The sequence below is a fragment of the Thermobia domestica genome, chromosome 13, assembly GCF_964235325.1.
Source record: "Thermobia domestica chromosome 13, izTheDome1.hap1.1, whole genome shotgun sequence".
NCBI lineage: Eukaryota > Metazoa > Arthropoda > Insecta > Zygentoma > Lepismatidae > Thermobia > Thermobia domestica.
In genome coordinates this window covers 156105070-156177158 of record NC_137466.1, presented here as the reverse complement: position 1 = coordinate 156177158, position 72089 = coordinate 156105070, and the positions used below count along the sequence as shown (strand labels likewise).

The following is a 72089-nucleotide window of genomic DNA, read 5'->3' as shown; positions in this document are numbered from 1 at the left end:
TAGCACTATACTGCATTAGTCACGCCGTAACGAAAGCTGAAATTCAAAGACCTGGCACTCGTAACTGTTGAAGCTGTGTTGTAGCTACCTGTATATCACGCGGCCTGCGTTGGTACTCCTCAACATAAATACGTCACAGCCCAAAGCCAGGAAACATCACAAACAGAAGACAGGGGCACAAGCAGTGCCTGACACTTCACGAACTCAAACCCACCAAGACTCAACTCAACATGACCTTCAATTACGTTCTAGAAACCAAACCAGTGCTAAGGCACTAACTCACCAACTTCCTATATGAAAACAAGAAAAAAATCTAACGTTTTGGTTCCAAAGTGATGACATAACAATAATACTAAAAAGGTTTTAATTTTCAGTAACCCAAACATTAATTAACTAGGGAACATAACAAAGCAAAAATAAATAAATAAAAATAAATTAAATTAAAAAATAAAAACCTGACAAGTAAGCTCTCCCTGACTACTTTTTTTTTTAAATTTCAGTGAGGCTGTAAAATATGTCAATATCTTCGTAATATATATATATATATATATATATATATATATATATATTCATTGTAAACAAGTTCTTTAAACAAAAGAAAGCTCTGAGAGCGCTTACCTCTGACGCGGTAGGTCCCTGGTTCGATTCCTGCTCCCGACAAATAGGCTTTTGGTGAACATTGTAGGTGTGGTTATTCTTAAGACTTTCCAGTTTCCTTACATTTTCTTGATTCCACCATTATCATGTATCTCATCGTCACCTTCTCTCTTACATTGATGTACAATCATGGGGCGTTAAACTAAAAGAAAAAAATCTTGCAAATATCCTAGTAAAAATGAGTTTTCTAAACTACACTAGTGGCCCCGCGTAGCGTATTCGCTAACGCTCTCGCCTTCGGTGCGAACGGTCCCGGGTTCGATCCCGGTGGGGGAACTCGGTCGAAAAAGTATCAAAAGATTTTAAGTCCAGCCATCCTGAATGAGGTTTCCTTGGCTTTTCCTCATTCACAGCAGGCAAATGCCGGAGTGGTACCTAACATATAGGTCCCAGGCCGTTTTCTTCCTTCCCAAATCCAAAAATGAAAATGAAATCTTTGAGTTTTACGTCCCACGGTTATGCCGGTTAGGCTAAAGGAGACGGTGATGATGAGTAATGTATGAAATGGTGGAATGAAGAAAGTGGGAGGAAACGGGAGAACCCCGAGAAAACCCACGCACACGGTGTTTGTCCACCACAAAGTTCACTTGGCGGGAGCTGGGATCGAACCCGGGACCCCAAGCACCAGAGGTGAACGCTCTACCACTGAGTCACCGCGGCCCCATTTTTCCCCAATCCATTCTTCCCTTCCTTTCCCCGGATAGTGTGATCACCGAGGGAAGTCATCCCTCATATGCGACGGGCTAACAAGGCCATTGATGCCGAAAGCCCAGAAATCTAAATCCTAAATCTTCACTACACAAGGGAATTTTCGCGCTGAAAACGGTTTATTAGCAATTATGTTAAGCAGCCTGTAGTAAATCTGCACCAAGTAATAAATCGTCACATATAAAACGGAATGAATAAACACATAACATTCATTTTGCTACCTTGAAATGTAAAATGTTTCAAAACATTAATATTCAAAGATTTCTCAAAATTCAGATTCACCCATTCCATTGTCCTCAATCATTAACGAGTTTTACAATAGTAAGAATTGTATTCATAAACTACATTACTTACTTAGTACTATATTAAAGCAAGTTACACTAAAAGAATATATAATTAATGGAATATTTAACTAAAGTAATAGTTAACTAGTGTACTTACCCAAGCATTTGTTTCCTTCCTCTCTTCTTTTCCGTTTGTAAACAACCTCGTTTCGCAAGCAAAAGACGGTAGTTCAATGACGTCAGCCATGGCGAAAGAAAGAGGTGTCTATAGGCGGCCTGGATCTCACACACAGATGGACGTATTTAACATATAGCTGAAGTATTTAACATACGTATACGTATGTAAAATACGGAAGATTGTTAGATGTCAGACATCCTGCAGCGACATGATGTAATATCTAAGCGGGTAAAAGGCAGTACCTATGTAGTATATGGATAAAGTACGCTCCGTACAGATTTCCTTAGTAAACATAACGAATCCTTGTATTTGTACAATATACCGCTGTCCGGATAATGGATTTTTCTCAGTGTAGGGGGGCGGTCTTTCGGACTGAAGCCCGTTCCCCAAAGTTACGGAATGTCTGCAACAAACGAAATATCTATTATTTATGCCTTTACTCATAAACTTTAAGCTCCCGTCAAATAAAAATTACGAATGTTTAAAAAAACTAAACATTAGTAAAAAACCCTTCCCAAAATACTTTTCTAAATCCGCCACTGATTCTCAGTATAAAATGATTTTTAAAGTTGTATCCGGAAGATTATTGCTAAACATATAAACGAAACGAAATATTAGTTATGCCTGTACTCATAAACTTCAAGCACTTCCCAAATAAAATTAGGACTTTTTAGGAAACGAAACAATCAGAAAAAACCCTCCTAAAGTACTTTTCTAAATCCGCTACTGATTATTTGTATAAATTGGTATTCAAGGTTGTGTCCGGAAAATTATTGCTAAATCACTTCACAGCTACAGTATAACAGAAATGTGGAAGTACGGTTTGACGGATATATTGAAAAACGTACGCTTTGACGGATAAATAGAAAAACGGGCAAGTTTAACTTTTGCGCTAGAAGCTAGAGTACTAAAAGCTCTTAGAAATGAAACACGGATGACAAACTAGAGAAGAAAAAAGATGTCGATAACTCAAAAGTTAAAATAAAGTTAAATAGCCTCTAAAATTACCCTCAAATACTACATTCTTCATGTTAGCTTTAATTCGTAAAACATGTGCTCCATCCATCTTGATGGTGAATTTCAGAGCGAAATATCACATTCAGGTCATGGAATTTTTATCTAACTATAGAATATACTATAAGAAAGCTATTTCGATAGAAAAATCATGAAGTTGAAAAAAGCCAAAATTTCCAAAATTCTCGTTTTTTTTTTTCCAAAAAAGCCGGCTTTTTATGTGAAAAAAGCCATCGATTCAAAAAAGCCGGCTTTTTTGCATCTCTAATATTGACACTAAGTTAACTTACTAAGCTGATCACAGAACCGGTTGTTAAATGGTTTCAAAGATATCACTGCCTATACTTAAAACAATATATGATCGTAATTTTTATTAAGTAAAAGTGCAATGATTTTCTCCAAATAGTTATTGCTACAAATATGAATTGTAGAGATAAGAATCATTCTCTATAATTTCATATTTAACTAACACACAAATAAGCTTTAAACAAAGTGATATTTTACTTACGACTGGTTCAATGTAGAACTATCGCTTTTTTATGAAGCTTTAGGTATTTGGTAGAAAGTTTCGTGTGATACTTTTACATTTAATTTGGCGTTTATAATGCAATGATATCACACTCGAAAGCAGTTAGTGATTCCATTAGCGAACAGATTAGGAAAGCAAATAAAATGACATATAAACATACAGCATATTGTTATGGGAACTACGTAATGTAAATTTTAATATATGATTAAAGTAAATATTTTGAATTGCTCTTCAATGCGTATATGATTTATTTACATCTACTGCAAATTATTTGGTTTTTGGTTTGTTTTATTTTACGAGGGATTATCGGAAGTTAAAACGAAAAGAGCAAAACGAAAACAAGATTGGTAGGCTTTTCCTATGTAGTCTGCACCAAAAATCGCGCAATTTTTCCAACAATTCGAGATCTAACGTTATAGAAGTTCTCAGATTAAATTTAAAACTATTGATCAATATTAGACAACTTTGTAATGAAGCAGAAAGTATTGTATGGAATCTATCTGTGTACGCAAAATAAATTAATAATCACGTGAGACATCAAAACCAACAAAATAAACAAGTAATATCTCATAATTTCCTCTTAAACAGCCAAGGGACAAAATCCTCGCCTATTGACTATGTTTTCGGGCTATCATGGCACTATCGTAGCATCTTTCTCACAGACTGTTTACAGAAGGATACAAAAATAACCACCAGTTGTTACAGTAACGTCCTCAAGCAGATACGAAAGATAGTAAAGGAACCAAACTGTATCAATATTCACTAGAAACACTAAGTCTTAACAAGTATGAACGCGCCCAGTGGCGTATTTAAGGGGGCTCAAGCCCCCCCCCCCCCGAAATCAATTTGTTATATGTAGAACTTCATTAAAATTTGTCAGCACACAAAAGGAAAAATATAAGTGCTTATTCAAGTCTTATGCATAGGCTCTCCTCCCCCCCCCCCCGAAACAAATCCTAAATATGCCACTGAATGCGCCAATGAATTCTACCCACACCCGGAAAGAAAGCAAATTGAGGTTTCTAAATTTTGTGACCAATCGCCACGTCATTTTCTTGCGTAAATACAGTCCTATCCCGGTGCCCATGCGTAAACACAGTCCTATCCGTGGGATTAATTATCCTCCGAGCAACCTTTGAAATCTTCACTGCAAAATAATAAAATAATAAAGTACCAATAAAACCACTACTACCAACAGCGTTATCCATTTTTCCTTTAAAAAAAATAGTTACATAAATCAATCCCTATAAAAATATTTTTCTCTTCTTATTTTCCCTCTTTGCCGCTTAGGGCACGTGGTCCAAGTGATCGCGCGTAAATACCGTTCTATATACACCACTGTTTCCATGCGCACTGAGAGCATCGATTTTCGCTGGTTGATATTCGCAACGTGACATTTATTTGTTCTTGAACTGAAGTAACTATTAGCACCTTTCAGTGTCGAAAGGAAAACAAACACTCAGACAGCCGCAAGACAGATTATCATTTAGAAGTTCGTCTCGCCGTGTGAAGAATAAGGCATCAGAAGTAAGTTAGAGCTTATAACTTTGCTTATGTCTACTTTATTAGTGAATTTAAACGTAAAATATCAGATACGAAGCACCTATAATTTTAGATGATAGTGCTGTCAAATATAATTTATGCTTTTTTCTTGCATATTTTGAAGCTTTGTTAGAACCAAATTCGTTAATTATACTATAAAAATGATTAAAAATATTTATAATCTAGCATAATTGAGTCTGTTCTTTACATTTAAGCAGGCCCATTAATCGTTTTTTAAAATTTTATTTTAATACAATCTATAAGGACCTGTCTTTGCCGGGTCTTACCTTAGAACCTAGATGAAAAAGATTAAGCACCTGTCATTGAAGACTCTTAAATTCAGAACATCGATTAAAATGGAGGGGAAAAAGTCCTCACTCCATTCCACGGTATTTATCATCTGTTGTTATATAAACCCGCATAATCACGATGCCATGGGGGTTGCATATAACAAGGTGTTATTAAAAACCGTGCGGAAATGTGAGTATGTATTTGGATACTTTGTCACCTCCCAAGCCGAAAATCGAAAAAAGGGCTTCGTACAAGCTTATATCAGGTGAATATGCGTCAGTGTGCCAAGGTTAGTGGTTCTGTATCATTCCTTTGTATGTGGAAAACTGTATATCAAACAGAAACACATACATTTTTTTTACTACTATTATTAAAGACTAACCCAAATAACCTGTCTCTGTATGGGGAGGATAAGGTTTATGCAATATATAATGTTTAAAGGTAACGAAATGAGTGAGATAAATAAATAAATAGGAAAGAACTACGTCTTCGGCGCTGTCCCTCTCAATATCAGTGAAATATATAAATAGCGAAAAGGAACGCCTTCGGCGTTACCCTTCCAATGTCAATTAAATATATAAATAACGAAGAGAACGCGTTTGGTGTTGCCCCTATCAATATGAATGTAATAAATAAATAAATAATGTATAGCAACACCTTCGACGTTGTCCCTCTCAATGCGAGTTAAAAAGAATGCCGAAGAGCAAAGCCTGGCCCTCTCAATTCCCAGACTAATTGCCATGTCCTTTCGTGCCTAAACTTGGGCTCAATTGTATTCGAGACAGTCACCAATCAAATAAGCGATCCTGAAAACTATGGATTCGACACAAATATCGGTTATTTCGAACACATATTTCACGACCCTCAACCTCTCATAACGATGGGAGTGCTACTATTTATCTTAACGACCTCCGAAAAGTATGAATATTACACTAATACCGGTAATTTTGAACATGTTATTTTATACGCTGCCCCCAGCTCCTAGAGGCTGAAGTTGGACTTGGAATGGCGTCGGGAATGTTACTATTCATCTCACCAACCCCGGAAACTATAATTTTGACATTCATTCCGCTGTAAATATCTCTGTATGTATACATTTTGACCCCTCCTAATACCCCCGTGCCAAAATTCGAAAAAAGGGACTTTGTGTGCGATTAGATCTGATGAAGCTCTATGTGTGTACCAAAATTTGGTAGCTGTAAGTCAATTCTTTCTATTCGAAAATCTGATGACGGATAGACATACACACACATTATTATTATTATTATTATTATTATTATTATTATTATTATTATTATTATTATTATTATTATTATTATTAGTAGTAGTAGTAGTAGTAGTAGTAGTAGTAGTAGTAGTAGTAGTAGTAGTAGTAGTAGTAGTCATCGGCGCAAATCTGTCTTCAACATTGGGGGGGACGGGTAAGACCGTTCCCATATTAAATATATATATAATATTTAGCCATATATATAAGCCATGCTCAAAATATTTATGAAGTTGAAAAACAATGCTGTGCAGGATCAGGGGAACAGAATCGTCTTCAGTGGCGTATTTAGGGGGCTATTGGGCTCAAGCTCTCCCGAAATAAATTTGTTAGTTTTTCGCATTCCACGTACAACAATAATCCTTCTTACCATTTTTACGAGTGTCATCGACTTTCCATTTTCTTATGCTTTTTGTTCAGAAATAATACTGTATTTGTCAAATTTAATTTCATGTAAGAACTACTTCCTTTTGTTCTTTCTTTCGTCCTTTCTACTTTTCTGTTTCTTTTTCTTGACGTTACTTTCTTTGGTTTCGTGTATCGTACTTTATCGACCGTTGTCAGTTGTGATTGAAGTCGGCCATCATCAGTAACACCAAAACTAAGAGGAGTTGATAAGCGAAACTGGTGATATCCACACAAACTTGCGCCGATATCAACATGACGGGACTTTAGTTATTATAACAAAGGAAAAGTCATATCGTTTAGTTATTTTTTAAAAAAAGGAAATGTTTGAATTAAAGAAAATCAAAACGGGGGAATAATTAGGCCGGGAAATTAGGTAGGCCAAGATCATGCTTCCTGTTTCTTGTATGAATAGAATAAAGAGTTAGATTCACTCCTAAATTTTTGTATCATATCATATAGGATTTATCGGTCTGCAATTCTTAGCATTATAACTTCAATTTATGCATAAATTAAAATATATTTAATTTTCAAACTCATGTGGGCAATTGCCCACTTCCTTTCCTGTGTTGGGCATAGCCCCTCGAAACAAAATCCTAAATACGCCATTGGTTTTCTTCAACATTGGGATTCGGGCAGATTTGAGGCTTATTCTAAGGAAGGGAGATGAAACTCACATTACGGTAGATGCGTCTGATTTCTGAGGTGAACCTGTTCTAGAGTGTATTATATATTAGGCAATGTAGATGAAGTAGTAGTACATATCAGTATTACAAATCACTGCCGTGAACACATTCTGAAATCTGAATGCATATTTATAATTAATATGTTTCTAATTAGGCATCTACAAAGATCCACGTTAGAATTGTTTTATAATAATATACTAATATAAATAATGACTTATCCAAAACTATGAAGAAAGAATATCAATTATGTATGCCTACGACACAACAATACTCTTATTTGAGCAAAATGATGATAATCTCAATAGCATTACAGGAGTCGTTATAGAAATCTGACGCACGTCATATACTCTTTAGTTAACAGATGTAACCTTAAGATTATGGAGAAAAATATTCCAGCAATTAAATTCTTTTCTTTGCTTACGAAGCACCCTCTCTCAAAAGAAAAATTGAAACACGCGGAAATACGTAGGAACAAACCATGATTCGACAGGAATGCATTAAACTAACAGAGGAGAGAAAACAGGCAAAATTACGTTGGCTACAAAATCCGAATGCAATAACTATACAAAATTTCGTAGACATCAGGCGGGAAACTTCCAAAATTTTCGAAACAAAGAAACACAATTTTTTCAAAGCTAAAATTAAGGAACTTGAAGATAATAATAAAAATAAAAACATTCGGGACATGTATAAAGGGATCAACGAATTTAAGAAAGGCTACCAAACTCGTGCTTATATTAAAGAAAACTGACGGAACAGTTCTCACTGATACAGATAGCATTTTAAATAGATGGAAAGATTTCTTTGACGATTTGCTTAACACGCAGCCAAAAACTAATGTACATGGAGAAAGGGAGATACACACTGCAGAACCGTATATTCCAGAACCCAAACGAATAGAAGTAGAAATCGCTATAAAGAAATAATTAAAGAAACACAAATCTCCGGGTGTTAACGAAACTCCGGCTGAGCTAATTTTAGCTGGAGGGGGAAAATTGTGGAATAAGATACACAAACTCATCCTCCTTATCTGGAACAAGGAAGAATTGCCACAAGAGTGGAAAGAATCAATCATTGCTCCAATCCACAAGCAAGGCGGCAAAACTGACTGTATTAATTATCGAGGCATCTCTCTTCTGTCAACATCCCATAAAATCCTTTAATCATTCTATTAGCAAGATTGACCCCGTAAGCAGATGAAATGGGGATTATCAGAACGGATTTAGACGAAATCGATCAACTATCGACCAAATATTTACCATTCGCCAAGTATTCGAAAAGAAGTGGGAATAAAATACCCCGGTACATCAACTATTTATTGATTTTAGAAAGGCTTACGACTCGGTTAGGAGAGAAACATTATACAACGTTCTTAAAGAATTTTGGAATACCGTAAAAGCTAATTAGATTAATTAAGGCATGTTTAAATGAATCCCAAAGTAAAGTCTGAGCAGGAAAAGTTTTGTCCACGAGCTTTCACGCCGAGAATGGCCTAAAACAAGGAGATGCGTTGTCGCCATTATTATTCAACTTTGTCCTGGAATACGCTATAAGGAAAATCAAAGATAACAACCAGGGCCTACAGTTGAACGGTGTTCACCAGGTTATGTCGTACGCTGATTATGTAAATTTAATAGGGGATGATAGGAGAACAATAGAAAGAAATGCAGAAGTCTTATTAAACGCTTGCAGGGAAATGGATTTAGAAGTAAATGCAGAGAAAACTAAATACATGGAAGTGCGTCGGGACCCTATACGGCAAATTATGGATGCGTTAAAATATTAAATAATACTTTTGATAAAGTGGATACTTTCAAATATCTAGGATCAATATTAACAAACGAAAATCATATTCAAGAAGAAATTAAATGTCGACTAAAAACAGGAAATTCCTGTTACTATTCAGTTCAAAATCTCTTGTCGTCGCTAATTCTGTCGAGGAATTTGAAGCTTAAAATATATAAAACGATAATCATGCCTGTTGTTCTGTATGGTTGCGAAACATGATCTCTTACTCTGAGGGAAGAACATAGGCTGAAAGTATTTGCGAACAAAATCCTGAGACGAATATTCGGACCCAAGAGGAACGGGAATGGGGAATGGAGGTAACTTCACAACGACGAACTACATAATTTATACGGATTACCAAACATTGGTAGGGTCATCAATTCTAGGAGCCTTAGGTAGGCAGGTCATGTAGCTAGGATGGAAGAAAGTCTGGATTGGAAGATTGTTTCAAAGTCTGGACTGGAAGACCAATCGGAAAACGACCATTAGGAAGACCAAGGAGCAGATGGGAGGACAATATTAAGATGGATCTCACAGAAAAAGGAATTCAAAGTAGAAACTGGATCCAGTTGGCTAAAGATAGAAGCCAATGGAGAGCTTTTGTGAATGCGGCATCGAACCTCCGGATTCCATAGGCCATAGAGTTAGTTAGCTTACGAAGCATGAGTAGATACCTAGGCTGATACTACAAATAGATTAAATGGGCATTTACTGAAAAGATGGGTTCTACTGACATTGGGTAGTTTATATACTCTTCATATGCTAGGGCCTAGGGGAGAGGAGCAGATAAGATTTCACAAGAGGTTACGTCACGCATACTCGCATACCTTTATTTTCATTAAAAATGGAAAAGCCAAGAGAAACCAACTTCATCTCACTTTCCTTTGTGGCAGTCGGACACAAATCATCACACTGATCAGCAAAAATCACTTTCAAATCGGATTATTTGGATAGCCTCCAGTTTCAAAATTGGGGGGGGGCACATGTCCCTTCATTTCCGCGTAATTTGCGCCTGTACCTACAGCTGAGACAACTTTCCAGCATGAGGAGAGGAGCATATCCTCCTCAGTAATTTTTTGCAATGTGTGCCCAAGTAGCAGAAGTGGAGTTAATACATATTGATGAGACTACTGAACGCACTACAGCGCGAAGTTCAGTTTGAAAGATGGAAAAGCCAAGAGAAATCAATTTCATCTTATATTCTTTTGTGGCAGTCGAACACAAATCACCACACTTATCCCAAAATGCACTTTTCACGTCAGTTTATTGGGGGGGACAGTCCCCCAGCTCCAAGATTGGGAGGGACATGTCCCCCTCGTCCCCCCTGGGATTTGCGCCAGTGGTAGTAGTAGTAGTAGTAGATACTTTCCAAAAAATTAATGAAAAAATCTGATTTTTTCAGTCAGATGCCAATTTTATTCTAATGATTCAATGAAAAGACTACATTATAAATCAATATAAGTAGGTTTCGTGGTCTAATAACATAGCTGAATGTAGCATAATTGAAATACCTTTTGAATTCAATTACAAATACATAGACACAAAGTCCGATGTACATCAAATATATACTCGTATTTGGGACGAGAGTATGCGTCATTTTATACATTTTATATTTTATTGTGTAAATGTGCTTTTTCATTTCCAGTTGAATTTATGGAGAAAAGAGAAGAGGGAATAAGGACGCTAAAATGTAGATAACCTAAATGCATCAACACACTAATCAATATTCCATGAAACACTGTTATTTCTTAAAATAATATGCATTAATAAAATGAGACTATATTTCCGATTGTCTTGAGTATTTTAATGTTTCCTATGAAATGTTTGTAATCAGTGTTTCTTCCAGACATATTTTTGGAGAGCACTGCCCTCCGGAGATCTGAGAGTGCCTCCCCGGAAAAGAGCAAAATAATACGTCTATAATATAATAATAGAATAGTACCAGCAATGTGCTCTCGGGAATACTAAGTGTGCCCCCTGGAATATTTTTTTTCTGAAGGAAACATTGTTTGCAATGCACACTGATCAGAAAACGTACGGGTTGTATTTTTACATATAGACCCTACTAACTTTCTTCCAAAATTTTCTTTGTGTTTCCCGTTATCAATGTTTCCAGCCCAACGCAGATGGCTTCATGGTTTCATCTGAAAACCATCTGCGGCTGTTTGGTTTGCGCTCGCACTTAGGGATGCGCACGAGACGAGTCGAGACAGGATTTTCCTGAAAAAATTCGGGTCGAGACACGGCTCTTCCAATAGAGAAATATACATTTTTCGAGTCGAGACATCACTTTTACAGCACATTTTCGAGACGAGACAGCCACAAATCTTGTCTCGTGCGCATCCCTACTCGCACTGATTTGCAATCGCAGTGATCTCTGAAAACCGCTGGCTGTTGTGTAAGACTATTCAGAGGAAATTCAAGATCGAATTAGAAAAAGTACTGAAGATCGACAGTATTCGATATGATATTACATGAACATTTGACTCGCACCGCAGACTTGGCACCAAAGCATAAAAAAATGATAATGAGGAGAAGGCGAACCGGAAAATTGAAAGGTTACTTGAAAAAATAGTTTACAAAAATATGCAACTGTGTTGTTATGGGGGGATTACTTTCAACCAATGTTGGAAAAATACCGTTTTAAAAAAAGAAGAAGAACAAAACATGTGTTTAAAACATGAAAAAGATGTTCAAAATGTTTTAAACATGTTTTAAAACACGAACAAAAAAAAAACACGTTTTAAACATTTTGAACAGTTTAAAACATACCGGTATTTTAAAATCGTGTAATAACTTATTTGTTAAGACTTTTTACTCTTTACTTGCAACCAGTATTACAGATTTATCCTGTATATACTGATTAGTGCAACATTGATAACAGAAATAAAATCGTTTGACTAAAAATGGCTTTTATACAGTAGCGGCTAATGTAAGTGTTGCAGCGTTGCGCAACGACCAAAGTATTTCAAGAAAAAAATATTATTATCAATAGTAGTAAAGAACAGAAAAATACTTTTTAATACTTGCATACATACACTTTAAATAACTTATTTTTTACTTCTGTAACTGTTCGTTCCGTTAATCCATTTTAAAAAGCGAAAAATAATCCGTCATAGAGTCTCTAATTTACATTGTGTTGCAGCGAGCATGCAACGACCAGATTCCTTCAGCGCGTAAATTGGAGCAAATGTTAAGTCTCCTTTTCCCTATTTCAGTTGTTAAAGGGACTGGTCGTTGCAGTGCTTCTGCAACACAGCACGATTTCCAGTGAACGAGAAGGTTTTTTTTTTTTTTTTTTTTTTACGCTAAATAAGATTTCTGAATTTTCTTTCACTAGCAATTAACAAATGGAATTTGACTTTATGCATTCATATTTTTAAATTACGGGACCATACTGAAGCAAATCAATATAATGACAATTAAAAAAAGTGATTGTAAAATTACAAAATAAGAAAGAAAATATCTAGTAGAGGAGAAAACAAATGAAAGTAGATCCACATTTACAAGTTAATTCTTAGCTTATGTTGATAATGAAGGCTTCTTCTACAGTAATTTGTGAATCAAATATTAATAAGTCAGTATGTAGAATCGCCCCCCCCCCCTCCTCTGTGGATAGTATTTTAGTATAAACATATTTCTTTTATAAAATAAGTATATTTTTTACTCTTGGTAATTTCCACATAAAACTGTATGATGGGGAACGCCACATTGAATTTGGGACTAATTAGCAATGCTCAGGGGCGTAGCCACGAGGTGGTCCACCGGGTCCGAACCTACCAAAAATTTCGAAACTTGACTAACATTTGTAGACTTTCTTAATAAACTATACTTGTTTAACAGAGAAACGATTGATGTAGGCTAAATATTTTATTTTACGCCTCATCATGTACTCTTCTTTTCTTATAAAAATAATCGTTCTATCATTTTTTCTAAAAATATAGGTGAAAGTAAGTAAGAATTACTTATCGTCTTTTCGGGTGCAGTATAAGACAGGTTCCATATTATGTAGACGTATTGGCCCTCCCTCAAATACTTTGGACCCCTCCCAGTTAACATTTCTGGGTGAAGAACTGGCAGTGCTGTTTGTTTTGATGTTCTTTGATTTTTTTTTTTTTTTTTCTTCTGTTACATGCTGATCCTTCATCTGGCGGGTTTCGAGGTTTCCTTTCCAGAACATATCACATTAATAAGCGTTGTTTCGCCTCATGTGGAAGTATATTGTGTTCATCGTGCATTGCGTAACAAGCAAGACGGATGATTTGGAATGTAGTTTTTTTCTTTTACGTACATGTGTGTGTGTTGATGTATGAATATGTGACATTTGGAATTCATATACCAGTACCTATTTTGTATCAGCTGTTTTGGTTTTTAATTATTAGGTTTAATTTTATTGTGTGTGCTTTAATTCTGTAAATAGCCTACAAATTCTGAATGAATTGTATTCCATGACTTCTGTAAATAACTTACAAAAAACATTGACCAGCTTTCAACTGAGGAAAAATTTGCAATTAAGGCTTAGACAAAACAAGCAAAGGGGAATTCAGGAGAGTGTTCGAAAAAAAAAATCCAGTTTAAATTTACAGGATATCTTATGCAGTAGTGTTGTTTGCACCAGATACATTTCCTCAATTTATTTTAAATTTTCCTGGATAAACTGTGAGTAAAGTGTGTTCAATGTACATTTTTTTTATAACACTAATCTCTGCTACGAACTCTCTTCAGTCAACGCTGAAGAGGAATTCGGATCACTGTCAAGGACTGAGTTTGCTGGAATGAGTCGTTCGCAATAATCTAGAAAAAATATTTAGTAAATCTACAAAGCTTTGAAATTAATATTAACACTACCTATGGCGTCAGCAAAAGACGAAAAGTTTTTTTCCACATGAGAAAGAATTGACACTTTCAAGGAATTGAATGTCCCAAGAAAGGTTACCGCCATTGGTTATGCTTTCCATCGAAAAAGACCTGACAATAAGAATACCAGAGTTCAACCAGCATGTATTAAACAGATTTGCTCCAATCAAAGAGAGGAGAATGAACTTACTAATTAATTAAGGTGATTAATCGGATAAAATGTTCTGCATTTTTTTTTAAAAACAGAATTTTATTTAATTTAACATGTCACATAGCATTTGCATATAAAGATATGCTGATTAGTCAATGAGTCAACTTTATATCTTCTGTCTCTTATCGCTCGTACTGCAACACCCGAAACCACAATCCACCGGCCGCCACTGCTTTTATATAGTTTTTTAAATGAATTTTTATTGGCCACTTGTTGTTCAAGATGATTTTCGGAAAAAGATTAAATATTTTCGTAGTACACTGGTGATAATTCACCTTAATACATCAAATTTCGTTTTTGTAGCACCAGCGGTTTTGGAAATGACTTTTGAGTGTCCGTATCGGATACAAAATGCTGACTTTGTAATTCCGTAAGCTGTCACTGATAACGCACTAAAAAAAAAAAAAAAAAAAAAAAAAAAAAAAAAAAACTAATTTAATTTGTGTAACACCAGTGGTTTGCAAAGTGACTTTCGAATGACCATTGGATTTAATATGACATTTTTTACGGTATTTTGCTCAAATAGTTGTATTATTATTGGAGTTTTGCACACATGTACATAATTTTTACTCAATTGATCACCTGGAGCTGAGTGAAATTTTAGTTGCAAAAATTTGATTGCTATTTCGGAATACTGATGCTAATAAAATTATTTTAAAATAATAAATTTTCAAAAGTGATGTTTCAAGCACACTTCATGTTGTGCTAACTTTAGAATATTTTCCGCAAGCCTGTGTATTGGTTGTTGTTTAAATCAATAATTGGATTGAAGAGAAACAATATTTGGGACATTCAGAGCACAATGGATCCAAGTACATTTTCAATAATGCTCAGTTTTGCTCAGCAAATGAATGCTATTTCAAAACGTAATATCTTAGCAGTCAAGAGTACGAAATAAATTAAACTAAAACCACGTGAAAAGACGTGGGCTAGTTTCATATGACAGCCGCTAGACAGGGGCGTCAGTGGAGGCAGGAGGGCAGCCGCGCCCACCCCACTCTGAATTTCAGATTTTGGGGGCAGTAAGGCAGATTTAGAAACTTTTTGATAAGCAAAGTCCAACCGAACAAGTTTGAAGTCCTAACACGGAATAAATACGGAGGAAATATAGATGATCAAAACTAGAAAGTTGGTTAGGCACAATTTCCAGAATTTTAAGGAGGCCCGAAACTCAAAAGTAGAGCCACCTTTGGAATCCTTGGGTCAAAAAGAAAAATAATACAAGAGCAATATATGCCTATAGCTCTTCGCGGCCAATGGAAATGGGTTTTAACTGATCAAACTCCGTATTTATTCGGTGTAAGGACTTCAATTTTGTTCTGTTGGACTTTGCTCATCAAAAGGTTTCTAAATCTGCATTACTGTAAATTTGAAATTCAGGGTAGGCGGTAGGAGGGCGGATGACCTCTACATGGACGCCCCTCTCTAGCGGTAATCATATAAAAGCTCTAAATTGCACCTTGTCATGTAGTTTTCTTTATTTATTTTCGGATTCGTGGTTGCGAATATATTACGTTTTCCATCGGTGTATTCTTTTTGACACGCCCTGCATTTATTTAATGTAATTATGCATCATTGACAATGACATTTTGAGCTTGACTTATTAATCTTTCTCACGCTGCAGTGTACACAACATCTTAAATTTATGAACAGGAAGGGGGAAATTAGCCCTCCTGTTCCCCCGTTCTACAGAAACGCTCTTGTCTAGCGGTTGTCCTATGAAACTCTAGCCCACACTACACTTTTTCATGTGGTTTTGGGTTCATTTATTTCGGGCTCTAAGGTACGGATACTACGTTTGCTGAGCAAAAATGAACTTTTTTGAAAATACACTTGGATCCTTGTGTTCTGAACGACCAATATCTAAAAATATTTCTAAAAAACCCTAAGTTGGAGCCAAATTTATCCTGCAACCCAACTTTGTTCGAAACGTATAAAATTAGTTTCTTCGGTTTACTCGAAATGATGTCCTTTTTTCTTGCCGTAAAATTCATGTTAAACAATTCCAAGTTGTACGAAGACTCAGAACCAACATGTACTGTATGTATTAACGAACCTCTGCGATATTTTAATTTCAGAACCGCAATTTACTTGTTTTCTGCATACAACAGAAAAACTTGTTTAATGATAATTCTTTTATTTATTGTTTAATATTATTTCTACAAGTAGTCCAACCTTCGACTACAACACTTTCTCGCAAGTTAACTGATAAACATTTAAACAATACAAGAGACGATAAAAAAAGGAAAAAAAGAGACGAAATAAATTGTGGATCACCACATCGACCTGCTGTAGCCACGAAAAATCAAAACATTCACACGGGAACAGTGTTGTTGCCACAATCCTAGCTCTGGAATGGCTGAAAAATAGTACCACGTTAAAACAAAAAGGGATGAATTCATTATTTTATTACAGTGTAATAATTACATGGCTCTATAACACGAAACTAAAAGAAGTAAAGTTCTAGAGTACTCCGCCCCCTTTCTCCAAGAGTCCAAATCAAGAAATTGCTCTTTTTAAAAAATAATTTTCAAAAGCATACAAATAGGAAGACCCCGAACAATTGTGGAAGTAGATGAAACTTTTCTCGCACGTAGGAAGTATAACAGAGGCCGCAAATTAAAAGGGAAAACAGTTATCATCTTCAGTATGTATTGTAAGGAAATCAAACGCGCCTCTATTTCAAAATGACCAATAGACCAAAACGGTATTATGGCCATATATGTAAAAAAAAAAAAAAAAAAAAAAGTATATAAAACGAGGAAAAAATCAATCAATCATGAGATGTAGGAAAAGTCTTACTGACACTTTTGAAAATGTAACAGGCATCTGTTACATGGTGCTGAATTTGATAGAATTGTACCAACTTCTTTCACAAAAGGGGCTGAAAATGCCAGCGTGTTACCAATGGACCGATGAATGACAAAAAGGGCTGAATTTGGTAATTGTACCAAGTGTAGCAACACTGTACGGGAAGAAAATAACCTTCTGAACGAGATCACTTTTTTGTAATTTTCTTTCTCTGGCAGATTTTTTTACAAAAATTAAATAAAATAAAAATAAACATATGTTTAAAACAAGAGTTAAAAAATATACGTGTTTAAAACAAAGTGTTTAAAACGTGTATAAAATTTGTTTTATACAAAAGCACTTGTTTAAAACAAGCTTTTGTCATTTGTTTTAAACAAAAAAAAAAACCTGCTTTGAACCCATATAAAGTTTCGTGAGAATCAAATAATTGTATCATATTAAAAACCCGTGGTGTGCCAATTTTATGTCGAATAGATTTAAAACTTATGCATTGCTTAGTTACTAATTGGTTGACAAAGTTTTTCTTAACAATCTATATAAATAAATGCTTGTTATAATAATTGTGTTTGAATGCCAATTCAAATTGTATTTACTATCTTTATTTGTAGGGAGTGAAGGAGGCTAGGGAATATGCCTCACAAGATCCAACCAAAGTCACTTTACTTCCTATGCTTACAGAAACTTCTTCCAGAAATTAAAAAGATTTTAAGGAAATACTGGCATGTATCTCCAATGAAAGAGAGTCCGTTAGATTTCTTGCGTAAGTAAATGCGTATATATATTAAATTTAAAGACATATATATATATATATATATATATATATATATATATATATATATATATATATATATATATATATATATATATGTTCTTTTACATGAATCATCATTAAAAAGAAAAAGAAGCTCTTCAAAAAACATTATCGACTTAAATCAAGAAGATATCACAAATATTGTGAACTTGTTACCTACTTAGGTCAGTAATCTTTCGATTGATTTGATTTGACGCAGCTTTCCACTTTTTTTCTATCCCGAGCCTGACGTTTCACTTCCATGTTCCTTTCCTTCATCACATCTTGTATTGTTTCGGTCTGTATATTTAATATCGGTCTTCCTTAAGATATTTTGCCTTTTGTCATTCTCTCCATAGGGAGAAGTGTGATTTCTCCACGTCTCATAATGCGTCCAATTATCCTGTTTCATCTTTTTGAAATACTCTGCAGTGCACTCCTCTTTTCTTCTACGATTTTCTACACTTTCAATTGATACTAAATCTATCCATCTAGTTTTCAATATCCTTCTCTTGCACCGTATTTTGAACACTTCAGTTCTCTGCTTTTTAATCTTCTCTTAGAGTCCACGCCTCACATCTATACAATACCACATTCCAAAGATGCTTTCTTCAGCCTGTCATTCAGTTCTATGTCGATGCTTTTTCTCCCTAATACTTACAGGTCTAAATTATATATTTTTTGTAATAATCACAAACTGAACTAGTGAGTGTCTATCTTCTTCCTCTTCTAAATCTTTTCCCCAGTTAACTGGGGTCGGCTTTTGCGGATCACTGTCTTCCACCTGTTTCCATCTTGTTTCATATCCACTGTGATACCATACTGCAAACAATCTCTCCACTTTCTCTTTGGTTGGCCTCGTGCTCGTTCAACATTCAGTTATATAGTATCCACTCGGTATGCTATGTATTCCGAAGAGTTATGAATTTTCTTTTCATTTAAAAAGTGTATTTAAAAAAAGTTTAATTTTCATTTTCAAATTTTGCATATCATACTGTATTAAGAAAATACTCATCATATTAATTGTAAAGGAAAACCAACTCTTACAACGAACATAACTTTTAAAACGTATCTTCCACTCCGGAAGAATCCAAAATAGATGCCTACGTGCAGAGGAAGTAGATATTCAGTTAGGAAAGTCATATAAAAACCGAACCAAACCTAACTGGTTATTTCAGTCTAGGATAGAACAGCCGAGTCTATGGCTGACATAGATAGATCTCTCATCGTAACACATCTTTCGACATTTTCAAGAGTTAATTTTTGCAGAAACACAATTAAATAAAGCTTAGATAGTATTAGAAAAACTATGTCTTGTGCTTGTCTAACTTGAAAGAAAAGTATTTAGGTTAGGGGAAACGATGATGGAAAGCCGATTTACTATGTACAGTAAGTGCTTAATTTTATCTTAATTTTCAGCTTCGTTGTTTTTCAGAGCATTGCCTGACTATCAGGAAGTCTCCAAATTGACATGTCTAAATAATTAACATTTACTTAAGTCAGTTAACAAAATAAACATAATTTATGGTGTAGGGAAATTTATATATCTTCATTTATCTTATTTTAATTAATTATTGGCTCCTTTATCAATCATTAGTTAAGTATTTAAAATATTGTTCATTCCATTGTTTTTATTGTTGCATATTTGCTTATTTAATTTTACAGCAATGCATTCCTCCATTATATGTTCACAATTCAAAATATCTACCAATATGTTACCCGTTCTCAGATAGAAAATGCTTTCTCTTTCATTGGACCCTTTCAATTATGCTAACCTCTTTCATTACCAAAACATTTTGTTCATAAATGCTTTGTAGAGAACATGACAGAAGATCGTCTTCTTATATATCCAAACCATCGAAGTTTACTTTCTTGTAGTTTTTCTACTACTGACCTCACTAATTTCACTGTTCCAGGATCACTTCATTTTTATTTTTGTCCTTCCGCGTCACTCCACACATTCACCCCACCATCTTCATCTCCGCAACATAAAATTGTAACTTCTGTTCCTCTCTCTCTCTTCGTCGTCCAACATTCTGCTCCGTATAATATGGCAGGTCGCACTATTATTTTGTAAACTTTTTCTCTACGGTATACTGGTACCCTACTGTTGCATAAGACTTCTGTCACTTGCCTCCATTTTGTTCAACCACTGTTAATTCTGCTGTTTACATCTTCCTCTATTCCTGCAATTTCTTGTAGTATTGATTCCAAGTACTTGGATTTCTTTGTTATTACCACCAACAGTAATACGAGGGCTAGTCAAGAAAGACTTGGACTGATTTTTTTTGTAGGCAATTTATTATTACTCAGCAACAGGCACATGATCCTTTTCAAAGTAGTCCCCGCCCATTTGAATGCACTTTTTCATTCGAGTCTTCCAGTCCTCAAACACGTGTCGCAGGCCATTCTTTGAGAGGTCCTTCAAAACCGCCTCAGATGCCTTCAGAACCTCGGAATTATCGGAGAAGCGGCGTCCACGCGGTCTGGATTTTAGGGCAGGGAATAGAAAAAAGTCGCACGATGCGGTAGGCGTCTCCACCATCCTCAAACCTTTGCAACAGCTCCCTGCAAGTCTCCACTCGAACGGCCTTCTGCTCTGGTGTCAGGAGTCGCGGAATCCATCGCGCACACACTCGGCTCATGTGGAGGTGGTCATGCAAAATTTTGAAGGTACTGCCATGATATATGCGTAGTGCGGCTGCCAGATCGTCGATACTGATGCGGCGATCTTCTCTAACAATGACTGCTGCCGTGTTAATGTTCACCTCAGTAACAGCTGACGCTGATACACCTGGTCCACCAGCTTTCGTGATTGTCATTCGGCCCTCTTTAAACTCTTTGAACCACCAGAACACGGTACTTCGTGGCAGAGCGTCATCTTTGTAGGCTGCTCTCAACATTCCTAGAGTTTCTGTTGCACTTTTCCCCAGGCGATAGCAGAACCGTTTAGCTGCAAATTGTTCATCTCGTAATGACTCCATTTCTTCTACAGGCGACTTCTAGAGGCGGCGCAGAACATCACCTGCAATAAAAAGTCGTGGTTACCAAACATGCAATGATTCCTTAACAACATTTTATATATATGCACAGCAAGACCCACCCTACTTGTATGCCGAACTATGAAGCTCCAGCGTTAACAGAACTGCCGGGGAAAAAATCAGTCCAAGTCTTTCTTGACTTGCCCTCGTATATTCGTCCACCAACAGTAATATTCTTCTATTTTTCGATTACATTTTTGCTGAATGGACAATGTGTAAATTTTCTTTCGTTTTTGTAAATAACGTTAGTTTCAACGGATAATCTCCATCGTTATCAAAGGTGTTGAAGAAATTTACTCAACAACCTTATCAATTTCTATGTATGAAGAAAATTTTAAAAAGAAAAAAACAAAAGGAAGGAAATGAAAATGAAAAGTCAATAAGAAAAATAATAACAAAAAATATATTTTTGTAATAAATACCCGTTAATTTAAAATAAAATATATCCAAATTTGTTTTTTAATAGAACTTAGACACTTGCTAGTTAATTTTCAGATTATTATTGAATTATGAATCCATTGGTCTCTTTAAATAAGTACCACATTTTTTGGTTTTGCACTTAGCAATATATGTTCTGTTTCTTTCTCTTACTTATCTTAGCTGGAAGTATCGTTGAACATTTCATGGGTTTGGCTGTTCTACATTTATGGCACCTAAACGTCTATGATTACAACTGGAAAATCTTCCTTACAGCTCGTATCAAGAGAGCTTTCATACTTTATCACGAAGCACTAAGCAGAGATATTGTTGAATATCTCTGTGCAAAATGTAAGGTAAGGATATTGTTATTTAGTTTTCAAATGTAAGAATAATGAATTCTTATTGGTATTAGGATACATTCTTTATCATCACCTCCACATTCGTGTTTCATTGTATAGTTAGTCTGTGCCTACCTCACATCTAACAGTATTTCTTCCAGGCATACCGGTACTTCTGGTAGGCTACCCTCGGAATTGTCCAATCGCTCCTTCCCAGAACTAAGATAAATTGCGATTGCATTTGACTCGTGAGCATGGCACGTTTTCTAGTAAGTTCAGTATCATGTGCAATGATGTTACACGTACTGTAATGAGGATGATTTACAAAAAATGCTTTTATTATTTTAAGAAGTTGAAAATTTAGTTGTACCGTGGCTTTTCCTAACTACTTTGAACATCTAATTTCCCAGAAGAACAGTAATTATATTATGGAATGATTTTCTGAGTTATATAACTATACTTTAAAATGCAAGGCCTGCGGTGATGTGCTGTACCACTTTTAGGAATTTGGAGAAGGTGGATAATTTATGCGCTATGAATCAGAAAATAATTCATATATCTGAGATCTGACATACGCACACACATAAAAGAAGTCCTTAACATTATATGCTGTAAAATATTATTCTCATTTTTCTATTAACCCACTTACGAATAAAAAGCAAGGCACAATACTATCTCAAACCTTTCAAATAATTGTGGTACTTCCTTCTTCCTCTCCCTCTGTTTTACTTGCAACAGATATTCGAGAACGCACCTCGTAGATACGTGTATAGACAGTGGTGCTATTCAGTCGGTTCGCTGAACCGGTTGTTAAAATATTTCGAGTTCGCAGAACCGTTTGTTATACCCAGACATAAACACACACACGCAAGACCTAACCAAGAGTGAAAGAAAGAAGCCAAACGAATTAGTGAAAACATCTCTGTACTTTTCCCGCTCGCTTGTATTGTTGTGAAAACAAACAACTTTCGATTGTTCCAATTCAATGGGCAGATAGAAATTTGAATATGAATTCCGTGATACTGGGATCTGTGAGCGTAATGAATGTGATACGTATCTAAGAGGTCGTCCATATATTACGTAACGCGGCAAAGGGAAAAAGGGAGTTTTGCCTTGCGTTACGAAGTATGACGTGAGGGAGGTGGGGGTTAACGTCTTCGGTACGTAACGTGTTTTTTTCTGTAATCTTTATTCTCAGGTTAATATACAATCTGTTTTTAAAAAAATAATTTTATTCACTTCTTTTCATTTTTATAAATAAATATTTATATTGTTTTTGAAAATTTAGAACACACAGCTTGTATAAATTGAATCATACAGAAGGGATTTGAAGATGCTACTAGACACCAGCATGATTGATGACGAACCCTGCGTGTATTACCTGTTTTGTAGTTATCGCCGCAATGCATTTACGGTACACGCTTTTCTGGAGTTAGTTGTTAGCGATCATAACTACTGCTTGAAAATTCCTTAGGGTTCCCATTCGTATCTCTATTTCTGAGAATAGATTTAAAACTTCTGATTTAAATCATTACCCACTCTATTCTCCCAAGGGTTTTCGCATGGAAACAGAAGAAACTCTTTTTCGTGAAATAATACTTTCCGCAACAAAACGATCCAAGCAAAATCAAACATTAAAAACCAAATTTATCGGATATTCATCTTTTACTGAATTTTTAATTTTTAGATTTGAATTTTTCAAGAGAAATCGAGTTTATTCGCGTTGGCACTGTTTTAGAACAATTAGAATTTGCAAATTGGTAAACTGAAGTCCAAAGAAGATGGCCGAAAGCTTGTTCACAAACGTGATGTCCCTGCTCCTTCATGTGCGCAGCCACGTCGAATCTGTGATCTACGGGGAAGAGAACTTCTTTCTATCGTCGATACTGGGAAACTTCAAATATAGGAAGCATTCTGGATTCCAGAAAAAAGAGGTCAATGTCCATTCTCCAGATCCTGTTTCATCTGTGTCTTCCTGCAGCACCTTCCTCCTTGCCAATCATCGGTGACCTAAGAGGTTGGGTGCGATCTCCTTGGGAAAACGACAGTATGGAATTTCGAAGAATTAAGACTAGTTAATTAAACAACCTTATGGGATTAAAATATTATTACGGTACTATACCATTTCCTAATACTTTGATTTGTTGGCGAAAAAAACACTACAATTATTTTCAAAATACAAGCATTTTGTAGTGAAAAGTTCCGCCATTAAAAATATTTTTTTATTGTGATAACCCCCAAAATAAGCAAAATTGGTGAAAAAACAAAAATCAAAAAGCGTTACGTAACAAAGGGGAAGGGGTCAGCCTTGCATTACGAAGTGTGATAAGGGAGGGAGAGGGGGTAAAATTGATAAGTAGCGTTACGTAATATATGACGGGTCCCTAATGCTATTACGTGTGCTACCTATCTGCAATACATTTTTGAATGACTCCAGTGTCTTCCTTAGTTCTCAAGATATGTACTTTCAAATCAATCCGTACAAAATAAAGTGGTCTTTTCGTCGATATCTCCATCGATTGCTTGTCATGACCCATACTATTATTCCTCAAAATATGGCACTTCCACTTCATAGTGCGACACACACACACACACACACACACACACACATATATATATATATATATATATATATCTATATCTATATCTATATCTATATCTATATCTATATCTATATATATATATATATCTATATATGTATATATGTATATATATATATATATATATATATATATATATATATATATATATATATATATATATATATATATATATGAATGAGTGTTCACAAGTACAATGTAAAATGGCTACCTTTTATTTTATTTCTTTTCTTTACAGAATATTCGTGAAGTACACATTATGCATTTCACGGGACAGCGTACAACATTGATCCAGTCACTGTTAAAGGTGGCCACCGTTGTGCACTCCACGGAACAACAGTTTCTTAAGGAATCTCTTTATTTGTTTGGTGATTCTGTTTGGAAAGAAATGTGGGTCCACAGTCCTACTTGCCTTTTTGAGTAAGTTTTATATGTTGAACTCAGATTAACGTTTCACTTCTTTCACGTATAACAAATAGCCGTGTGCACCAACGAAGTTTAAACGAACGTTCACTCAAACACGTTCAATATTAAACTTCCAAGTTTAAACGTGGCTTCAGGACTTTCGTTGCACCATTGAAAGTCGAAGTTCAGTACATCTCGTTTAAGTAAACTTCGGCCAATTTGTAAAATCGACTCTGATTGGTTGTTGTCTTTTGTCTCTAATCTTCGTTCAACAAAGTAACAAATGAAGAAAGCATATCGCGTGCCGGTTTTTTCGACTTTCGAGATTGTGTACATCGAGTTGTGAGTAATCTAATTTCAGTGATCGTAATTGTAATGGAAAAAATAATCTAACCACGAGCAAAAAATCTTCCCGAACACGAGAAATGTATTGTAATTTCATTAGTGGAAAAATACAAAAACATTATTGAATGTAAACGGACAGATGGGAATACTATAAAAGCTAAAGAAAAAATATGGGCGAAGATTGTAGAAGAATTCAACTACAATCTAAATGTCGTTAAACGGGATGTAATCAGTATATACAAATGTATACAAGGTGTGACACACACACACACACACAAAAGAGAGAAAAAAACGAGACTAATTGTGTAGCTTGAAAACAGAGTGGAGTTGACAACAACTGTTTTGCTGACGTCATCCCAAACACCTCCTCTATTCATGCGGCCAGTTTCGACCTCATCGATCACGCCAGTGCGGAGTACTGCGTCATTGAGTGAACACGTGCAACTGCATTCTGCCGGAAAAATGTCTAATGTAAAAGCCGAAAACGAGAGCGAATCAACAAGTTTCTTGCGTTTCTGAAACTTAAGAAATTTGTTGGAATTTGTTGTAACACGTGATGAGACATTGATTTTTACCTATGATCCAGAATGTAAGCGCCAGTCCATGCAGTGGAAGTCTCCAGGATTCCCAAGACCCAAAAAGCACGCATGTCAAAATCAAAATTCAAGGCAATGTTAATTGTCTTCTTCGACATTAATGAAATTGTAATGATTGAGTGGGTTCCCAGTTGTCAGACTGTTAATCAACACTACTACATTGAAGTACTAAAAAGACTTCGTGGAAAAATTAGGAAAAAAGGCCACAGTTGTGGAGTGATGGATGGCTGTTGCACCAGGATAATGCAACACGGCCCTATCTGTCTAGTAGTTTCTGACCAGGAAAAACATTTCTGTGATGGGTCATCCTCTTTATTCACCTGATTTGGCTCTATGCGAGTTTTAAATCTTGCTTAAGTTAAATCTTGCTTAATGGAGACTCATGTTACCTCAGTTCAAGAGGTTCAGGCAAAACCGGAGAATATCCTGAAGGGCCTTCCAAAAACCTCCTTCCAGAACTGTTACCAGCAATGACAGCCCCGAATGCAGAAGTGAGTGAATGCTGAAGGGGACTACTTTGAAGGTGATAATGTCACAGAGAACTGATTCTGTAAGTACAATGATTTATTGGACCAGTCTCGTTTTATTTGTGCCACACCTCGTACAGTATATAATCTATATAAACAATAACAAATTCCACTAACACTACAGACTGACTTGGAAATTCGACCGTTCAAGCTAAAATCAGGTTTATCCACCATTTGACCGAGACTTAACCTTGAACGTTGTTGGTGCAACAGACAGTTTCACCAAGCTTGGTTATGACCCTAGTTCAACAGTCGAATTTCGTTGGTGTACACGGCCGACAAATGATTAATTTTACATTTATTAACTTTACTGAAAACTTATTTTACAATCTCATTTTGCTGATTTTTAAGGCTTTAAGGTAAGAAGATAAATACGAGGTAAAATAGAGACATACCAATTGAATTTCAGTCGGATCTTAAACTTGGTTCTTCGTCTAGTGTCAGTTCTGGGCCTTGTTTTATTGTAAGGCTCATAGTCTCTTTTCTTTTTTCTTTTGTTTTTTCCCCTTTTTCTTTAAGTGAAGAACTTCCACACAATGAAGAATACCAAAAATCCAGAAGGTAAGTCATATATTATCTGAAAAACACTATTACATAAAATAATTATTATTATTTTAAGCCCTTTCATGTAGTCCAGAAATTTGAATGTTCAACAATTATGCGTAATAAAGGGCGCATCCAAATTCCTGACCTACAAGACAAACTTTGAAAACATCTTTTAGTTTGTTTAATAGCATTTTGTAGATACTATCTGACTTATTTTCTAATACTTTGATATTCTTCATCGTCTTTAAATTGCTCATTAAAACTCAAAAACGTGGGGTGAGGTTAGCGAAAAGCCTATTCGTCCTTCTGTAGGCTATTAGAAGAGAGTGTTCTTGTAAATTATCTTATATTATTTCTAATATAGAAATTTTGTCTATTTGTTAATAAAATAGAAACTTTAGATCTGAATAATTTCAGAAGTGCTGCGTTGGTGTTTATAGAATACATTGCTTGTTAACTTTGTGTGTGTGTTCAAATTCTAAGAAATTCCATCACTAAAGTATCTAGCGAGGCACGATAGCTTAGTAGTAGTGCGCTTTTATCTCTGGCGCATGGGGTCCTCTGGTTCGGCCTCCGTCCAAGTGCACAACATTGTGTCCGTGGTTTTCTCAGGGTGTTCCATTTCCTTCTAGATTCTCATTCCACCGATTCATCGTTCACTTGTTTTAATCATCTGTCTCCCTTAGTCGAAAGGGTATAATCGTAGAACATTAAACTCAAAGATTTTGCTAAAGTATCTAGAATTCTAACAAGTAAATAGTAAAAGAATGACGGAATAATAATAATTATTATTTATTATTATAATGTGTAGTAGTTGTTGTTATTGTTGAAGTAGTAGACATATGTTTAATAACAATAATGTCACCTCCAAAAGAAATCTATTTACCTATATATGACTCCCATAGACATCTTTCTTTCTTTTTCTTTGCTTTCTTTTTGCTTAGTGTTTGTGCGTGTTTTTCTTCTTGTTCTTCTTCTCTTTGAAGTTGACAATCTTTACATTGCTTTGATGCAGCTTTCCACCCCTTCCCTATTCTGAGTCAGACTTTTCACTTTCATGTATCTTATCTTCGTTACATCCTGTTTAGTCAGTATATTTCAATCGCAACCTTCTTCTAGATGTTTTTGTTTCTACCATTCATTTCCTCCATAGCTAATACGGTGATTCTTCTATGTTTAATACTGTTTCCAGTCATCTTATTCCTTCTTTTTGAAATAGTCTTCGGTATACTCCTCTCGTTTCATACCTTATCCGCTCATCTTATTTTCAACATCCTTCTAAAGAACCACATTTCGAGGGCTTTTGTTCTCCGCTTTTCCTCTTCTCCTAAAGTTCATCCATACAACACTATACTTCATACGTATGCTTCCATCAGCATTTTTCTTAAGTTCTATGTCGATGTGTCTGAGTTAGAAGCTTTTGCTTTGTTTAGAACACCTTCTTCGCCTGAGCTATTCTGGATTTTACCATGTTTTCATCTATTATCGCTTGTTATTTTACTCCCTAAATAATAGTATTCCTGTAACTTTTCCACCAGACGATCTCCTAATTTGATCTATATTTTATTTGTTTCTTTACTTACGCACCTCAAAACTTCTGGCCTGGTCTTGTTGATCTCCATGCTGAATTTGCTGTTAACTACCTGCCGCATTATATTCAGTCTTCCTTCTATTATTTTTTCCCAACTGGATATCAACAGTGTTATATCGTCCGCAAATTTCTGCGTTCGTAATTCTTCTCCACGAACTTATAGTCTCCTTGATGTGCTTCATTGCTTCTATAATATTAAGAGTGTACAAATTGGTGACAGTGAACATCCTTGCCTGGTGTCCTTTCAAACTGTTGCTTCTAATCTATTTCCACTTCAATTGCTAGTTTCTCTTCTTTGTACAGATCATATAATATTCATCGTTCCTTATAGTTTATCTCTGATTTCTTCAGAATCTTGAACATTCTACATTAACTACATTATCAAACGCTTTCTCTAAGTTTACAATGCTGCATAAGTTGCTATTCCTATTCAAATTGTTTCTTGGCTTCCAGTCATAGGAATAGGGGTAAAGGGAGTAAGAGATCCTTAGATCTAGAATACCATTGGACTTCAGGTTGAGACTGTGGTATTCCTTGCAAGTCACTGAAGTACCGGGCAAGGCCCCTAGAAAAATATCCTATTAATGCCGATGCTTCTACCCTCCTATAGATTATTCTTATTAATATTTTTAAAGCATGTGTAAGCAAGCTTATCGTTATGTGATCCTCACGTTTCTCAGCAGCTGCTGTTTTCGGTATTCTACTATCTTGCACTTCTGAAAGACTACAGACACCTTCCCCTCTTCATAAACGTTGTCAGTGAATGTATACAACCTGCCCTTGCCCTACTTTGTATGATTTCTCCTGGAATCTCATCTACACCTGGGGCTTTCTCAAATTTATGTCTTGGAAATCGAACTCAGATCTCAGAATGAAGTTTCCTTTTGACTCGTTTTCTTTCTGTATGATTTTTAGTATTCTAATTGTTTCTCTCTTCCAGACAGAATTTCTAAATATTCCTTCCATGTTTCCACTTTATCTTCGGCTTCAGTCATTGGGTTTCCTTCTTTAAATTTTGGTGCACATACGTATATAAGTGGCCTGGTCAAGAAAGTCTGATCCTGTGAAACAGAGTTTGGAAATCATGAGAAAGTATTTCAAATGGATTCCACATCTACTGTCTGAGAATCAACACAACCGCATGACTATCAGTTTTTCTTTCCTTACTAGACATAGGAATGAACCATTTCTAAATAGTCTTGTAACAGAATGAAAAATGGATCACCCACGAGAAAGTGGTTAGAACAAGAGCTTACTACCAGCCAGGAGAAGCCGTTCCCTCTACACCAGACTCCAAAGAAGAAATTTTTGTTAATAAGGAGGGATATAAGAAGATCAATTAATTGTAAGTTACTACAGGCAAACGAGACAATCAATTCTGAGAAATACTACCTTCAATTGGACATTTTGAATGCGAAACCCAACGAAAAACGGCCAGCTGTAGCGAACAGGAAGGGTATTATACTGTTTCATGATAATGCAAGACCTAATGTTTCTTTAACAACTCAGCAGAAAATAATGGAGCTTGGTTAGGAAGTTTTAAATCACCCACGATATTCATCTGATATTCCTCCCACAGCCACAGACTACCATCTCTTTTTTTGTCTCTTCAAAATTTCTTAAACGATTACCAAAAAAAAAAAAAAAATAATAATAATAAAATAAAAAAATAAATAAATAAATAAAAAATGAAGATGATGTGAAAAATGTGACAATTTCTAGGTAGTAGAGAGGAAACTTCCTAGTCGAATCTGTGATTTACGGGGAAGAGAACTTCTTTGTATTGTCGAAACTGGGAAACTTCAAATACAGGAAGCATCCTGGATTCCAGAAAAAAGAGGTCAATGTCAGTCCTCTAGATCCTGTTTCACCTGCATCTTCCTGCAGCATTTCCTCCTTGCCAATCATCGGTGACCTAAGAGGTTGGGTGCGATCTCCTTGGGAAAACGACAGTATGGAATTTTGAAGAATTAAGGCTGGTTAATTAAACAAACTTATGGGGTTAAAATATTATTATGGTACTACAATTTTCTAATACAGTGAAACCTGTCTATGTTGATCATCAGCGATTCCATTGAAAAGTGGCCAACTTAGACAGATGGCTAACTTACAGAAAATAAGTGTGATTAGTGTATTTTTAGAATAGGATTTCTAGCATTACTTGATTGTAAAATTTTAATAAGCAATGGCACGACAACTACTTTTAAATAATGTATATAAAGTAATCATGACCATATACAGTACTAAAAAAAATACTTCAGCATATTTAATATATATACACGTTTTGAGAAAATCTTAAGGAAATTCACATCTGAAAACCTCCACTACCTTTCGACAAGCCGTCAGGTGCCAATATTTGACAACTGAGATGGTTAGCTTTAACCTTGAGAATTTTCCGGAATTACTACAGCTTCCCACTGATGAAAGAAGCAGATATAGCTAATGGTTTTACCAGAACAGACAACGTAAACAAATACGTACAACTATTTCCTGAATTCCTGTACGTGCTTTTTCTTATTCACATCTTCCTTCCACCCATTTATCAAGGTAGTATTCTGGCCATTGACCTCCAAGAACAAATTGTAGGAATCCATGCTTCTTTATCTTCAGTCACAAATACAGAACATCTGCCTCTTATCTGGGAATACGAAAGAGTTAAAAAAAAAAATGGTATTTTGCATGGCCAAGATACGCAGGTAAATTTATCATTATCATCATAAGGTAAACATTGCTTCAATTTGGCCAACTTCCAAGATAGACAAGTGGCCAACTTACAGAGTAATAAGTAACGAATGTCTTATAGGAAAATGCAGGTTCAAGACGAACCAGGCCAAGATGAGCAGGTGGCCAACTTGGGAGGTGGCCAAGTCAACAGCTTTACTGTACTTTGATTTGTTGGGAAAAAAAAAAAAAAAAAAAAAACTAGATATATTCAAAATACAAGCGTTTTGTAAGGAAAAGTTCTACCATTAAAATTATTTTTTATTGTGATAACCCCCAAAATAAGCAAAATTGGTGAAAAAACAAAAATCAAAAGGCGTTACGTAACAAAGGGGGAGGAGTTCAGCCTTGCATTACGAAGTGTGACAAGGGAGAGGGAGGGGGTAAAATTGATCCAAAAGAGCGTTACGTAATATGTAAACGGCCCTTAATGCCTATTACGTGTGCTACCTACCTGCAACACGTTTTTGAATGACTCCAATGTCCTCATTAGCTTTTAAAATATGTACCTTCGAAGCAATGCCTTCGACATACGTATGTACTTTCGAGAAAATAAAGTGGTCTTTTCACCGATATCTCAATCGATTGCTTGTCATGACCAATACTATCATTCTTTAAAATATGGAACTTTCCTAGTGGGACACTATATATATAAAGAGAGAGAACCGGTTGTTAAAAGATTAGAATAGCACTTCTGGATAGACCTAATATGTATATAATGTACTAAGACAATTTAGATTGATACGGCAGTCAGTGTAGTAAAAATGTGAGTTCTGATGAGTTATGCAACTCTCTTACGATGACTTATACAGCAACCTGGAAACAAAAGAGGAAGAAAAGATAATACGCAAGCTTTCGAAGGTGAGAGGCGAAAGAAAGATATTTCACATGTGTCAAGGATGAAAATAACGAGGTTCTGACAAGTGAAGAGGAGATAAAGGAGAAGTGGAAGGAGTATTTCCAGAAACTTCTCAATAAAAATTCGAGGGAAATTTGCGAAAATCTACCCAGAAATCAGGGACTGGTTCGGCCTGTGATCATAGTAAACGTAGAAAATGCCATGAAAATGTTGAAAAGTGGTAAAGCTCCAGGACCGGATAATATTCCTATCAAAACATGGAAAATTTTGGGTAAAGGAGTGCAGTAGTTTATTCGACTTTTTAATAGGATATTAGAAACGGGAAAAATGCCAAGAGAACGGAAAAGCAGCTACGTTGCGCTGATTTTTAAAACTAAAGGAGATGTGCAAGAACTACAAGGGAATGGTAAACTTATGAGGCATACATTGAAGCTTTGGGAGAGAATGATAGAAGCAAGATTGAGGGAAGAGACTGAAATAACAGTGAACCAATTTGGTTTCATGCCAGGATGGTCGACAATGAATGCAATATTTGCACTTAGAATGCTAATGGAAAAGTACAGAGAATACCAGAAGGTCCTTCATATGATTTTCATTAATCTAGAGAAAGTGTATGATAGAGTGTCACGGAATTTTATTTGGTGGACACCACTGAAGAAGAAGCGTGTTCCGAACACATACATCTGTACAATTCAAGATATGTGTGATGGATGTAGGACAGGAATCAAGAGCATGTGTGAAATAACAGAAGAGTTTATAGTTAAAGTAGGACTTTATCAGGGATCTAGTCTTAGCCCATACTACTTTGCAGTTGTGATGGACGAGCTTACAAAGGATGCCCAAGAGATGCCCAACTTGGAATATGTTTGTTGCGGACGAATTCTTACTTGTGAGTGAGACCAAGGGAGCACTGCAAGAGAAATTAGATACCTGGACAGGACCATTGGAGAGCAAAGAGCTTAGAATTAGTAAAATCAAGACAGAATATTTACATTCAGGAAAAATGTAATCGAGAATACAGAATACGAGCGCGAGGCCGGAAGGAAGAACTGAAGGGAGTGTGTTAAGTACGATATGGTTCAGTATGATGTCACAGTGGATATGACACAAGATAGAAACAGGTGGAGGACAGTGATCCAAAAAGCTGACCTACCGAGAAAAAGGCTTAGAAGAAGAAGAAGAAAAAGAGATTGATTTTAGTTCAGCGTCACATTCAGCAGTCAGGCTATACGAGACGTGGACCTACAGCTTAATGCGAGGTTCGAATCACATGAGCTTCAGCCGGGAATCAGATCCAGGCTTATGCACCAATGGCGCATATCGACGAAGGAATTTAAGATAATTTGAAAATAATAATAATAATAATAATAATAATAATAATAATAATAATAATAATAATAATAATAATAATAATAATAATAATAATAATAATAATAATAAAATAACCACAAAGTGGTTTGAAGTACTTTCGCTAAGTGTTTCATCAGATAGAAAGGGAAAGCCGTAGGAAGAAAAGAAAGAAAAAATAAATATTAAAAAGTTTCTGTGATGTATCCAGGTGATTAGCGCTATTGTGGAATCCAGGGTCATTTGACGCTGTAACCAGGCTGAAGACAGAGAAAATTTGATGACAGAAGATAAAATTGATGAGATGGGTTCACCAATACAAGAGAATAGCGCTGAAAGATTGAATAAAGAGTAAAATATGAATTAATGAAGAAAGTAATATATATATATATATCAAACATTTAATACATTACAAAAGAATAACAAAAATATATTGAAAAAAATGATAGGCAGGCCCGGACTGGCCAGGCTAGCTACCTGACAATTGCCAGGGGGCCCCCAGTGCTATAAAAAAAAAAAAAAAAAAAAAAAACGAATAACGCCGAATGCTGAGCATACAAAATAAAGTGGTATAAAAAAAACATCAATTTAAACTTCTTGAAACTATTTGTTTGATTTTAGATACTTAAAATTATCTTGTAGAGAAGGTGAAATTGGCATCCTCATTAACGTAAATCAAATGAAAGAAAGGGAACATGAAGTAGAAACCCGTAGATTAGTTCTAAAGAGGTTGATAGATATTATTGTGTTTATTAGTAGGCAAGGATTAGTATACAGTGGTGATAAAAATGAAGGAGCTTATTCCCTTGATTCTGACAGGAACTTATTCCCTGAACCCATGGAAATTTCCTACAGTTGGTATTATTAGTGTCAGAATATGATGCCATTTTAAAGTCTCATGTTGACAAATGCAGTGCTGAAAGTAAAAAGAAAATGTCTTCTTCGAATAAACATGAAATGCGCGGCAAACCAGGAAAGCATCGGATGGAAAGAGGATCTCTTCTAACTTTTTGTTCAAAACATTTATTAATAAAATAGTGAAAATTGTAGCGTCACAGGGGAGAAACCTGATTTTGAGAGATTTTAATGAGAGTTTTGGTTTAGATTGATGGTAGACAGTACTCACGACATTTCAGTAATACAGCAGTTAGCTATTTCTGTTATGTACGTTTTTCAAATGGAGAAGGCATTTACAATGAAGTCGTAAGTAAACTGGAAAAACACGGAATTTCCACATCAAATCTTAATTGCTTGCCCTTTTGACGGTGCAGGAAATATGAAAGGATGCTACAAGGGTCTTCAGGGCCATCTGAAAGCTAACAATCCTAATATAATTTACACTCATTGTATGGGCCATATTTTAAATTTAGTAGTGGCTGGCTGACTTAACTATCAATTGTCTTGAAGCAGAAAATTTGTTTGGCCTTGTAGAGGAATCTGCAACTTTCATGAATCATTGATACAATAAGATAGTGTATGGGAAAAAGAGACAAAGAAGCGTCAAGCAGGATTAGAAAAACTGTACAGATTACAGAAGATAGTTGCTACACGGTGGTGGAACAAACATTAGACCCTTCAAGGCATTGTTGATTTTGATTTACAAGACGAATTTCAGTCAAGTAAGCTTGCAAACTTTTTTTCAGTTTTATTAGAACTGATAAATGGAAATTTTGATTGTAAAACTAAATTTACAGCCCGAAATTTGATTTAACGATGGAGTAAATTTGAAAATTTGTTTGTAGCATTTGTTTTATTGGATCTTTTTATCTGTGACGTCACCTGTGTGATTTTTTTCTGCAAAGCAAAACACTAGATTACTCAAAAGCATGGCATTTGGTAAATACATTGTTGAGTCATGTAAGCAAAAAAAGAACAGATGACAACTTTGAAAACTTGCTAAAGAAAGTTGGGAAAGTACATTACGTTAATTCAAAGTTATTCTAAAATTGAAAACAATGTATTTCAATATTTTAGATTCGGCTATAAACAGCATTTCTGATAGATTTGTCCCAACTGAAAACCCTCAAAGGCAAAGGAAGGTGATGAAAACAGTGAAGAAGATGATAACGCTGAACAATGTGATGAACTTCTATATGAATACCACAGCCAAGAGAAGAAGAAGTGCTCAAAATGTGTATCGTATTAATTTAAAATTGTGTATGAGCTTTCTTCCCAACAGGTTTCTTTCCAAATTTGTATTCAGCATTAAAATACTGTATATAATGACTCAGCCATGTATGCAGGTAACTTGCCATAGGGTTTTCCAAACTAAAAATTGTGAAAAATCGCTTAAGGTCCTCTACGACCAACGAGATGCCCTCTCCTCTAATGTTTATTGCAGTTGAAAGAGACTTGTCTTCAAATCTTGACAAAGATCTGGTGATTAATGAAATAGCCAAATCAAGCGACGAACTGAAATTGGAGTTATTAAAATAGGTACTGTAACGTTAAAACTATTAATGTATTGATTCTTGATCAGTTTTGTGTTTCTAGAAAATGTGTATTTTACCTTCTTAAAACTTGCAGTTATGGAAATATAGCCTGTGCTGTGTAACTATAATCCATTAATGGACTGTATAGAATATCACATTTATATTTTGCGTATGTATGATTTCTTTGGTGTGTAAGAAAACTATAGAAACTATATTTTAAATATAACATTTTAAACTTTGGTTGTGAGAGCGGGTTTAGTGGTAATACGGAAACGGTCATTACAGAAAGTTCCTAGCTCATTTACATTTTCCTAACAGTGATTTACAATTTAAGTGTAAAACGACGTTACAAACAGTTGGGGGGGGGGGGGGAAGTAGCTATCACCGCCAGGGGCCCTCGATGTAGCCAGTCCGGGCCTGATGATGGTACCTCAGAATGAAAAGTAAATATGTAAAAAATCTGATAAAGATATAGATTTGTGTCTGGGAAGCGGAATGAACGTACGTGAAGTGGGATATTGTAGACAGTTAAAACCAGCATGAAGGGTTACTGATAAGATGATAATGTAAGTGTCTGTCCACCTCTCTCTCTCTCTGAGAGAATGAATAGTCTTGGGGAAGGATATCTTCCTCACAGAAGATCAAATGTACAATTACCAATTGTTTTGAGTTCTGGCACAGGTTGGTGGGCATTTTGAACGTTATACGAGTACAGGTGATTATTGATGTGGAACAAAAAAGGACTTTCGGCAGGATACACTAGGTAAACGAAATTGGAAGAATCTTAACTATTTGGATAGTGGAAAGTATGTGATATCTTTATAATGGAATGATAAAAGTTAAAATTAATGTCGAATATAGGACAAGATTACATTTGGGTTCCTGTGATTTAAATGTGGAACATGCATTCGTACCAAGTCTTTTAAAATTCAATACGTGTGATGAAGGAGGTTCGGAAATTTAGATAAATGATTTTAGGGCGGGTCGAGAAAGCTTATCCGGTTTCAGGTATGGTTGTCAGTATAGGATCAGGCAAAGGACAATATACACTGGGAGAATGAAAAAAAAATATTTAAAAGCTTTAATTTCAATATTAGACAAAATAAACCTGTGCTTTCCTACAAGTTAACAAGAAACCGTTGGAAAAGTTTCCGTGGCTGCATTGAGACACGGAACAGAAGCTAAAAATTAACTTCTCAAGTAAAATGTAATCACTGAAAGTAGCTCGTGACCTGAAAACCAAAAACAGAAAGCAGTATTTAAACTTCGGGTTTTGAGGTCACGGGGGGTCGTTCTCGGATGGTAGGCCAAGGTGCTGCATGTTCGCCGACGAGTTCTTGATTAACAGGCTCTGCAAATTAATTCTTCATTCCACACCTCGATTTCGGAAGAGAGAGGTCCTGAGTTCAATCCAGTTCTATCCAGCTCCATAAGCCACGCAAAAAGGTTTGCTGTGGGCCATGACTGTTGCCTACCTCAGAGGTCCTGAGATCCATCCAGTTCTATATAGCCACGCATAAAGGTTTGCTGTGGGCTATCACTGATGCTATCCTTAGAGGTCCAAAGTTCAATCCCGACTCCGTAGCCACACAAAGAGGTTTGTTGAGGGCTGCAACCTAATCGCTGCTCTAAGCTTGGAAGAGGAAGATCTGATGCATCCAGTGAATTATATTGCCTATAATTAGTGTGCGATTAAAATAGTAATCGTGTGGCATGAAAATGAGAGGAGAAGCTGACTTCCAAGACGAGACCGAAGCGTGCAAGTAGCCAGTAATGAAATTTGATGCATAAATGATAGATTCACTCTTAAGACAGTTCTAAGCGATATAGCCCAAGGCTCATCGTATGCCTTGCGTATTATTTCAAATCACTTTGTTAATATAATGATGTTTGTAAGTCAAAGAGAAATCTTTACTATTTAAACTCTGTGGAACTAACTTTTATGACACACAGAGTCTGGTTTTGATTTACATTCAACACTAAGAGTTTGACCCTGGTTTAGCATAATTACTAAATACGAAAATAAGCAGTAGTGACCAACAAATTCCCTTTTGTTGTATGTATAGCTTGTATAAATAAACAGTCGTCGTCATTATATGTTTTGTTTCTTATTCCAAGAGGCTTTGTTTTTTCTTGGTGGGGGAAGGGAGGATTTTGCACGACTGAATTGTTTGCTGATAAAGTTAAAATGTAATCCCAATTGAAGAATGCTGACGAAAGGATCTTGTCGTAGTTGTTAAAATGACGATGTAGTAGAATATATAAAAGTTTCGTGAATGGCAAGACAACAATTGATTCGTGAGATGAAAGTTCTTGAAGTAGAGGTGTCATAATCATACTGTTTGATGTCAGTCTCGACATGCCCATTCTCAAGTCTAGATGCACATTAGGGAAAATAATTGTATAGTTGCAGAGAAAACAGATGAATTTGAGGAGTTCGTTAGTGACTTTAGAAACAGTTCTAGTGGCGGACGTGCGTCTATATTACAAAGTTATCGTCTATAAATCAAAGCAAAAGAAAAGGTTGAAGTAATTATCAGTGGAGTATTTGATATTTCAGGAGTCAAATGAGTAGTTGCCGAATGAGGAGGCTATGCAAATACCCTGCCAGGACCAGGCGCCCACTCAGAAATTTTTGTTGCAAAGCGTTCAATACTACAAGATACTACGTCTGGTAGTTCTAAACCTGTATTATTCTTCACCCGAAAAGTCGATAAATAATTGCAAAGTACTCCCACGTATACTCTCAGAAAAAAAGTATAGAACTAGATTGTTTTTATACCTAAGAAAAGGAAAAGTATAGATGAAGTACAAGATTAAATCTTTAGGATACATCAATCATTTTTCAGCTAAAGCAAATATAGTTTTATTAAGAAAAGTCGAGTCACGAAGTTTTTTTTTATTATTATTTTTTATTTATTTATGGGGTCCGCTCTAGTCCATAACGTAATGGATCCCCTGCGTGGGTGAGCTCTTGGCCAGAACCATTCATTTAAAGATAGTGTTCATTTTCAAATATGAAATTGTTCATGATTACAATAAGCTGGATTAGCTAGAATAAGAATTCTGTGATGGTTATCTATAGGGTCTAGGATGATATTAGGAGAAAGTAGTTCGGTAATAGAATGAATAATGGATGGAAAGTTATTGCGTCTTTGAGATATAATGGAATAGTATGGATTTAGATAGATTTAGGATTGGACACAGTAGTCAAGGAAAGCATAGGTATATTCAGTGGAGCTATTAATGTCGGAAACACTTGGTTGTTGTGGTTTGAGTGTTTATGGAATAAGATGCAAGACAATAACTTGGGACAGGCCCTCGAGTAACGAATTAGTATATCTTTTCAGATATAGTCTGAAGTCGACCTGACAATACATTCTTATAGTCAACCATCATATATATTGACATACTTTTCAAACTATCTATATCTTTTCTATATTCTCTTTTCTTCTTTTTCTATTCTATGCTCTAATACGATGTATTAATAAAAGAACATCTTAGTGTATTTGTTCTTAATACTTTTCATGTGTATGAAGATAGTTATATACAGATAAATATACTATCATTGATTAAAGGGAACATATTTCGTACGCAGTTATACGTACGTATTAAAAACTCACGCAAAATCTAACAGGTAATCAAAGAATAGAGTGAGAGAAAATATTATTAACATCACGTTCGGCAAGAACATCAACGGGATGATGTACAGTAACGTTTTCCAAATATCCTTAATATATGAGCTGTTCAAAGCTAAAATTTACAAACATCACAAATACTACTGTTTTTAACTGTGTAGAACCGTCATCAAAGTACAATCTCAAATTCTAACCATTTATAACACCTTATTGTGTTTTGTATATATTGACTTCATTAATACAGACTATATTCTCTAGTAACATTTTCATGAAATAAAATATGTTATCAATGTTGGAGTGCACTGAAAATTATAGTAAAATATAAAAAACATAATATAAAGGCAAAAACAAACCAATAATCTAGTATATTATTACTATTGAAATATATTGAAAATTATAATTAAGAAAGAAAACTTACAGTTAAAGTTAAATAAAATTATATAAAAATGATTGACAAAGTTAAAACAAGTGCTTATAGTACACTACATTTATTCGTTCATTTTAAGTTACTATTTATATATTCTGTAGTACTAAAAAACAAAGTGTGCCTGTTATAGTTTCCTAACTTTGTTTTAAAATCTTCTAATATTCAGTTCTTTTGTATAGACTAGGGTTTATATATATATGATTTTAGTTCATCAAATATAATTTTAGTTCATCAAATAGATTTAGGTAATCACAACCTTGATAATGTAAATGTGAAAATGAACTCGTGTTCCGGGAATGAAAATTCGAATTTCTGTCAAAACTACTATGTATATATGTATATGAAACTGTTGCAAAAACATGAAAAGAAATAAGATAACATACGTTTAAATTTTTATAGAATAGTATGCTATGCGTAACTAGACAAACTGAAGCCATTATCTGTTAATACATTTCTTTTAAGCAAGTGTAGGAATCTATGTAAGTGATAAAATCAATCTTACAACTAGTGATCATGAAAACTGTTTCTTCACTGTTTAAGCTGTATTTAATAACCTTAATCGCGTAATGACGGTGAGCTTTTAGCCACAAATAAATAATTTGCACAAGGATATATTAAGATTGATTTTATTTCGCATCATCAATGTGATTTACGAAGTGTATTTTACATGCAATTGTGGTGTTCAATACCTAAATATTATGAAGGTTGTAGTAGAAATTTAAGATAATATTTCACATAAATAACCTAGCCTTTTCTTCTTCTTTCTATCTTACAGTGATCCATTCGTGTTTCAAAATCTGGTACTTAACGAACGATACTTTGATAGAAGTACGAAAGACATCGTAGAGCTATATGTGAAAGAGACTTCCCGACGATTTTCTTTGGATGTTCACGACATAAGAAGTATATTGGTGACGTGTCCCAATCTCCATATTCTTCGACATCCTCTCCTTGGGGCTGCTCTTGTAAGGGAACATAATTATCATTATCGTTTTGGACATCAGCTTCCAAAATACAAGCTGAAAAACATAGACATCTGGTATAATGAAGCTTATCCAGATACTTTCGCCCCAGAAGAAGTTAGTGCACTACTAGTTAGACTTTGCCCTGAAGCTGTGATACTTAATATTGGTGTCTTCTATACGTTAACTAATTCAGATTTTCTGCTGCCTTACGTAAGTCTCCCGTACGTAGAAGAATTAAGTGTTCATGCGAGTGAAAACACTGTCGATATTTTCTCCAGCCTGGAAGCAGTTCTCCAGGCGCATGGCACTACTATTAAGTACCTGCAATTGAATGGTCTCAAGCAAGAACACTTAGAACCAGCAATTGTCCTATGCCCAAACGTTGTTGTATTAAGCTTACTAACTGTGGATGAATATCAACTGCAACAAGATCCTGTTCCACAAAATGACACAAATCTTGATCCCAATTCATGTCGAAGTTTGCTACTGAAGAATTTGAGATATTTGTGGGTAGATGGTGATTTACCTACAAATTTGTGGACATACTTGTTGTCGCACGATACTTTGGAAGTTGTTTCTCTTTCTCATGTAGGTAATTTGGATAGTAGCCTTCTAGACAAAATTTGCAAAACCAACTTTTGGAAACATTTATTTGCTCTGACACTTAGTTTCTGTAGTAATGTTACTGAAAATCATCTTCTTGACCTCCTGTCTGCAAATAATGATTTGTGTAAAATGCATGTTGGAGGATTGAGAAAAAGCGCTCTAAACAGGTTAGAAAATTATATTCATGGAAATCAGTTGCAGGTCCATTTTTCATGGTTTTAAAAGTTTATCTCTGTTTCTCAAATAAAACACAAATAAAACTGTAAATTGTATTTTAATGTGCATAAACTGATGACAGAAGATGACAAAGTTATGTATGTTAAAACAAAAGTAATGTTAAACACGAAAAAGTGTTATTATAAAAGTAATGTTTTGACGGCAAACTTTACCAAAATAATTATGTACTTAAAGAAAAGAAAATGATTATATACCTAAAGAGAGAACCTTCCCCTACTTTCAAGGACTTCGTTTTCTTATTTATTCTATAATCTTTACTACTATTAGTTTTGCCCTTCAGAATTTACATGTCCTGTTATCCATCTTGTTTGAAGATACACAATAACCGAGAATTTCTGGCATTTAGAAAGTAGAAAGTTGAATTTCTAAAATGGCCAAATTTATGCTCGCATTCAGCTCTGAAGTAACTAGTTTTCTCGTGTTAGCAGCTACATGTTAGTAGAAAATTATAACAATTAATACTAAGATTTTCAGAATACATAAATAATATTTTTACAATATATTATACTGTAAATTTCATAAACATACTTATCAATAATTTTTTGTGTATTGTTCAGTGTATTTTTTACCAATCTACATTTTCAAGTTTATTGAATGAACATATGAGGAAAATGAATTAGTTGTACATACAGTAATAATCGCTTTAAGCTCTTTATACATACAAAACTGCACTTAAGGCTTTAACAGATGTATCTAACTAATACTAGCTTGTCAATTATAATGCAGAGGGTCCTTCCGCATCGATCCAAAATGTATTGGATGATATAAGAGAGGCATTCAAGAAAGGAAAATAACAACTGATATTTTTAGATTTTTCAAAAGCTTTTCAAAGCTTTCGATATATTACTAGCCAAATTAAGTTCTTATTTTAATTTTTTCTTCAATGCTATAACTTGAATTCCCTCAAGCTTATTTAATCGTAAACAAGATGTTACAATAGATGACGATTTATCCGGATGGATATATTTACAACAAAGAGTACCAAAGGTAAGAGTACTTGGTCCTCTCTTTTACTTATTATCTTCCATAAACTATAAATTATGCAAAATCTCATCTATACTTTATATCTTACACAATTTTATATCTCAGTAATTTCATTAAATGTTCGAGAGGGTTTAACTAAATTAAATTATGATCTGTACTAAATAACAACCATATCTACTCTAAAGAAAGTGCATTCGAAATCAACCGATTAAGTCTTACTTGATTTTCATTGTATTCAAGAGATTTATTTCAAAACCAAACTTTAACGATATCCCAAATGTATCAGTAGATAATGTATTAATACCTGTTGTAGAAGTTAAAGAAGAACATTTAGAAATACTTTTATTTGGATCAATTATTTTATTTAGATCTAAGCGACAATCTATCGAATAGATTGCAACTCATTTTAAATGCATCTGTCCGTTATATCTTAACTTAAAATATTCGGATTACTTAACAGTGTACTTCGAAAACTTGAAGTAAAGTTGAATGTTAAGACACGATGTAGTTATTCTATACTTACAGCCTTATTTAAAATTTTTAATAAATAAAAATCAGACTACTTAATATCGCATTTCCAGTATCAACTAAGAAAGAGAGATCACATAACAACATTCTGTAAGTTTTGGTTAATCCTCCCGAGGAATGTATTTTTTCACCCATCCCCCTCCTTTAAGTTTACTTCAGCTGTTATTTCAGTTCAGAAAAAAGTATGAATGCTTTCAAAGTCTTAATTGGAAGATCAATCGGAAAACGACCATTAGGAAGACCTAGACGCAAATGGGATTACAATATTAAGATGGATTTCGCAGAAATAGGAATACAAAATAGAAACTGGATTCGGTTGGCTAAAGATAGGAGTCAGTGGAGAGCTTTTGAGAACACGGCATTGAATCTCCGGGTTCCATAGGCCAAAGAGTTAATTATTCCAGTTGAAAACTCTTATTTCAAATATGCGAACTTACAAAATTGTTTTCTTATACAAGAAATTCATTTTCTATCGAAGAAATATTCAAAATGAACCTCTTCAGGTACCTGATCAGTGTCTCCGCAGCTAGGGAGATTAATTCTACCAGTATTATTCAGAAAAATTATACACTCATTTCCTAAAAATTCTGTACGTAAAATCTTTCGGTACCTGTGTGATTAAAATGTAAGAGTAACAGATTATGGGTATTGTTAAAGAAGCTGGGAACTTTTAGAAAAATATTACTATTTTGTGCTATTTAATGTAATTTTTTAAATATATATATATATAGAGAGAGAGAAAGAATTGTAAGACATGAACTGAACTCTTTTGTATTCATGTTTCTTGGCTTTGAAAGAATGTGATATAAATGTACCTGTAAAAAAGAATGTAAAATGACAATGTATATGTTATTATATTGGAATCAAAAACAATGGGATCAAAGATTAATAAATAAAAGAAATATTATAAAAAGATAATTAATAATAGTAATAAATGATACTTAGCTTTAAAATTATCTATATGTTTGTTTCTATTAATATATTAATAATAATTTCTCCTTGCTTCATTTCAATCCTTCGGATTTTTCAACGCTAAATAATAAAAAAAATGACCAGATTAAAATGGCGTGAGCTCATTCAATATGATTTAACTTTAATTGTTAATGGAGCACACTTTAAATGAATAATCAAATAACTAACTTTGTAGTATTTATAAACTGATCAAATTCCTCAAATGGTTAATATTTCGAGGTAGCCCCGCGTAGTATAGTCGCTGACGCTCTAGCCTTTGGTATACAAGCGGTTCGATTCCGGTGGGGACACTCGGTCGGAAAGCTGTAGAAGCCTTTTGGTGTCAGCCATCCTGAATGAGGTGTTTCCTGGTTTTTCCTCACACATACCAGGCAAGTGCCGGGATAGTACCTAACATAAAGTCCCAGACCGCTTTGTCCCTTCCCCACTGCCACAGCTAGTGTGAATGCCGAAAAACGTCATCTCTCATACATGACTGGCTAAAATGGGCATAGATATCGAAAGCCCAGTAATATAATTCCTAATTTAATATTTTGAGAAGATCATTTTCCATCCACACCGACAAAATACTGAAATAAGTTCAATGTTGCCAAATGCATATTATAACTTATATTGGTAAACTTTGGTGGTTTTCATATCCCAAAATTTATGGCTATAAGCTAAATATTGTAAACGAGGGAATAAAGAAAACGAAATGAAATGAAATCTTTAAGTTTTACATCCCACGGTTATGCTGGCTTGGCTAAAGGATACGGTGATGATGAGAAATGAATAAAATGGTGGAATGAAGACAGTGGGAGGAAACGGGAGAAACCCCCGAGAAAACCCACGCACACGGTGTTTGTCCACCACAAAGCTCATTTGACACGAGCTGGGATCGAACCAAGGACCCCATGCACCAGAGATGAACGCTCTATCACTGAGCTACCGCAGCCTTGCGGAAATAAAAGAGATCGTATTTTATGTTGGTTATTTAAGTTTTGTAAACAAACTTTGTAGTAATGTTATCCCAATCTTTGTCAAGGTTGCTTCTTTCAGTATTTAGATTTTTTTTTTTTTTGTTCTAATAAATTAAGCCTCAGAAAAATTTCTTTCTATTAGAGATGAAGCACGATGCAAAATAATGACGTCCTGAATCATATATTATTATTATTATTATTATTATTAATATTAATAATAATAATAATAATAATAATAATAATAATGTTTGAAATATGTTTATTTTGAAGCAAACAGCATTACAGGCACAATTGCCCCAAAGAAAAAAAAATGTTTTTACAAGCATAGGGCGCATGCAAATAGAATTAACAACATACAACTGATTATACAAAAATAGGTGAAATGTATAAAATATTAATTCAGAAAAAGAACGTAAAAACATACAATATCTGTTACAAACTGGGAAATACAAAAATAACAATAGTAAAAAAATAAGCATAATTAACATGCATATAGAAAAGGTATACCATATAGGATAAGTATACAGTATAAAATTCAAAAATAGATTATTATTATTTACCATGTAGTTGCAACAGTTTACAAAATATTGAAAGGAAAAAAGAGTTCAAAAAGATACTATGTAGCTGCTATTACAAATTGAAAATAAATATTTCTAAGTTAAACACATCAAGTAAAATACACTGATTCATAAGGTTAGTAATAATGACGAAAATAAAATAAGTATTTAAAAAAAGAAAATTACATATGACACAAATAAAAAATCCATGACCAAGTTTATAAAAAAAAGTGCAGTGCAGTATACATAGTAAAGAAGGAATTAAGCATAGGAGAAAAGAAAAGATGATAGGAAAATAAAAGACGAGAGAATTAAAAAAAAAAAACTAACAAAACAAAAGGATCTTTCAAATGGCACCTTACAAACTTTACAAAAATGGCCTCCAGAAATACAATAAAAATAAGAAACAAACATGTGTATCTGTTCATAATTAAAAGGGTTCTTACAATTTGATTAAAAGAAAAAATACAATATATATATATAAAATATATATATATATATATATATATATATATATATATATATATATAACAAATCCATACAGTATTTAGTGAATATACAAAACAAAATTAAGACAATCAGTTGCAAGCCTAAAAATACTGAGACATTTCATACTTTATTTAAAAAATTAAAAAAATAATTCACGCACCTTCTTGAAACTTTTATGAAAGAAATCAAGAACAGAATAAAAGTTATTAGCTGTTTCTATACTTTTATATATTGAAGACCTAATTAGATATTTACTAATAAACGGAACAAATTTCCTAATGTTTCTTTGAGGATTTTTTAAAGAGAAAAAGTTCTCAAGAACAAAATCTCCATGCAGAATTACATGAAAAAATTTCAAAGCAAAGAGCCGACGCCTGCCAGACAGAAGGGTAAGATTAAGATCCACCCTTATGTCTGACATGCTCGTCTCTCCTATTTCTTTAAACTTTCATTTTAACCAGGCTAGGAATGAATTTTGAACTGATCCAGTCGAAGAACTAAAATATTTTGCTTCACTATTCCAAATTACCGTACAATATTCAAGATGAGACCTAACATTGCACATATAGAGAATTTTGCAGGTGTTAATATTAGTAAAGTTTCGACATAACAATTTGAGCATTGTTAAATTCCTCCTAGTTTTGGAGATTACAACCTGAAGATTTTTCTGAAAAAGCAATTTTTCATCTAATATTACTCCTAAATCTCTAACATGCTTAACGAATTGGATATTTTGATTTTCTATCGTGTATTTGTAGATGGAAGGGTTAACTTTCCTCGAAAATGTTATTTCTTGCGTTTTATTAAAGTTCAGGGGTAGGGAATTCTCTTCGGACCATTTCACTATGATATCTATATTTTTTGCAAAATATCTTGAATTTGTTTGGATTTAATTTGACTGAAAATTTTAATATCATCAGTACATAACAGATATTTACAAATTAAATCAACACAAATGTCATTAAAATACAGCAAAAAGAATAGAAGTCCAAGATTAGAACCCTGGGGTACCCCGGAGGTATTACTATGAATAGCAGACAGTTTTCCTTTATATTTTACCACAAATTTCCTTTCATTTAAATATGAAGTCAACCAATCAATAACACAGTCAGGCAAGTTATATCTTTTCAATTTGTTTATCAATAAGTGATGTGGTAATTTATCAAATGCCTTAGAAAAGTCCAAGTAAATAACGTCAACTTGACCACTAGCCCAAATAACTGGAAGCGTATAATGCATAAGACTTGCTAAATTAGTTATTACAGATTTACCAGTCATAAATCCATGTTGGTTTATGTTAATGTCATTCTTTACTTTATTATAAACATATTTATAGATTATTTTCCCAAAGATTTTCGGAATTACCTTCATTAAAGAGATTGGTCGAAAATCATTAATAGACTTTCCATTAGTTTTAGGTATGGGTGTTATAGAAACCAATTTCCATATATCAAGATAATTACAGGTGGATAAACTCCAATTAAACAAAGAAGACAATATTGATGCAATTGTTTCACTTATTCCCTTAACAATGAAAGCTGGAATTCCGTCTATCCCACTTGACGATTTAATCTTTAAAGTTCTGATAGCTTCCAATACATGTTGAGTAGTAATTTCTAGGGGTTTAACTTGACCAAATTCTTCAAATGAACATTGATTTTTAGTAGCGCTAACCGAGAAAGTTTGAAAGACCGATGAAAAATAGTTGGCAAACTTTTCAGTCAACTTACTATCATCAGTCAACAAAACATCATTGCCAATAATACCAGATATTACCTTATTTTTTTAACCATTACATATTTCCAAAACTTTTCAGGGGCAATTGTAAGACCATTTTCTATTTTCCTAAAATGAAGATACAAGCAATTTGAAGATACAAGAATAAATAGTTACCTTTAGCATATAAAAATCTTTCAGTGGACTCATATACTTTACAAACACTGGATAAAAATAATTTAGTTACAATTGAATAATTAGTGTACATCAGGAGCCACCATATACTCATCGTGTCTTTCCCACACTATAGATGCGTTAGTTAAAACTAAGTCTAAATAAGATACTGCTGGTTCAACACTTAGATTCGTATTATCCAAAAAAGTTGACAATAACTAAAACCTGACTTTAGAGTAATAGTGTATTCCTGGTAAAGGTTCTATATTTAACCAATCTATTTTAGATATATTAAAATCTCCAAAAATTAATACATCATTTTTTTAACAGGTTAAGTTTACTGGAGATGCAATTTAGATAGTTCTCAAATACTTCAAGAGGAAATGTTGGATGAAAATATACACAAGAGATTAGAAGATTTTTAGTTGACTTACACCTAAGTTCAATCCAGACACATTCATTTACACTTTCTAAATCATATCTTCGAAACACCTAACCGTTATTTCTGACAGCAATTAAAGAACCACCTCCTCTATCACCACTTTCTTCACTATAACACCTGTCCGCTCTGAAGCAAGTATAAGTATCTGGGAAATAATCCCGATCATCATGAATTTCAGATAACCAAGTTTCGGTTGCGGCCACAATATCATAGTCACAACTAGAAATTGAGGACAAGAACTCGTTACTTTTAATACGCAATCCACGAACATTCTGGTACCAAATTTTAAGACTGTCCATGCTTAGCATGAGAATCAGTATTCCTAGGAAGTTCATTCTGATTCCGTAATTTTCCAAAGAAAGGACCAATTAAAAGACGTCTAGGCCACACCTCAGGATCACTTATAACAGACAAGTGTTGTTCGTTTACCTCAACATGGAAGGAAGAGTAAGAATCATACTTTGTTTTCAATTTAGTACAAGTCACTTCAGTTACATTAAGTTGTTTTACAATACTCTCAACTTCTTTTACCTCAACTGAGGGATTGAACCTAGTTACAAATAATGCCTTTTTTCTTAAATTAGTAACCAAATTGGAATTGTTTAATCCCATTTTTAGTTTTCTCTGTTCCTTTCTTAAATTTGATTTATCTTGTACAGTTTTAGTTGATTCACTTTGTATACCTTTTTTATTTCTTGAAATTACCTGAGTCCAAATTTGAGAGGACTGAGGGAGACCTTCATTCTTGTTACCTTCATTCCTTATTGCTAATGCAAGGAATTGATTTTTATCGTTTACATCTAATACAGGTTCATCATTCGTTTTAAATAAAATTGTTTCACTTCCAACTTGTTTCTTTACTAGTAACTTCTTTAATTCAAAGTTCTCTTTTTTCAAAAGATCAAGCTCCTCCTTTATTATGCCAAATTCATGTTCTAATTCTAGTCTTATTCTGTTTATACCCTGTTCAAACAACTTAGATATAGATTCAAGATCAGTAAATGATCCTTTACATCTAGAACACAAATAATTTTCTTTCGTTTGCACATTTGCTAAATCATCAGTTGATTTACCCAGAGTTGAACCTCCGGCCACCCCAGGAGAACAATCTTGGCCAATTTTCAATTTCAGAACACAAATATTACACTTGTAATCATTTATATGAACAATGTGTCCATCATTATATTGTTCAAAACAAGATAAATGACTTTTGCTCGAACATAAAATACATCTTACTGTCTTCTGCCTACCATACACAGCAACACATAAATACTAAAAAGAACAACAAAAGCAAATAAAAAATTCACACTCCCTGGCCAGAGTGGAGACAAATTAATGAATTCAAAAAAAGACGCTTCTCGACCTGACAGAGGATCTAAAAGAAATGAAGACCTCACGACCCTTCAATTGTTAGCTGGAGTTGGAAAAGAAAGGAAAGATGTAGAGTTCTCTTTTTAGCCACCGAGAGCCCTACTGCAGCACACAAACACTGTAGCACGACCGAACAACGTAATCACTGTGAATGGCTGACTAACTGCTCACAGTGTTACCAACCCCAACCGGCCAAAGTTAAAAGAAAAAAAAATATCTCTGGCTCTCTAGGAGGAAGGGGCAGTCGCTTAAGATGGTAATTGCCAGAAACTGAGGAAATGAGGAAATCCTATGATAATAGAGCAACCATGGGGCCAAAGACCGAGAAGCGATCGATAATAATAATAATAATAATAATAATAATAATAATAATAATAATAATAATAATAATAATAATAATAATAATAATAATAATAATATCACACATTTAACAATCAAGTGAAAGCGAAACATATTTAAATAGAGAAAAAAATAACATTAAGTAATTTACTCAGCAACTGCAAAATAACTTTAAATGATAATTGGTAACATTGACCATACAGGCAGGTAAGTTCATCGCTTTGCAGGGTAGATATTACTAAGTATATTACAGGAGAGTATTCAGAAGAGGGTAATGCTGTTCTATTCAGTGTGCGAATTAGATAATTTATATTGGGGGGGAGGGATAAAACTACGCCAACAGAACGTAGAGTCTGAAGGTGCAATATTCAAAATGAGACAATAATGCCTTACCCCCCTCCCACACACACATATATATGATATGACATCAGTAATAAATAAGGGATTTACTAATTCAAGGGCCATTCCATATGAAATCAACAAATCAAGGTGGTTCATGTGGTTTAGATTTTCTTCAAATTTTGTATAAATGTTGTGGTATCCAAACATAGCATACCTGCCAAATTTTATAGTTCTACCTCAAAGGGGACAGCTGTAAGAGCCATTCGAAGTTTGGGGTTTTTGTACAAAAAACACCTAAGCACGCCTTCGACTTAAAGTACTAAAACCGCTAGAGCTCTGGAGAGGTTGAAGCTATTTGAAAATAGTTTTCACTAAAACAATCTTAGAATTTGTAGCAATTAAAGCATTGTAGTAATGAACTTCACAAATGGGGTTAAGCATACCATCAAAGAGAAAAAAGAAGAAAAAATAATGCCAAAATTTGGCAAGTATTTCTGAAAAAGGCCCACCTAACACCAACCTCAAATTTTCTAAATAAGTAGCTCTGGTGTTACTCTTTAACATATAAAAAAATTAGGAGGTTTTTTTTTTTATATGTTCAAGAAAAACAAATTATGACAATGTAAGTTGAGGGCGGATTTAGGCACATTTTCCACAAAACCCCGAAATATCCAATGTCTGTTTCCAATTTTCGTGTTGAAAATGTTTATAATTGTTAAGACTGAGGTGATTGAATAATTGAATTGTGCCAGAAATTTGAAACTTCGATTTGTTTATATTTTTCATCGTTCTTGCTCTTCTTGGCCTTTTCAGATCATACCAATGACATTCGCACTTTATATTACCAGCCGCTGATCTAACCAAGGGTAGCCAACTGAGACTGTTAACGATGTTTTAAAAATATCCGTGACCGCTCCGCTACATTCCAAAGAGAAACAAAAATGGGAGGAGACAAATCTCAAACAATGCTAAACGTTAATATTCTTAACGGTTTTCTCAAACTTTTCATTCACACGTTAAGCCACAACAAAGATTTATTGTTTCTTACTTGTGGAAACTTCGTACCCCTTTTCATTAGCACATTACCAAATATTTTAAAAATTCATATCGGACAATCATTTACGACAAGTCGAAAAGGATATGGAAATTCTTCCCAAAAGCTGGAAACATAACTTTTCGTTTTACAATTAGTGATGGCTATCTATATTCGTGGTAGTAAGGAAAATAATGTTACCCTCATTGTAATGTGTATACTTTATCTAAAATATATTTTTAAGAAAATTGTCAGTATTGTATGATTAATTGGTTATCAAATATATTTTCAGTAGAAATGTACTTTATCAGATGTGAAACTAGTTTGGCGTATAAACTTCTAATTACATGCTTATTTGTATTTATTTTAGTCTAATTTCACACCCATCCAAGTGTCACTGATTACTCTGTTCTATTTTTACTTATGTATAAATATTTCTTTGGAATTATTTTATTTTATTTTTTTAAAAAAAGGCAATATAAGTAATAAATACCATTGCATTAAATTTGAAATTTACATGTGCAACAAATAGTATCCTTTTAATTACTTCATCATATCTTCATGTTTAAAAAAGAAATAAAAAACATCTGAAACCGAGTTTCAAATCCTTGATCTTCAAGTTTCACAAGTTCTTTACGAATACTCAGTGCCTCACCAAGCTTGGCTACCGTCGGCACAAGTACTTCGTGCATCTACTGCCTATATACAAAACGGAGGAAAAATGCAATTCTCTCTGTACAGATCTGTGGGAATTATGATGGATCTAGGCTCACTTTTGTAGACTTAGTCTCTGAAAGGGATTCTAGGTTTTTGTGAACAGAAGTGTACAAATTCTTTATATTCTCTATTTTACGATATTTATCTTATATACATAAGTGTTGATATATGAAAATGATCAAACTCCACCAATATGGGTTAATAAACATTTGGCAACATTAAACTCACTTCGGTGCTTTGTCGATGTGGATGGAAAAGTGACGCAAGGCATTCTTAATGAGAAATTATTGTTTAGGAACGTGAGAAAATAGTATAATAGTGATTAGAGGTCTATTTCTCAAAACTACTAGTCTTGTAATGCCTTTTTAAAAGTTGTTAAAAAAAATCATGAAATACGAATACTAGACTCATAGAACAAGTCATTTCTAAATATTAACGATAATACCTCTAATTTATTATGATTTTGTTGTTCATTTATAAAATACGTACGGTATTTGATTTTGAACTTTTACACTAGTATTACAAGACTGGTAGTTTTGAGAAAAAAGCACCAGGAAAGTATATTTTAATGGATAATCAAATATTATTTCAGTTTTGACTTTCTTTAAGACTCCGATTACAGTTGGGTTTCGTTAAAGCAACTACCTATTGGTAACTATATTTTGCTGACGTTGATTGTATAGTGCTGCAGGGCAATCATAAAGAAGAAATTATGTTTTAAAGATACCAAATAATAGACACTAGGGAAGTGTATTTCACCGTGTAAAATAAATATAATTCTCAATGTTGAAGCAGCGTATTTTGGATTCCCACAATAGCTGTTTCGTCAGTGTAACTGTGTACTGTTTTCTATTGGTTTAAAATTACACTATTTCTACTTTAGTTCTACCACCAAGCATGTGGCCAACTTTGTTTCATTGAAAATATAAGCCTGTTTTTCCATCCTGATGAGGGGTAAGTCGATGAAACTACTCGAAATATTGACTATTTAAGAAACTTGATCGCCAAAGAAATACGTACAAGTTGATTTTAGTTACTTGAATAGTAATTTCTTTCTATCCTTTCAGATGTAGAATACTAACCCAAACCATCAATACCATAACGTTATATTGTTTCTTTGGAGATGTGCAAGAACGAACCTTTACACATCTAATTCGTGAGTATTATTCGATTTTTTTTTTTTAAATTTTTTTTTTTAAGTATCGTTATTTCGACTTCCGAATTTTCGGAGAATCTATTATAGTGTATGGAGGGGTGCCACAGGCGTGTTTTAGGGCGCAGGTCACATCTATGAGTTTTTTTTTTTGGGGGGGGGGGGGACAAATTTTCATTGAAATGGCACAACCAAACTTGAATTATACCATGATGGTTTTAAGAAGTGTAATAGTTCCGAAACAATAACTTTTACTCTACAGAGCAAGTTACCTTGGTTTTGTCATAACAAATTCCGGATTCCTCTACTACTCTTTTTATTTATTTATTTATTTTTTTCTTGGGAGGGAGAATTGCGTCCAAGCTCTTGGTGGGGGTACCTCTGATTGTATTTGTAAACTCTCGCTCTATTGTTGGTAAGCGAGTATTATAAGGGGCTTCATATATTGCTTCATATAAGGGACACGTCAGTTTTTTATACACAAGACAAAATGCTACTGATGTAAATGATATATCTCAATTCTTTTAATACAACTTATACTTTCATCTAGTAAGCATCTAACAGTTGTTCGGAGATAATTGGAATATACACTGTTTCTTGCTATTAATTTCCTGCTAGATAGTAAATGGGGTGATTTTTTAAAATGATACTGTAAAATTTTCAACAACAATAATAACAATAAAGATTTGCAACAATATCGAAGATTTAAGTAATCTTTGACACAGATCTCTGTTTGCAGGTCTAATTTTGTCTATTTTCAACTCGACATAAGTGTGTAGATACTTTTGTATCAAAGTATGTTAGTTGAATATGAAAAGCAGTATCTGGTTATGATTTGCAGACCAAAAAAATTGACGTCACTATCACCCAGCAGTTAAATGTGACAGAATTCACAAACTCAAAGAAAAGCAGAAAAACGTATATTCTTACATTCATACGTTCATTATCAAAATGAATAAACTTTTATTAATAACCTCAAAAGGTTTTCATTTTGTTCTAACTTTTCACGGATTTAAAAAAAAAGTAATTGTCGAATATTTGCTGATTACTATCAGCATTGCCAAGACACACAAAAAAACTCAATGGGAATTAAAAACACAAAGTATCTTAAAATTTTCACATTGTGCTTCTTCCGTGGTTGGTGACGATACTGAAGATATCAATGATGTTAATTCAACCTTAATTAAGAATGCATGTGCTCTAAATCTTATTCCTTCTTTCGACACCAATCAGTAAAAGACAAATTTTTGTAAACCGTGTAAAACCGGAATAAAAAAAAAAAAAACAGCTAGACGTTTTGGTTAATGATATAGTTACTATCTATGTAATCCATTTCTTCTTCATATCCCCACGAAACCTTCTTTCTTACCTTTCCACGATTATTTTTATTATTATTATTTCATTAGTCTGTAAAAGAAGACAGGAGAGTAAGCTGAACATCTTTAGAGCTTATTATTTATAAAATGGCTCTTCAAGCAGTTCCATTGACAATGAACTTATTTCCTTAACCATTATTATATAATGGAAATGTCTGTCGAGATGCCCAGAATTGAAAGATCCTAAATCTCGCACTACTTAAATTACACGCCACTGAAATTAAAGACTGCATAGTGCTATTTCAGACATGTTACAAAGCATAATAGCATCCTACATTTTGTTTCAAGGTGGATACTTTTAATATAGGATTCTTTACTTTCCATGCAATGTGCCAATGTATATGCTAGAAGAGAAAACCTTAACTATAAAATTAAAGCATCAGTTTACCTCACCTAGTTAGGACTATATAGAATACAGGTACGTACGAAAGCAAGGACTTTAGCAAAAGTTATAGAATTCAATCAATTTGAAATTCTTATGGTCATAGTTTGATCTAAAGTCCTGAATTATCGTTCTGTATTGGAATGCTTTGGTCACTGACTTTCACTATGACTGAGACAAGAATAGCTTCGTTGATGATGTTCTAAATAACTCCTCCCCCACCAGCAATCACTACAATAGTTCGTATAACCCTTGATTTTCAGTAAAATCTCTTTCCTCAGATCAATTAGAATGGTTGTGAACTTTATTTAGTTTCAAAACACTTGTGGTGGCGTTTCGAAAACTTGTAGCTTTCCGACACACCAGCTAAATTAATACAAAAGTAAATAAAACACTACAAACCATTTTAATTGATTTATGTTTACCTTCGAAAAAAAAAAAAAAAAAAAAAAACTCACGAAATATGTATGAACATTTCTTATTTATAATCAGTCAGCTTGATATGTAACTATTACAGAATTGACAATTTGATATGCTTACTTTCAATCACGTTTTAATAATAACTTGACAGTCTGTGCCAATTTATCCATGGAAGAACAATATTGTATTCACTATGAAAAATATCTGTTGAACTTACATATACACTTATGGATTATAACTTATTTTTGTTTACATTCCAATATAACAGTCGAACTGTGCAATGTTCAGTTATAGTACAGAATTACAGGAAGTGTGTGGAAAGAAAACTACTTGTTATATACCAAAAACTTTATTTTTGAATGCTACAACAGAACAAAAAAATAAGTTAGTTAAATACAATTGCCATAATGGTTGATGTTCATAGCAAGTTCACTTCTTGGATGTAATTCCAAGGTCACGGTGAGGCATATCTAAAAAAAATAATAAAATAAATTTGCTTGGCGTGACCTCATAATTGCATAGCAGGAAGCAACGAGCTTAGATCGGGTGGAATTCTGACAGAATAGAGCTTGTCGACGAATTCAACGTTTTTTCATTTATTTATATAAAGAAACTCATGTATCTCGCCACCCTCCGGATTTTGGTGCCCCTTCTACCGGGCGGAGCACCTCAAATGTCTCTAACGTATAATTTATATACAAAAAGTGCACAAAAACAGGTAACTTTCACCTCAGCATTTGTTTTTTTCTCTAAGTTTTCGTGGAACTTTTTTTTTCTTGTTTGATTACTTCAGCAATGATTTCTTTATTCCTTTTCAGATGTACGGAAACAGATCAATTTTCTTTTACGGAAATAAAAGGCAGGAGTATAGTGTCGCACGAATAAAGCATAGAAAATAGAAGTACAAGACTGGATGAGATTTCCCATAAGGTAATAAAAGAATTTAGAAGCACTTCCTGTGGACAATGGATGGACCAGATTCGTCGTATTCTTGTTTGGAGATCCACATCTGCTGGAAGGTCGACAAGGAAGCCAGGATGGAACCACCGATCCAGACGGAGTATTTCCTTTCCGGTGGGGCGATAATTTTGATTTTCATTGTGGATGGAGCGAGGGCAGTGATTTCCTTTTGCATCCTGTCAGCGATTCCTGGATACATAGTGGTGCCTCCGGAGAGGACAGTGTTGGCATACAGATCCTTACGGATATCTACGTCGCACTTCATGATGGAATTATAGGTAGTTTCATGGATACCGCATGATTCCATACCCAAGAAAGATGGCTGGAAGAGAGCTTCTGGGCAACGGAATCTTTCGTTACCAATTGTGATAACTTGGCCGTCGGGAAGTTCATAGGACTTCTCGAGAGAACTAGATGAGGCAGCGGTTGCCATTTCTTGTTCGAAGTCCAGGGCTACATAGCAAAGCTTCTCCTTGATGTCACGGACAATTTCTCGTTCGGCTGTAGTTGTGAAACTGTAACCTCTCTCAGTCAAGATCTTCATAAGGTAGTCGGTGAGGTCACGTCCAGCCAAGTCGAGACGGAGGATGGCATGGGGCAGAGCATAACCTGTTTTGAAGATCCAATAGACACACTTTAAATATTTAATCTTGGACATTAGAAACTCACTTAACCCTTTCTGCATGGTTTTTTACCCCACATGCCTTTAATAATTACTTTTCTACGTGTTATCTGACATATGAAAAATGCTCAAATACAAGGATTTCACGTTCCTCTCAATTATTATTAATAAAAATTATATATAAGCTTTTGACCAAAAACTCGTGAGAAAAAATTCATATCATTTTTAAGACTTTAGTTTCAGTTTTTCTCTCCAAACACTACACCGCATTAAGGCTCAAAGTACAAATGTGTCTTGTGACATGATATAAGGCACCCATGTTAAAGACAACTACAGATATAAATAAAATATGATACGTGACATATGTGATACACCATGCAGATAGAAGTTAAAACAAGTTGTTTAGGTCAGCAATTTATGTTGTAACTTTAAACTAATCCTTTAAAAAAAAGGTGTATAAATCTTTCAAGGATTATAGAATAATTTCAGTTTCTAAAAATATTTACACTATACTAAATAAATATTTGCATTTCTGACTTTTTCTGAAATAGTTAGCAATCGAAATGTCACGCTTCTGTATACTGCATCATTTATCAAAAGTTTTTAAAAACAAAGTCACCATTAATAAGATAGGCCTCCTGACTAGGTCCAAGGTCCAGAGAATTCATATAATGAAGGAATGTTATAATGTAATGAATTCCCAACGATATCATTACCGTAATGCAATTGTTTCCTTTAAAACTTATAATCCTAAATTAGAAAATATTATAATACTCAATTGGTTGTTTGTGTACAATTTGGTTTTCGTTAACATATCCAACTAACTAGCCTCCGAGATCTGAGAATGGATCCCTGTTCGCCCAGCAAAAAAGTGTTCCATATACAAAGCTGGAGGGATAGTTCAATAAATATATAGAACTGATCAGTTGCTGGTAAATCACGTGGTAAAGCACACGTATACTGAGCGAGATTATACGCCAGCTTAGTCATTAAATTTTCTTCCCTTTATCAAACTAAATTTTCATTCTCAAATATTGCCTTTTAACAGATTTTTCTTTTAAAGAAAATCGATATAAGGGATAGAAAATAGCTTGTCAGGCTATAGAACTAAACTTTACCAAACTTGATCGACTATGACCTACACATTTTAGTCTCAAAGTCATGAGGATTCAAATTTGGGATATAGGATCTCTAATTCTACTATAGCTAAACAATACTATCCAAAACGTCCTTCTGTAATGTTCTGGCTTCTGTCTTTTAACTAGCTAACCGCTTTTATACAAGTAATTTTGGTAACTTTTGAAGGAGAACTTGCTTGCTTTGACTACCACTCGTCTCAATTTGTGATTACCCGTTTACTTGATTTTTCATATACTGTACGAGTGCCTGCAATTATTAAGTCTAACTTTACACCCAAATTTCTAGCTCAAGAAATCATCTGGAAAAAAATCGCAGAAAAGGGATAGGGAGAGTGTACAGAAGACACTTAACAGTGTGATAAATCTGAATAATAATAGTTGATATCGACAAGTAAATGGAATTAACTGAACGTTCTTAAATGTGAAGAAAAAACTTAAATATTGTACTTTTTCCAACTATTAATATTAAAACCCTTGTTACAGTACCAGAACCAGACAATCAACTTTTCCTTATTGATTTTCTCAATTCAAGCGACAAAAGACTTGAGTTCCCAGTGGTGGTTCGGAATCCAGAATAAATTAAACTAAATGAGCTTTTAGCATATACAAGACTATAAACATAGAAAACCATTACTAATATGTTACTCTTACCATCAAACGGTCAAGAGTAGTGATCATTATGTTATATTATGCGACAAAGTAATTTAAGTGAACAATTAATTTACCTTCGTAAATGGGTACAGTATGTGAGACACCATCGCCAGAGTCCAACACAATACCAGTAGTACGTCCAGAAGCATACAAGGAGAGAACGGCCTGGATTGCTACATACATTGCTGGGGTATTGAAGGTTTCAAACATGATCTGCAAGAACAGAAAATATGGTGTTAATGTGCACAATTGGCACAATAAAATAAAATAAATAAATAAATAAATAACAATGTTTATTTCTGTGCCATGAATAGCCTACCGGCAAAAAATACAGTACCTTATCAAACAAAAATAAACACATATTGCATACAGTGTAACCTACCTACAGAACAATAAAACAATGATTAAATAAAATCAGAAGATTAGTATTGGAAGAGAAAGAGTGAATCCTGAAATCGGGATGTTGGGAAATCAAGCTGAAAGTTTTGCAAGTACATTACAATAGATTGGGCGAATCTTCGTTTATCTTGAAACTAAGAAAACTAAGGGCGAACCAGGACAAAACGCGGTATCTGTGATGTCTAGACCTGTCCGGTAGGAGGAAAAAAAATCGATTTTTTGGCTTCGCCCTTTCTCTTCCTAGGTCCTGAAATGTATCGGATTAATAATTCCTTGTCAAATTAATACCAAATATTTTTAGTCTCAAAATAGATACACTGACAAATATTATTTCTAGTATTTTTGACAAACTAAAATTCATGCTACTGTACTGAAAAACTAAAATAAAAGAATTTGTCATTGTTCTTAAAATTTCAGATTTTGGATTCAAAGGAATTAACGTAGATCCATTTCTCGTATTATACATTGGTACCCCTTATACCTATATTATGCAAGCAATATTCACTATATCTATTGTTTAGTATTTTCTGAATAAAATCTCTTTTCATCCTCTTTTGTTTCTCTCTCCTGTCATTTAATGCTTGTAATCTCCAAAATGGTTTCCAATATTCGTAATTACGTGAGTAGTAATCTCTATTCATTTTATGGCATAGTAGCCTAATAAAACATTTTTGTACTGATTCAATTTTGTTTGCCAATGTTATACCTATACTATTCCAAAATCACTACACTGAACTCTAATCTTGATCTTGCAAGCATCTTGTATCAATATACATATGAACTGCTAATACGAGACTTCCCTCCGACAATTATTCATGCATTTAAGGAGTATGAGATTGGTCCATTGAATCGGAAGGAAACTTAAAATCTCACCAAAAAAGTTTTTATTTCTAATGTGGACCATATTTCCAGAAAAAAAAATGTATTAAAAAGTTAAGTTTAAATACATCATGATATAATTGATAGCCTTACTTTTTTTTAATTATACATGAAAACAAGAATGGTAGCAACTTATTTCTTTTACTATAAAGATCATATAATTAACTGTAATTACAAAATGCAAGATTTGTGTATCACAAACTACAGGTCACAGTAATCTTAGCAAATTATATGTTATGCTTCGCACCTACCCCTCTGCCCCAGTCATACCTTCCAATCTCACTAAATTCCAACATACAAGCGTGAAGAAATATGCTTTCTTTATTACAGCATGCATTAATTTTAATGATTTTCTTTCCTTATTATTTATCTATTTCTTATCTTTACCTCCCATTAATGTTTGCGAGCTGGCAGCTAGAAATAGTTATTCGAGGTATTGAGGCAATAGAACATCAGAATGACCAAATAGATTTCTTTGACACCATGTTCAAGGAATTTATATTACTTTTACATAGTAACAGACTAATTTACAGGTAGGGCTATATAGAAAATTTAGAAAGTCCGACCACATTTCTCTCCGTAGATTTAGAGAAACTAGTCTACCAGGAATCAGACCCGGAATCACACGAACAACTATACCAAAGTTGTACAGACTCGCTGATTCCCTTCCCAACAGCACGTTATAGTTTTCATAGCGAGCAGAAGTTCTGAGACTAACGTATATAAGGAATTCAATTTTTCCTTTCTTCTCCTTTCTTTCTCTCTCTCTCTCGTTAGATATAAAGAACGCCATTAAACGCTCAATTAAACTCAGGAAGTCAAGAATTCATAAAGTTTAAGGAAAGTGTTAAAATTCAGTTTTGTTTCGCAGTTCTTACATAATCGTAAGTAATGACTTCATTACTGTTATCGCATGTCTACTAACGAAAGCATTATTTGCATTACTGAGTACTCAAAGACATTTCGGTACAATAATAATTTCATAACCATTATATTTATTAGTTCTTAATTTCACATGGAAAAGCAGCTGCACTTCCTAGAAGGAAATTAAAGAGTTCACGGCCATTGTCAAGGTTAACACTTTCATCGTATTACGTACGATATTATGCTAACATTGACCCATTCATTGAGGCATTCGGAGAATTCAACCACCTTCTCCTTTTGCAGCAAAACTTGTTATGCATACATAATGAAGCTCTATCGGACTGGTAAAAAGTTGAAATATATTTAAAGTAATATATGAAATAGGATATATGAAATTGTTTTCTCTCCCTCTCTCTTTTCTAATATCTTTACTTGAAAAATGCATACCTATGACAATTACTCAGAACAAAAGAAGTAACAGCTAAGCACTAAACTAATTTTTACAAGTGAACTAAATATATATCTTTCAAAAAATCAAAGTTACTTCTAGCTTTCATTCTTAAAACTACATCTATTTTGCCTATATATTTGTTTTTTTCTGATGATAATAAAAAAAAGAAAGAAAAAAAAAAAACAGTGTCCTACCGGAATCATATAGATACAATTTGTATGGATGAACTATTATTATTATTATTATTATTGTCAAAGCCCTTTGCACCCCCAACTGACCCAGAACTTCACATATAATGGCTAGAACATGCACTATTATCCATCATAATAATGTTACCTGTTTATTTCAAAAGTGACATAACTCAAAAATCGCCCTTACTGGCTTGTGGGTAGAAAATGAAGGCTAATCTTAATTTCTTAATGTCTAATTCCAGAGATGTGCTTCCAAAACTGGGCGTTAGGGAGCACTTTTGTCGTTCTTGCGTCAAGCCTTTTTCAATAAGTTTCAAAACTTCCAAATGCTTCTCCAGAAAAATTAAGAATTTTGAGTTATGTCACTCTTGAAATAAACAGGCTATGTGTACTTAGATTTCAGTGTTTACTTTGTTAAGTGAATGGTTGTTCTATTCCCTCCAAATAACCATTGCCACTTCTTCTCTTCTATCCATTTTAACAATAAGTGATTATATTACACCTGAAAATAGGAGCACTGTGGCACAACACTCATCTCTGATGTCAGGGGTTCCTGGTTCATACCTAATTCATATTATGTGGAAGTAAACAATATTGTATCCGTGGGGCATTCAATTTCCTACCAAAAAAGAAAACTTTCAGGTTACTGGGCTTATGAAAGGAATTGATAAAATGAGAATGTGGGAGGAAACAGGAGAATCTCGAGAAAACCTACACGACGTTGTGCATCACAAACTCACATGGTCTAGTATCCAACCAGGGACCCTTTGCACTAGAGGCGGGCGCCCTACCATTGAGTCAGCGCGTCCCCATATGGGACGTAAAACTAAGAGATCCCATTTCATTCGTTTTTTCCCCATCCGAAAATAAAGTAATAAATTCCCCATTGAGTTTCTAACGTGAAAAGCTTGAAAAAGTTAATATGAACAAAATTATGTGAAATCTACAATCTTTGAAGAAGGAAACAGAAAAACATTTTGAAATAGTAGAAGGAAATGTCAAGGAGCACTAAAAACGGAAATAAAGAAAGGGCACCTACATTAAAAAAAAAAAAAAAAAAAAAAAAGGTTTGGGTTAGGCTATATAGAAGGCGTTTCAAAACAACACCGACAACGTTTGGGAGGTGATTCCTGACACCAAGATAAGACAAAAAGTATAGACCAACTTGGGTGCACAAATGCTTCCTTTCGGACTTAAGCTGCCGAAAACATAAGAAAATGAACTCTAAAGGTCTATAGCTTCAATACTATGGGACCTACCGTAGTCGGGTCAAGACTTCACTTAGGAACTAATATGCGTGCTATCCAAAAATACGCGTTTCAGAATCCTAAGGTATTCACACAACAACTTTTATAGAGGGTGTTTGGCTACGGGTATATAATTTGAAGTTCTAACCAACTACCTCTATAAAAATTGTTTCGGAAGTACCGCAGGATTCTGAAACGTGTATCTTTGGATAGCTCGCATATCAGTTCGTAAGTGAAGTCTTGACCCGACAACGGTACGTCCCATAGTTTTGGAGTTATGGGCCTTTAAAGTTCATTTTTTTCATGTTTCCGGCAGCCCACAAGTCCGAAAGGAAGTATTTGTGCACCCAGGTTGGTCTATAGTTTGTCTTATCTTGATGTCAGGAATCACATCCTAAACGTTATCAGTGTTGTCTTGAAACACCCTGTATATCATATCATGCGAGGACTATAGATAATATAACCTTGTATTATTGAGACTTTACTAGAAATTTACGGATTCTTAAAAAAAAGAAAAAGAAAAAAGAAAGAAAGAAAGAAAAAAACGTAAGGAGGAGGGTCAAGCAATGTCCCTGCACAATTAACATCTTACTAAACAAAACACACACGCGTAATCAGTCCATTTCTACTCTCCTGTAGACAGACGGTAATGAACTTGACAAAAGACGGATCTAATTGTAATTTAGAATAACCTGGTATTAACAATCAATAGTTGTGAAGCAAGTAATAATTGAAAAAGTAGGAACTGTTAAGATTTAGAATATTTTCGTTACTAGTTAAGAGACATTTTAATATATAAACAACTGAAAATCGGGAACATCGTAAACTTGAATCCTTCTCCAAAGACATCCCCCCCCCCCCCACACACACAAATGCCTAATTATGAACAGATTTCCTGCCTATCTATACATAAATAGGTAATAAATATATAAATTCTGAATCGCATTAACTTCAAATTCAATAAATTACCAACATGTTAATCTAATTCTGGCAATAATAGAATTTTGCAAGTTTTACTTTCGAACAACTGAAATTCAAAATGAGCCTTACCTGTGTCATCTTTTCCCTATTGGCCTTAGGATTAAGTGGAGCTTCTGTTAAGAGAACAGGGTGTTCTTCTGGGGCAACTCGAAGTTCATTGTAAAAGGTGTGATGCCAGATCTTTTCCATATCGTCCCAATTTGTTACAATGCCGTGTTCGATGGGATATTTGACAGTCAAAATACCTCTCTTGGACTGAGCCTCATCACCTACGTAACTGTCTTTCTGTCCCATGCCTACCATAATACCCTGTAAAAATACAATTTTAAGGAAAATTTAATATAAAGAAATGAAAATTTTGAGATATGATATTCTAAAACATTGATTGTCATTATCTTGCTCAAGAAGAAAATTTAAAACGCCGAACCCCACTCCCCCCCAAGTACGCCACCTCTCAGTAATCATAATATAGAATTCTACTTAACAACGGTACGCACCTATGTCATCTTTGTTTTTCAAAAAAAAAAAAAAAAAAAAAAAAATCATTTATATGGAAAAACTATTTTGTTACTTCCTTACAAACGAACTCAAATCTTAAATGATGTGATTTTACGGACTACTTCAAGTCTGGATAAATTAACCTTGAAGAAATAATCCGTAAAATCAAACAATTAAAATTCCAGTTCATTAAAAAGAAAGAAAGAAAAATAACTCTCTCATATAAGTCAATGGATTAAAATCTAATATGGCGCAGGTATTCAACATCGTTAATTTTAAATATACAACTTTGAATTTAAAAAGAGTGAAACTCTCGCTTCCTGGTTAAGTTGAAGCAGCTAAGTCGTTGTATTGAAAGAATTATAGTACATGCACTTTAAATCTGCACTTTAAAATTGAATCAACTTCCTTCGAAACTTTTTCCCTAATAAAATCCGACATGATTATCAAAACAGTATTAAGTTAACAATATAACTAACATATTTAGAATATGCTATAGAAACTTCCTCTAAATAACTCCTTTTATTATTATGATATACAGAAAAGTTTATATACATCATTTCTATGTATATTCAAGTACTTTATAAAAACACTTTTAGTATCTTTTATAAATTGAAGTATAGTGATATTTTTTCCTAATAGAGAAAGAAATAAAATAGTTAATCACTTACCTGATAACGAGGTCGTCCTACAATGGATGGGAACACAGCTCGTGGGGCGTCATCCCCAGCGAAACCGGCTTTACACATTCCGGAACCATTGTCCACAACAAGAGCTGCAACATCGTCGTCGCACATGATGGAAGTTGTTTAAATTTTGACTGCGAAAGAGAAAAAAACAGCAAAACGTTAATCCCATAACACTTACATTTGAATATATAATTGAAATGTAGTTTTACTTATGAACAGAATTTTCGTAAATTGATTTTTTTTTTTAATAATTAAAATGTTAGAAATTCAAACTTCCGATACTTTTACTAGGCAAAGAAAGTATCAACTACACACTTTAAAAAAATTAATCCTCTGATTATTTTATTAAGAAACAAAATTAAAGTATTAGGGATATCAGAATTTAGAGATGCGCAAGAGCCAAGATTTGAGGCTGACTCGTCTCGAAAATATGTTGTAAAAGTTATGTCTCGACTCGAAAAATGTATAGGTCTATTCCTCTATTGGAAAAGCTGTGTCTAGACTCGAATTTTGTTAAGAAAATTCTGTTTCGTCGCGTCGTAGGAATCCCTACCAAATTCTACCTTTCAGAGAAAAATTGTCACATTAAACCCGGCTCTTCCAATTTTTTTAATAACTTAACTACGTAATGATTTTTTTTTTCTACTAGAATAAATTTACACGACACGAAATCAGTCGAACATTCTGCGATCACACGTTTTAGAATAATAGTAGCGACTCTACGACAAAGGATAAATCCACGAGTGCCAACACTAGTAATAGCTACTAAAATACTCGAGGGCATCCAAAATTCTCTTTCTTCAAGCATATAGCCAAGAAATTTACTTGAAATGAATCTATATTTCAGAATTATAAATCAAGCCTCGGTCGCTAATAAATATCGAAAAAAAAAAAAATCTCTGCTTATTTGTTTTGAGTTGAACGTCACTTCTCAGATGCTACAATGAGACCTGGACGTATCGTTTACTGTGGGGTCCGAACCATATTTATCCTTCCACCGTGAATTAAAGCCGGGACTTCCGCATGAAAGGCGAGACTGCTGTGATCACAAATATCTTACGTGTATTACGAGCAGTGATCTGTATGGAGTTATTTAAAACTTTTTTTTTTTAAAGTAACTGTTGTAATATCATCCATCAAAATTGTTGTATTAATAAGCACATTGAAGCTCGGTTATTACACACAAAATAGCACTTTAAAAGAATTCACAAATTGCATAGCTGAAGAATGAACCATAAAAAATATATATCAATGCACTTGTATGAACATTTATATCTAATAATTATCCTCACTCTTTAACACCGGAAAGAAAATCCAAAATGTGATTGCACTTGTTAAATTGGGTGTCACAAGCCAAGCACGTCTTTATATAACTTCACAATTCTCGTACTTCAGAATAAACACTGAACACTGATAACTCGAATGCTATATAACGAAAATCCACAAAAGCACTTGATCCAAGTAACAAATTGTTATAATGCGAGAGAAGCACACACACCTGTCTGTACTACGTGAAGTCCGAAAGGCAATTGTAGCGATGACTGCTGCCGCCCCCGTCTAAATACCCAACCGCTACACTCCACTTCGCTGACGTGCCCTCCTTGCTATATGACGTCACGCGGCCCCGACCTCGTCAGTAGAAGGCAGCCGCAAAGCAAGTGGACTAGACATTCAATGGAAAGCTATCGCTCTCTTTCCCCTCTTTCTCCGTAGAGAAATTCTTAGCACGTTTTTACTTTTCACGGCGATTCCAAAGTCATCGCATCGCCAATAATGCCAAAAGAGCATATTCGTTATGTATGATTGAGAATTAACGACCTTGAAGGACGAAGCTAAGTGTCAGACACGGAGAAAGGGGAGGAACGACACAATAGCTGGTAAAAGTTAATAATATTATCTTGTCACCATTGATTCCCTTACCTTCCCCACCAGATCTCACGATCCAATCTGCAAATTTCACTCGATTAATTATTAAATAATTTTATTAAATTTTGAATGGGTGAAATGTGCTTACTTTCGCGTAGCTGTCTGATACAAAGACAAGACTATTGTGATTTAATTTTGCAGCTTGCGCTAAGGAATTTCTATTCAATCAAATACGATAATTGCTACACTTTGCAGCAGCATCATGCATGTAAATTCCTTTTGTCTACTTTTTTTTTTTTTTTAATTCAAAATTAAATCACTTTCGAAGTCTGCACCTACGTAATGAAGTTCGGCAGGTCTGTCATTTCGTCAGTAATGAATTCCAGTAAACAATATTTATAATATAATATAATTCTATTATGCTATACAAGTTACACATATTATTTTCATGTATTCACTGACTAATTTTTTTAAGTCTCTATTCATGAGGAACGAACAGTTTCTAACGTTTTAAGAAGCCTGAGTTCACAAATAATCGAGTGGTTACAGCACAGACATGGGTTTCTGTGTGCGTGATCCCGTGTTGCGGTTCGTTTTCAAGATTTTGTCTTGGGGCCGCGGTGGCTCAGTGGTAGAGCGTTCACCTATGATGCATGGAGTCCCCGGTTCGATTCTAGCTCGCGCCAAGTGAACTTTGTGGTGGGCAAATACCGTGTGCATGGATTTCTTCGGGGTTCTCCCGTTTCCTCCCACTTTCTTCATTCCACCATTTCATTCATTTCTCATCATCACCGTCTCCTTTAGCCTAATCGGCATTAGCGTAGGACGTAAAGCTCAAAGATTTCATTTCATTAAAAAAATTGTCTTGTTTCACATAGCCAGGGCTATAATCGAGGATATACTGTATGGTAGTATACACCATCTACTTAATCTTACATTGTTAGACATTAGAGTATTCTTTCAGCTTCAAGGTGTCTAGTACTTTTAGTTCATTTATAGTTATTTATTTAATCGGATCGTGACTTCAGTGATAAAGTAACTATATCAATTTCTTGTCTATCCTATTCTTAGTACGGAGGCATGATGACTCAGCGGTAGAGCGCTTACCTCTGGTGCGTGAGGCCCCTGGTTCGATACCCGCCTAAGTAAGTTTGTAGTGGACATCATTATGTCCGTGGGTTTTCTCGGGGTATTCCCATTTCCTCCCAGTTTCTAATTCCACCAATTCTCCCATCATCATCCACTTGCATTAATCATCGTCTCCCTTAGCCTAACGGTCATAATCGTGAGACATTTAAACTGAAAATTTTCATTGCCTATTTTTAGTTGCTGTTTAGATAGATCGATCATGCGAAAAAAAAAATCCTTTTTTTTTCACCATTCTTCGATCACAAAAGAGATTAGATAGATAGAATTAAAGATTAGTGTCTCTTCCAGCATTGATTATACATCAGAGTAGACATACAGCTTAAAATGGAATTCCAACCATATGAGCTCCCGCAAGGAAACGAACCCGTGTCTCCCATGCCGAAGACGAACGGCTAACCGTATAGTCAAGAAGGAAGATCACAATAGCATAAAATGCTTTTACACTGTAGAACAGAAATGAAAAATGAAATTTTAAAGTTTAACGTCCCATGATTATGCCCTTTAGGCTAAGGGAGAGGATGATTAAAGCAAGTGAATGATGATGGAAGAATTGGTGGAATTAGAAATTGGGAGAAAATGGGAGTACCACGAGAAAACCCACGGGCACGATGTTGTCCTCCACAAACTTACTTGGTCGGGGATCGAACCATGGACCCCAAGCACCAGGGGTGAGCGCTCTACCATTGAACCAACGTGTCCCGACTATAAAACAGAATCGCAGTTTATATATTTTAATTATGATAGTCGTAGGATACGTTTTACCTTGTTAATTTTAAAAATTACGTTCTCTATTGTCATATACGGTATATCTCGTAGGCAAATCATAGATGTTTACAAAATGGCGTATACGATGTGAAAATTTTAGAAGTATAGCATTGCATATGGTTATGGTGTTGACAGGGTGCCTACTTCTCCAAGTGCTTTCTGTCTTACCACTCTTCCCTAAAGAATTTACTATTATTGCGCTCTCAAATTTACCATTCTTCAGTTTGATAGTACAATTTTCAAAGAAAAAAAGTCTCCCTCAATAATCCCATCGGCGCAACCTGCACACTAAAAGCCCGCCTGGGGTGGTGAATAAAAATATTAAAATCGAACCTCAAACAAACAAAAGGAGCTATTCCGGCATTCGTTATGGTTGAATACATATACATTTTACATTTCTTGAAGATTGTAGCTAGAGCTTCTCGTAGCTAAGCAGTTATCGGATGCACCCGGGAGACCCGGGTTCGATTCCCGGCGGAAGCTCATGTGGGTACGGATTCCACGTCAAGCTGTAGGTCCATGTCTAATATAGCCTTACTGCTGAAAGGGACGCTAAGCTGAAATCAAGCGTGTAACTGGTTCTAAGCATTCCTTATGGTGATCAAAAATAATTACATGAAATCTGTAGTACTACTTCGCACGTTATGCTTTTAGGCTAAAGGAGGACGAATGATTATGAAAGACCTGGCGAAATGAAAATGTAGTATGAAACGGGAGAACCTCGAGAAAACCCAAGGACACGATGGCTACCACAAACTCACGTGCTTGGGATCGAATCAGGGACCCCTTGAGCAGAGATAAGCGTTCTACCACTGAGCACCCATTATGGCGATTACTGAAGAAATATGTGAATTGATAGGAAGTACACTAATAACTATTTGCGTCACCATTATGTAGTACATACTTTAGTATGTAAATATATTCATCCTTTGTCCAAATTTTTCATTCAAGATATTACTTTGGTCACAGATATTATCTGGTGACTTTTGTTGAAAATAACCGCACTTGTTAGTATATAGTATCGCATTTCTGCGGTTCCAAAGCACACGATAGCCTTTTTGTGTTTATCTATAATGCGTTACGATTTTAAGTGCGAATTTTCGTTTGCTATAGGCTTAAAGGCATAATCATGTGACTTTTATACAGTGATCCTCGGGTGTTATCTTTCGTGAATATAAATTCAGGGACACACCACCATCTTCCACAAACGTTTTGCCTATAACAAATGTTCCTGAAACATTTTGGCATCTTATGGAGGGCAAACAACAGCTCAGAAATAATTGGAAACTTTTTTAAAAATTGCAAATGAATGTTGTAGAGGGACATGGTGGCTCAGTGGCAGAGCGCTTACCTCTGGTACTTGAGGTTTCTGGTTCCATTCCCGGCCAAGTAAATTTATGGTAGGCAACATCGTATCCGTGGGTTTTCTTGGGACACTCTTGTTTCTTCCCACGTTTTCATTCCACCGATTCTTCCATTATTATTCACTTGCCTTTATCATTCGTCTCCCTTAATCAAAAGGACATAATTGTGGGATGTTAAATTCAAAAAAAGAATTTTCCAATGGCTGTTATAGGATTTTCACATAATCTAATCTAGATGTCTGCGTAAGGCCTACATTTAAGGTTTACACAATTACAGAATTCATTTTTAGTAGATGTCACTCTCTATTTGACAGCTTAGAAGTGAATTCTGATTTTGATCTTTTATGTTATTGTTTTATTTCCGTTGTAACTTTAGCTTTGAAACGCTTCTTGTATATGAAATTAAAATTGAAGGAAAAGGTTTAGAAAGAAAAACACGAGTATTCATTTTAGGTTGGAACTAAGATTGAAGTACTTTGAGCTGTTTATACCACTTAGATTGAAAAATCGGTCATTGTTCATTTGAGGGTTGAGCACCTCATCATTATGCTCCGAGAAGGAAATGGTGGAATGAAGAAAGTGAAAGAAAACTGTGAATCCCGAGAAAACTCAAGCACACGGTGTTTATCGACCATAAACCCACTTGGCACGATCTGGGATCGAACCAGGGACCCACGCTCCAGAGGTTAGGAGTTCTACCACCTGTGCCCAAGAAAGGAGAAAGTTCTATTTAAATGACACATATTTCCTTTTAATAATGACGAATAGAATTTTAAGTTTTCGGTACAAATCACAAAATCATTGAAATTACCCAGATATTCTCAAAAGAAGTTTTAAAATAGAACACAAGTTGATGAGGTTTGATTTTAAATTAACGTTTCCTTAATTTAATTATTTTTGAATCTCATGTTTTTTTCCTTTTGTAGTCTTTAAATGTTAGTAATATTTCTTTGATAGGTCGCTATCGGAGCGTTGAGTAAAAACGAAGGAAATTATGTTTAAGGCTAACCCATATCGGGCACTGGATATATGTAAAGGACTACTAGCTAAACCTGTTACTGATGAGTCAGCAACCTACTAGCAATCATCGACCGTGAAACTATTTGTACAAACTTCTTAAACCAGTGACGAAGAGTCAAGAAGCAACGGCGTTGTCCGGTATTCAGTTCTGGAGAGGTGTTTGGCTCAGTGAGAGGTTGTCTTTCCAGAGAGGTTACATGTATTTAATATCGTTTGTTCTATTTCGAACTAACGTTAAACAAAATATGTTATATAGGGTGGCCCACAAGTCACTTTCTCCTAGAAGAGAAGAAAATTACAATACTTGTAGTAAGGAAATTTGTATTTATTGCTGAAGAAAGGCACGAAAACCACAATCCACCGTACATGCGTGATATCTTTTCCATCTTATCTACTTTTAATTTTAATTCTTAGAATTACATATACAGTTTCCCTTAGGGGAAACTTATCTTTTGGGTCACCCTGTATATTCAATAAAGATTTTGCTCTGATAATTACGATGTAACGCATAACCCTTTTGCTTTATTTTCTTATGTCCATGATCTGTTTTATCATGTTCCTTATGTTTCAAAATCAACTTACTGATACTCCTTACAGTACCTTAGGGGGGTAAGGTGGCTCAGTGGTAGAACGCTTACCTCTGGTGCTTGGGAAAACTGGTTCGATCTACGCCCGAGCAAATTTGTGGTGGACAACATGATGCCCGTGAGTTTTCTCGAAGTACTCCCGTTTTTACCACATTAT

The 72089-nt window shown here is 34.5% G+C and overlaps 2 protein-coding genes across 2 annotated transcripts; one reads left to right on the top strand and one right to left on the bottom strand.

Moving 5' to 3' along the window:
• Nucleotides 1–17839: 17839 nt before the first annotated feature.
• LOC145669319 (uncharacterized) lies at nt 17840–44107 on the top strand. Its single transcript, XM_081737627.1, has 4 exons — nt 17840–17985; nt 21657–21829; nt 24653–24834; nt 40624–44107. Exons 1-4 carry the CDS (start codon nt 17856–17858, stop codon nt 41639–41641), a joined length of 1503 nt encoding a protein of 500 aa, XP_081593753.1. The 5' UTR covers nt 17840–17855; the 3' UTR covers nt 41642–44107.
• Nucleotides 44108–56337: 12230 nt separating this feature from the next.
• LOC145668658 (actin 403-like) lies at nt 56338–66831 on the bottom strand. Its single transcript, XM_081736715.1, has 5 exons — nt 66680–66831; nt 65164–65312; nt 64064–64303; nt 59057–59195; nt 56338–57179 (listed from the first exon to the last, which is right to left on the bottom strand). The coding sequence occupies exons 2-5, from the start codon at nt 65287–65289 to the stop codon at nt 56554–56556; spliced, it is 1131 nt and encodes a 376-aa protein (XP_081592841.1). The 5' UTR covers nt 65290–65312; nt 66680–66831; the 3' UTR covers nt 56338–56553.
• Between the last annotated feature and the right edge of the window lie 5258 nt (nt 66832–72089).

What these genes read in the sequence shown, in the direction of transcription:
- LOC145669319 (XM_081737627.1), top strand. Translation starts at nt 17,856, where the DNA reads ATGCCTCACAAGATCCAACCAAAGTCACTTTACTTCCTATGCTTACAG. An exon ending in GAGTCCGTTAGATTTCTTGC is followed by an intron (nt 17,986 to 21,656) that starts GTAAGTAAATGC and finishes TACTTATCTTAG; the next exon opens with CTGGAAGTATCGTTGAACAT. An exon ending in AGTCCTACTTGCCTTTTTGA is followed by an intron (nt 24,835 to 40,623) that starts GTAAGTTTTATA and finishes TCTATCTTACAG; the next exon opens with TGATCCATTCGTGTTTCAAA.
- LOC145668658 (XM_081736715.1), bottom strand. Translation starts at nt 65,289, where the DNA reads ATGTGCGACGACGATGTTGCAGCTCTTGTTGTGGACAATGGTTCCGGA. An exon ending in ATAGGGAAAAGATGACACAG is followed by an intron (nt 59,196 to 64,063) that starts GTAAGGCTCATT and finishes CTGTTCTTGCAG; the next exon opens with ATCATGTTTGAAACCTTCAA. An exon ending in TACTGTACCCATTTACGAAG is followed by an intron (nt 57,180 to 59,056) that starts GTAAATTAATTG and finishes TCTTCAAAACAG; the next exon opens with GTTATGCTCTGCCCCATGCC.